The following is a 72,089-nucleotide window of genomic DNA, read 5'->3' as shown; positions in this document are numbered from 1 at the left end:
ATTGAGATGTTGTGGCAGGACCTGAAAAGAGCAGTTTAAGCTCGAAAACCCACAAATGTCATTGAGTTGAAGCAGTTCTGCATGAAGGAGTGGGCCAAAATTCCTCCAAGGTGCTGTGAGAGACTGATCAATAACTACAGAAAGCGTTTGGTTGCAGTTAATGCTGCTAAAGGTGGTGTAACCAGTTATTGAGTCTAAGCCAAGCCAAGTTAGTAGAAACAACTGGGACAACCTTGGCCCCCACCGCTTTGACAGTTGTGTCTATTTGCTTGGTGCTGGCCAAGGCTGCCCCAATTTTTTCTTCTAACTTAGCTTGTGTTTTTGATATAAGTTACAATACAAGTAAACTTCCAGCCAATGGAAGGCCAGTGGTCAAAAATGGCTCATTGATGAAAGAGGCCAAAGAAGGCTGACACGAATTGTGCAGAGTTACAGTTAGTCAACTGACAGTCCAGTTGTTTGCACCACCCCTAACAGACTGAAAGACACCAGGGAGATAGAAGGTCAGAACAGCTGGGTTCAGGTAGGCAGAAGCAGGGAAAAAAAGAAACTTCATCAAACACAACCACCAGAAATCAAAACAACCAACAAATTTGAGTCACTTCAAAGTTATGATGAGCAAAACCAACAATAAGAGAACGAAAAGAACAACATCCAGGACCCTATTGACAGTGGTGACCAGACAGCAAAAAGGGAGGTCATGATTGTTGGGGACTCCATATTGAGAAACACAGCAAGTTCAATTCGCAGTTTGGACCCCCTCACTACAACAGTGTGCTGCCTTCCGGGAGCCTCTGTCAAGCACATCACTGAGAACATGGACAGGCTCCTAGAACGAACAGGAGACGACCCGGTAGTAGTCGTCCACATCGGTACAAACAACATTGGAAGAGACAGACCAAAATCCCTGCAAAACAAATTCAGAGAGCTAGGAAGGAAATTAAAAGAGAAGACCAAAACTGTGGTATTTTCTGGTATACTACCGGCACCTTGCAAAGGACCATATGGACAGCTGAAAATAATTAATCTAAATGCATGGCTGAAGACGTGGTGCACATGGGAATGCTTCACCTATCTTGATCATTGGACCACATTCTACAACGAGGACTATCTGTATAGACGGGACGGACTGCACTTAAATAAAAAGGGAACCAGTCTACTTGGAGAAAAAATCCTCAAGCAGCTTCAGAAGCATTTAAACTAGAAAGGAAGGGGGGAGAAATCAACAAAAAAACAGAAGGGAGACCGCATCAAAACAAGGACAACAACTCAGGTAAGACAACCATTAAATGTATTTATCTAAATGCTAGAAGTATCAGAAACAAAATTTTAGAACTTGAAGCTACTGCACTAACAAGTAACTATGATGTGATAGGTGTTACAGAAACTTGGTTGTCTGAGAGTGATGGGGACGAATACAATATTTGTGGGTATACACTGTATAGGAAAGACAGGCAGGACAGAAGTGGAGGAGGGGTAGCGCTATACATAAGAAACAGTCTTGAAGCCCAGGTTTTAAACCTGGACAAAGAAAACAAAGCCGAATCAATATGGGTCAGAATAACAGACAAAAATTAAAAGGGCATAATAATAGGATCATGCTATAGACCGCCAGATTCAGACGGTGAGCACAATAATCTGTTATACAATGACATTAGAAATGCATGTAGCAAAGGAGAAGCCATACTAATGGGGGATTTCAACTTCCCCCATATAAAATGGGAAAACCCAGTGGGTTGCACGAAGGATGAAATAGAAATGGTGGAAATGACAAATGACTGCTTCCTAACACAATTTGTCAAGGCACCGACTAGAAGGGAGGCATGCCTTGATTTAGTCTTTTCAAATAACGAAGACAGAATAACTAAAACAGAGGTCAGAGAACCACTGGCAAACAGACCACAACATGGTCTCATTTGAAGTGTTTTTTAAAACCCCAAAAGTAATGACTAAAGCTAAGGTTTACAATTTTAGAAAAGCAAACTATGAAGGTATGAAACAGAGACTAACAGAAGTAGATTGGAGTAAAATAGAGAAAACATCCACAGAAAAAGGATGGCTGTTCTTCAAAAATGTAGTACTAGAGGCACAAAACAATTACATCCCTAAAGTAGACAAATCTAAATGTAAAACTAAATTGCCAAAATGGTTTAATAGATCAATTAAAAAAAATATTCAGCGAAAAAAGGCACTTTACAGAGCATTAAAAAAGGACCAAAAAGAAAGTACACAGAAAGAGTACACGGAACTGCAAACGCAAGTCAAAAAGGAAGTTAGAAAGGCCAAGAGAGAAATAGAAATGAACATTGTTAAGGGGGCTAAAACCAATTCCAAAATGTTTTTCCAATATTACAACAGCAAGAGAACATTCAAAGAGGAGATTAAATGTCTAAGAGATACAAATGGCAAAATTGTAGATGAAGAAAAAAAAATAGCAAATACATTAAATGATTACTTTTCACAAGTTTTTACAAAGGAGAATATGGACAACATGTCATCCAGTTCCTATCCAGTTTTAAATAACTTTAGCATAACCAAGGCAGAAGTGTTAAAGGGACTAGGAGCTCTTAAAATAAACAAATCCCCTGGGCCGGATGAGATCCTCCCAATAGTACTCAAAGAAATGAAAGAATTTATTTATAAACTGCTAACCAAGATCATGCAACAGTCTTTTGACACAGGGGTGGTACCCACAGACTGGAAAATTGCAAACGTAATACTGATCCACAAAAAGGGAAACAAAACTGAACCATTGGTAACTACAGACCAGTAAGCTTGACTTCTATTATATATAAACTTACGGAAACTATAATAAGATCTAAAATGGAAAAGTATCTATATGGTAGCAGGGTGCTGGCAACCAGTGGAGTACCACAGGGATCAGTATTAGGTCCTCTGCTATTCCTAATCTACATTAATGATTTAGATTCTGGTATAGTAAGCAAATTTGTTAAATTTGCAGACGACACAAAAATAGGAGTGGCAAACACTGTTGCAGCAGCAAAGGTCATTCAAAATGATCTAGACAAGATTCAGAACTGGGCAGACACATGGCAAGTGACATTTAATAGAGAAAAGTGTAAGGTACTGCACGCAGGAAATAAAAATGTGTGTTATAAATATCATATGGGAGATACTGAAATTGGAGAAGGAATCTATGAAAAAGACCTAGGAGTTTTTGTTGACTCAGAAATGTCTTCATCTAGACAATGTGGGGAAGCTATAAAAAAAGGCTAACAAGATGCTCGGATACATTGTGAAAAGTATTGAATTTAAATCAAGGGAAGTAATGTTAAAACTGTACAATGCATTATTAAGACCTCTTCTTGAATATTGTGTTCAGTTCTGGTCACCTTGCTATAAAAAAGATATTGCTGCTCTAGAAAGAGTGAAAGAAGAGCGACCAGAATTATTCCGAGCTTAAAAGTCATGTCATATGCAGACAGGCTAAAAGAATTGAATCTGTTCAGTCTTGAACAAAAAAGACTACGCGGCGACCTAATTCAAGCATTCAAAATTCTAAAAGGTATTGACAATGTCAACCCAAGGGACTTTTTCGACCTGAAAAAAGAAACAAGGACCAGGGGTCACAAATGGAGATAAGACAAAGGGGCATTCAGAACAGAAAATAGGCACTTTTTTACACAGAGAATCGTGAGGGTCTGGAATCAACTCTCCAGTAATGTTGTTGAAACTGACACCTTGGGATCCTTCAAGAAGCTGCTTGATAAGATTCTGGGATCGATAAGCTACTAACAACCAAACGAGCAAGATGGGCCGAATGGCCTCCTCTCGTTTGTGAACTTTCTTATGTTCTTATGTTCTTAACATTGGTGCCGAAAGACCCATAAAAAAATGCACAACTCGTCGTACCTTGACACGAATGGGGAATGGCAGCCGACGACCAAACAAAGTTCCACATCTTTCAACAAAACACAAGAAACTGTGGTTGCAGTGGGCTAAGGAACAAAAACACTGGACACCGGAGGATTAGAAAAACATTGCCTGGTCTGATGAATCCTGGTTCCTGCTGTTTCACGCTGATAGGAGGACTAGGGTACGGAGAAAACCACATGAGTACATGCATCCATCATGCCACGTGTCAACATTGCAGGCTGCTGGTGGTGGTGATTGTGTGGGGTGTGTTTTCATGGCACATATTGGGCCCCTTGATAAAAGTGGAGCAACGTTTAAATGCCACAGGATATCTGAACACCATTGCCAATCAGGTGCATCCCTTCATGGCAACAGTAGATCCATCTGCTAATGGATTTTTTCAGCAGGATAATGCCCCATGCTACAAGGCTAGGATTGTCCAGGAATGGTTCCACGAACATGACATTGAATTCAACTTACTGCAGTGGCCTGCCCAGTCACAAGATCTTAATCCAACTGAGCATCTGTGGGATGAGACGGAACAAGCTATTCGGAGTAGAGATCCACTACCAGCCAAATTGATACAACTGTGGGAAGCATTGGAGTCAACATGGGCCAGCATCCCTGTGGAATGCTTTTGACACCTTGTAGAGTCCATGCCACGACGAATTGAGGCTGTTCTGAGGGCAAAAGTGGGTGCAACTCAATATTAGGAAGGTGTTCCTAATATTTTGTACACTCAGTATATATATATATATATATATATATATATATATATATATATATATATAGCGTCTAGTTTAACGCAGGCAGACACATCACACAGGGCAAGGCAATCCACACATAGGCGGAGGGCAGGCATGAACCCAGGACCTCTCACATTAAAGCATAGCGCCAATACCACTGTACAAAAGAGCCGGCACAATGCTTCGGTGCGAGAGATGTTGGGTTCGCACCTGCCCTCTGCCTGTGTGTGGATCGCCTCGTCCTGTGTGATGAGCCAGCCTGTGGGAACCAAGGTTCACTACTATACATATGCTTATATATATACATACACATATACATATATATATATATATATATATATATATATATATATATATATATATATATATACACACACACACACCTATATATATATATATATATATATATATCACACACACACACATACATATATATATATATATATATATATATATATATATATTATATACTGCACCACTGTTTAATGTATCAGTACTAAGTAACTGTAATGTTTACTTAACTGGGATATTGAAAACTGTCAACAGATCAATTCGATTAGAGTTAAAGCCCGTTCCATTATAAAAACACAAAGTTTCAGTGAAAACGATGACCGTAATGTTATACATTTATTACTCTGTAAAATGAGACTCAGTGGAATGACATTTTTTAGTTTGTTATAAACCAGTGGCGTGCTTTACAAATAATTGCATTGCACATTTTTGTATAATTTATTTGAATAAGAAAGAGATCTCGTTCAGTAATCTGGTCCAATTATTGCCTGTTTTTTTGTGACTACAGGTCCTATTGTAAGTGACTCTGCAGCTGTTGTTGATGCTTAGTCGTCCCCCCGTCCCCCTAATCTCTGTAAGCTGCTTTTTATAAAAGTGTCTGCTAAATGACTAATTAATAATAATTACTAATAACATGTAGACCCAGTGTTCTGTACCAGGCTCAGTCTTGACCAAACCCTGCCTTTCTGGCTGGTTTCCTGTGGACTGTGCTGCCCTCTAGTGACATGGTTATTAAATGCAGCATGCTGGCAGACAAGAGTTTGCAGACATCCAGACTCCCTGGGCTGGTTTCAAAGTGTTTATCCAGTCTTTAATTAAATAATTTTTTGGATGAAGAAAATTACCTGTTAATTTGGCAAAGCAAGAACCAAACAACAAGGTAATATAATACACTCCCTAAAACCCCCAGGTTTTATTAAAAATAGGAGTTCATTCATTTCTGCCAGATGGTTTTCAGAGGTTTTTGAATCTGTTCTGCTAACCTTAAGCAGTTGTAGCAGCCTTGCATTGGCCTGTTGTCAGTGTATTAGTTCACCCTTAAGAAAGCACACCATTGTAGATTATTAAAGACCCAACAGCCTGCACCAAAAGAAACAACTTAAAATAGTCAATTTTCAGAATCCATCCCTAGTATTGTTTGTTTGTGACTTTCTCTGTCTTTTTAAAATTACCATTTTTCTCCCAGTTGCATATTCTGTGGTGTTTTATAATCACTCACTATTTTGTATTTATTTATTTATTTATTTATTGCAGATAATCATGTTATATACTTTTAATTAATTACAAAGTGCTTTTTTTTTTTTTTTTTTTTTTTTTTACTACAATACGTGCATTAAAACACCAATTTGTTGAATGTATAATTTAAGGTCAATGTACTGTTTTAGTTAACCCAACATAACCAGTGTTGTGTCTCCACATTGTTTACTTGAAGCACTCAGGACTTCAGCAATGAGAAGTCTCCCTCTCTCAGTTTTAAACCAGTATGATCCCAGCAGGGTGTGGTATTGGGTAGGGTCCTGTGCTGGACAGTGGCCCTTTCAGAAGATATGTTTAACAGGTCACTCAGCTGTTGCAGTTTCAGTACTGATAATCAGGAAAGCACAGCATTTATAAATTATAATAAACAAACACTTAAATAAACATACTACCCCTCATTAGTATAACAGTTCATGATTGTTGGCTGTTAATATTCTGGTTTGTCACACTTTGCTTTCACTTTGCATTGAGATGCAGCTGATGGGACTGTGGTGCTACTCTGACAGCGGTGATGACAGGCCATAGACTGTACGTCTTGTTTCGTTCGTAGTAGAGCGTGTTTATGTGAAATCTGCACCCAATAGACGTTATGGTGGGTGCGACGTACAGAGTTTTGACCCCAATCGTTACGGAGTTGACGATGGTTCCCGGCTACCAACAAAATTACTAAGTACTTTTTCATTTACTAATCTTGTTACAAAAGGGCCATCACACGACAGGTACATACATTGCACTATGTACGTTATACGTCGATGACATGTGGCTTGAACATGAATATGCGTACGTGAATTTGTTTCAGGGTGGTTTATTGTGTCTTACGACAAAAAAAGAAAGACAGAATGACACCGAAGTTTATGTAAAAATAAAGACTCTAAACGTAATGTAATAAGTTAATACTCAAAACTTCTGGTCACAATCTTAATTATTAAATTTATAAGTCCAGTGTTTAGGGAAAATTTAAAAATTCAGAAAATTTACACGTCTTAACATCACCTCGGGAAAGTAACGAGAAGTCGTTCCCTTCAAAGGTTACTTGAAGAGGACGTATCGGGTCCTCGGTCTGCATACAAAGGTGGGGGTTGTGTTTGAAGTTAAGAGAAACGATATTAGCTGTATGGACCCAAATGGGCCAGCGTCGCTGGGTGGGGTCCAGCGACCCAGCTATGTGAATTGGGGTCAGCTCACTCTGTTTACGTACTCGAGTGTAACAAATTCGGTTCTTTATTTTGTTTGTCGGTACAGACGCACTTCCAAAATTAAAGACAAATAACAAATGAAGGTATAAAAAACGACTAAATCTCTTCGAACCTACCTTCAACAGACATGTCCGACGAAGGCCCCGTAACATTGTGCGTAACAAATGAACGAAGAGAGTACTCAGCCCGAATGAAATATTTTTCGTCACGCTGTAACGCATAGACTGGGAGTGCTGTGGTACCAGAACTGAGCCATCTCGTACTGTCTCACTTTCCCATTGAGAGTTCTTAGTGTGAAAGGATTACTCTCCTTACAGGCGCCTTTGGCTAGTGTGTAACATTCTCGCTTTCCTTTCACAACATTGAAGGCTTCAGGAGCCCTGTGTAACGGTACAAGTGACACAATACATGTAATAAATAAGTCACTGACATAAACAAAAGTGAAAAACACAGTATTGCGTTTTGTTCATACTAAAAGTGTGATTTTGTTTCCAGGATTTACTGAAGGTTAAAACAAGACTTAATTTTCTTACAAAAACAGTAGTTTGTGATACGTAAACTTCATGTTATGGACGGTGAAGTACACTTAATAAAATATACGTTGTAAATAGTTTTACATATGACAAATTTCTCAGACCTAGTGTTATAACAGAAAGTCACGGTACAACTCACGAGTTCACACGAAATGACATTGTGCTTTAGTAATTAATAATAAAAAGTAGGTCGTTGATAGTAATTGAAGAATTCTTAATGTCCCAGCGCCACTCGACCTCGGTGATGGGGCCGTCCCGTGTTCCGTCCTGATGTGGGACCTGCCCTGTGGTCAGGTAACGTCCCGTCCATTGTGTGTGGGTGTGTCTCCCGTTAAATCTCACTGGTTAGCTGGACTTGTCGTACAGAACCTGACACCCTCTTTTTGGCCTCATGTGGGGAAAACCGGATACGTCTGTACTCCTATTGTACGTTTGAGGTGAAACATGCATGCAACTCTTAGTTTGGGTCTGGGGGACCCAGGACACCTCCGTCGTTGCAGATTGGGTGGTACGGTGACACGGTGGGATTCATAATAAAAACAGTTACCTTTCATGCATACGTCTTTATTTATATAATTATAATATAATTACTAATAAAAGAATTGACTGATAATAAGAAGAGTACCTGTATGGACATAAATTGTTATGTGAAGCCATTTAGTATTCTAATTGACATGTACAGAGTTTTCGTATTTCTAAAAGAAGTGTTAAAGTCTATAAATGGTTGCAACTTGTTTACTGGTAAAACTTAAGATTGACCAAATTCAGACTTTTACCTTAACATATAGTCCCTTTTCTTTATAAAACTACACTTTATGGTACATTAGCCCAATCATAAGTTAATGTTAAACTTCTCACTGTAGCACAGCACTGCAACCCATTGAGTGTTTCTATATTTAAAACAGTGATATCAAACTTCGTTTGCATTGCCTACACAAACAAACTACCTCCATAGTCTCAGTATAACAGTCCAATCATAGGAACTCATTGATTATAAAGCTTGCAATGTTTTCAGGCAGCAAATCTATAGTATCATTAATACAAGTGCCTAGTACATTTCACTGGTCAATCTACAAGCCAATTAGTGATGAGTTCCCATCAGCCTATTAGGTATCTAACCCTACTTCGCAAACACAGTCCTGCCGTGCTTTCAGATTCCTGTTCGTCATTTGTTTGGTTACGTATCCCCTCCAGTCATATCAATGTTGTCCCTTAACCTTGCATTATGGATTCAACTCTTCCAATTGTATACCCAGTTCCAGGATTCAGCAGGAAAATACCCTGACAGGAATCTTCCAAAACCATATACATCTTCCAAACGCTGCAGTATTTCATTGCTGTAATCCTTTCCAGTCACTCTGCTGCTGAATGTTCCTCGTTCCATTAACTTCATGCTCAAAATTCACAAGGTAGGAACGTAAATTTAGTCAGTGTTACTTCTCCTTGAAATGCATGACATCAAATTCAGGACTACGACACCTTGCTCTTGCAAAAAATAACTTTCCAGATTTGTTTCAGCTTAGTTTAGACACAGCCTCGTGACGCGTCATGTCCAATGCGGCGTTAAGTAAGCATCAGTGCCATGAGACGAGCTATCATCGATTTCTGGACTGCTGATTTGGCAATGTGTGCTCTGTCCTCTCGTGGGAGAAGGGCGTTGGTATTTCAACAGTCTCTGGCTAAGCTTAGCCAAAGTGTTCTTTAAGACGGAGCTGACCACCAGACACAACATGAATCAATCAAATCAATACAAATGTACAACTTGTCATTACGCACGTCCTCAACACGTGAAATGAATGACTAAGTAAAATAAAAGCAATAGGCAAGTGTATGTTAATAAATTGTAATAATAGAGTAACAGACTGACAGAAATACAAGTTCTGGTTGTAAATCTCCCTCCCGACCTGTGAGGGCGCTAAATAGTGAAAGGAGAAGTCTCTGGACAGGCTGGCTTTCGAGGTCGTTTCCGAGGTCGGGAAGTCGGTAAGTCTGGAAGGGAGACTCTGTTGCAGGAACATATTGACCTGGAACGTAAACGAGGTAACAACTGCAAGCAAAAGACGCAGCTGCAATCATTTACCAAGGGATCATACGGGATAGCATAAAAGGGGCCAGAGAAATGCTAATCTTTTCCTTCGCTTGGTTTAAGATACAAGGAACTGGAAGGACTGGGAGATTGTCCCTTAGTGAAATTGAAAGTATTTGTGAGTGTTTTGTGTTTTTGTATTGTCTGTTAGTAACTGTCTGTGTTTGTTAAACCATCAGACAGCTAACACGAATCTGGAGCTGTTGTTTGGGGCCAGCACCAAACTGGATCATCACTGCACTTTCACTCACTGTTTGTAAATATTATCACCTACCATGTGACCGTGTTTTGTATTATTGTGGGGTGGATAAAAGAATGTATTATTATTTGGTTGTGCAGAACAAGTTGTGTTTTCCCTCCGTGCTTTACACATAGGCGTGTACTGCCAGAAGTTTATCGTTTGGTCACTGGACCGGGATTATAAAAAAAAAAAAAAACCTTCCTCAACTGGATTACAATTGCCTGCCTGTGGTTATTTCTGCACTGCATCACTTCCACACCTGCACTCAATCACCAGCCACTTTGCCACATGTGGTTTTAGAGGTGGGATGGATCGCAATGCACTGGCGGAGCTGCTGGACGCTCTCGAGAGCAGATGGGACACAGGAGAGGAGGGAGGAGCTCTACACTGCGCTCATCGAACAGGTAGGGCTGGTATTGCCTACAGAGTTAGTCCCTACTGCAGCACCAGTAATGTCGGCACCGAAGGCTTGGGCAATAAATATGTGGCCACGGGAGTTCTAGGCAGGCCAGCTGGGACCCTGCCTGATTGGGGAAGCTCAGGCAGCCTACCAGGCAATGAGCGACCTCAATGCCGCCAATTACGACCTGGTCAAACAAGCTATCCTCCGCCGCCTCAACATAACGGCTGAAAATCATCTGGCACGGTTTAGGGAGTACCGAAGATCCCCGGAGATACACCCCAGGGCAGTTGTGTGACCACATGGTGCACTGGCTAACCCCCTAGAACAAAACCGTAGAGCAAACGAAGGAAGCCATTGTAGTGGAGCAGTTTTGCCATGTGGTCGGCCCCGATACCCAGGCTTGGATACGGCGCCACGACCCCGACACCCTGGAGGAAGCCGTAAAGCTGGCAGAAGATTTCGAGGACTCCCTAGTTTCTGCCCGGATCGAGATTCTGTCAGCTCAGGTCCTTCAGAACATCCGACCCCTACCTCTCTCTCCTCCAACACCACCACCACCAAAAGTCCCAGGACCCAGACCTCCGAGACCGCTGACCCCAATGGGCCCCCTTGCCTCCCCTCCATGGAGACCAAGGATGGCCCCCAGCTAGGGTATAGGTAGAGGCAGGGAAAATGGTTAGGAGGGGCCTTGTATGATTGATGTGGTTTTAGGTAATGTGAAAACCCACACATTAGTGGACACAGGCTGTGAGCAAACCTTGATTAGAACAGCTCTTCTGGGTGGTGTGTCGTGGCGGCCACGAGGTAAGGTGGCTGTTGCCTGTATCCAAGGAGATACAGCGGCATACCCCACTCTAAAAGTATAATTATCGGTAAGTCCGATAAAACGTCACCTCGTAGTAGGGGTAGCGGAAAGGTTGCCACACCCAGTTATTCTGTGCTGAGACTGGCCAAAATTCAAAGAAATTGTGCAAATAGTGGCAGTCTCAGCAGCACACGGAAACATAGCAGAAAAAAAAGAAAAGGAACAAATTGGTAATGTTTCCTTCTCACCCTGAAATGTTTTCCCCTTTTTTCAATCCTAGAAAAACTAAGAGATGGACCACAAAATGGGAGACATCATCACTGAGATAAGGCTGGGGTCTGGTGGGAGAGTGCTTGATTGGTAACAAACACCAGTCAAAAGGAGTCGGAACGCAGTGCGACCGAGAGGGTGAGGTTACTGGGCCATTCAGGGCGCTACTCCAGCCCCTCTCAATATACCAGACTTGTGGTACTCAAGCGCAGACATAGTGTGGGGCCAACATGATGACCTGTCACTAGTGCATGCTTGGGGGCAGGTCCGGTCTATTGAAGGTAAGGATGTTGATGGCGCTGGGGCGCTAGTATGTCCACATTTCAGTATCAAGGGGCAATTACTGTAAAGGGTAAATCTAGCCTCGGGCACAGGACAGCCTGTAACACAATTATTGGTTCCCAGTCTTGTTGGACCGAGGTCATGAGACTGGCACATGATATCCCTTTTGCGGGGCACCTCGGAGCTGAGAAGACAAAGGAGCGAATATTGACTCGTTTCTATTAGGTAGGTCTTTATACTGATGTGTTCAGATATGTACCCACGTGCCCAGACTGCCAGCGAGTTGCGCTGGCTCAAGTGCGCCCTGCCCCTTTAGTTCCACTGCCGATTATCTCCACTCCTTTTGAATGCACTGCAATGGACATAGTGGGCCCTTTGCTACCTTCTGACACTGGGTATAGGCATACATTAGTAGTGGTAGCTTATGCAACGTGATACCCAGACAGTTCCATTGAGATCCACTAGTGCCGTTGCAATAGCCACTGAGTTAGTGCAGATTATAGCTAGAGTAGGGATCCCCAAGGCGATCTCGACTGATCACGGAACCTTCCTGTTAATTTAGTCAAACTAAATTAACACAGCCCCCCTCCACACATTAAAAAATGCAACAACAGCTCCAGATTATGAATACCTGTACAGAAGCAACATTCAAGACATGCACAATCATTGGAGTCCACAGAATAAATTCTAGGGAGGGGGCTAGGTTTAAAAGGAATGACATGGTTTTTTATTGCATAATAATCACACTTCTAAGCTTCTTTTCCATTTACAACTCAAACTTAAGCCGATGTAAACCGAGAGGGCAGCAGAGATCCTTATTGTTTTCAGGATGCGTTTACACTCGTCTATCTTTGTTTAATTCAATAGCACAGTAAGTGGAATTTAAGAATACACTTTAGCCACTGTCTCCACATCTACAGAATTATTTTAACCACACAGGAACATGTAGGAATACCTGAAACAATTATAAATATACTTTACAAAGAAAAACAACCACAACCAAGTAGAGCAGGAAGTGTAAACTATAATACAAAACATACCACCTACTTACATATTGCAGTAATGAAGTGTATGTTAACCACACTGCTCCAAGCTAACTCAACTATTTAAAAACAAACTTAAAACTGCATGATACTAGGACAGTCATCACGCATACGTCTGTGTGCCTCAGAGCCAGAGCATTAACACACCTAACTAGAGGTACAGTATTACAATCTTGTAAATGGCCAGCAGCAAGTTATTTCAGTCACTCATCTTAAACTTTAGCATAACTTGAGTTGGGTAAAAAGTATAAAAGGATTTTATTGTAGAAGACATGAAAACAAGTCCTACTTATTGATAATGAATAACTATGTGTTGTTAAACCAGCCTTTGCAGTTTAAATCCCGACTAAAACACTACCTGAAAGCTCTCACCTACTTGACATCACCTGACCGCTCTGAATTACTCCTTAAAAAGGGTAAGCATTTCTCTGCCTGAAAAATAGATTTGTCTTAAAGAAGTAGAATATGCCAACATTTAGTTTTAGATGGGTAGATAAGATTGTTCTGTATGCCTGAACAAGCTGGTCAAATATTAAGCTTTTTATACTATTGCTTACTATATTCTTAAAGAGAATTGTTTTAAACTTTGAATCGAGGGCCAAAACACTTGGTAACCTAATCTCTCTGAAGGAGGCTACTTTTCTCCCCCCCCCCCCCCCCAAAAGCTTAAAAATATGATGAGATTCTTGAAAGACAGAACTATGTTGTAAACTAAAAAAAAAAATTTAAATTGAGAATGTTTTCTGAACAAAAACGATGAATATTCTTAATAGTTTTTCCGAAGGAAGCTGGTATCCTGTTATAACTGCACCTCTGCCTAGTAGTTTTTTGTTCACCGGGATAAACACATAGATTTATTATTTCGTTATTTGTTTTTTTAGCAGGCGGCACCAGGATGCTCTGAAAGATCAGGCTGTACTCCAACTATTTTTACTCTACTTATGTTTCTTCACCCCTTGTTGGGTTTAATGTTTTTGGAAATCTATAAGATTTTGTACTCTAGTAAAGGTAGTTATTTACTTATTTAATAAAGGGAAATATAAATCTATTTCCTCAAAACCAAATTTATACACAGGCTATTAGTCTGAAATCAGCCTTAAATATAACTACTGGCTTTATGTACATTTGACTGCAATAAAACATCTTCAAACAACGCTGGCACATTGGGGTATTCAACAGCAAGGAATGGGAATGCCCTGTCTCCATGCTTCAGTGGCAGCATTCACCAAGACCCCTGGGCTGCTGTGCATTGTCAAGTAACACACTCTGCAACATGTACTGCATTAGAACAATGCAGCAGAGATGCAAGTTGCCACACTAAACACTGCAGCAATCAACTGGATTGCTTTGTAAACAACCCCCACCCCACTCCAAATGCTTAACTGCAACGTTTTACTCTGAGCCCAAGAAGTATTGGACATGAACATTTGAGGTATGAGATATTGTTCCCCTGCATCTCTTTCATTAAAAAAATTGCATGTTAAAAAAATAAATAAATAATTGGTTGCATGGACAGTCACACCTGTCAGATTTTCATTATCAGTTACAAGGAAAAGCTCACCTTGCATCAGTGCAAGGTTGTGTTGGAATGTTGTGGGCTTTGACCCACTTCCCACTTTACCTGCAGTTTTCAATCAGTAATATAATAAATCATTTTTAAATAGCACCTTTCATAGTGGACCACCATCACAAAGCGCTTTACAGAGGGCAGGTGAACTGTGCATTATATGCAGAGTCACTTACAGTAGAATATTTATTTAACTTCTCATCTGCAGGATGGAGCACAAAGAGGTTAAGTGACTTGCTCAGGGTCACACACAGTGAGTCAGTTGGTGGCAGTGTGGGATTTGAATCAGTGAACTGGTTACAAGCCCTGGACTTTAACCACTGGACCACACTATTGGTCAAGAAAAGCCAATGGTGCTATACTCTATTTGCAGGTTATCTACTTTGTCCCTCAAGCATTCCAAACTGTAGAAGATGTAATACGATATAGCTCTAGCTGTGCTTAAGTACAGATTGTGTCAATCACATATGTTATCATTAATTACATACTGAACACAATAGTGTTCCCGCCACATTTTACACAAACCCGGCTTTTAATAAAAAGAAAATCAACCTTTTACGACTCAAAGCAGTCAGAAACGCAACACGCGGTCATTCTACCTGCTTACTTGTAAACTGGGAGGTGGGTCAAGAAAAGCCCACAAAGTTCTGACCGAACCTTGCACCGATGCAAAGCGAGTTTTTCATTGCAACTCTATCCTTGCACCCAAAAAAAAATAAATTGTGCAACCCCTGCTGTGTCGTTGCATTTCTTTTGAAAATGGGGCCCACGTTTTCTAACGATGGTATGCATGGACTATCTACATTTGAATTAGTATACAATTACTTTCATGTTTCTTTTAAAATCAAAACACTTCAAAGGGTTTATCTTGAGCATATTTTAAAACATAAAATTTAAAAGAAAAACAAAATTTCAAAACATTCAAAATGTGTGCAATTCATTTCCTTTGCAATAACTCAAACAACTAGAAGCTTCACGCTTCGGTTCTTCTTCCAGCACCAATCTTACCTTTTCATACGACTGGCATGTTTACAAAGCTGGCTGCATTCTGTTTTGGCAGGGTACCTTATCAGCAAGGAGACAGCCATGCACTTTAACTAATACCATGTAAAAATTCAAATTCACCTTTACAATTGTCTGTCTAATATAGGATAATGTTAAACTAACAAAATTAAAGCTATATATATATATATATAAATGTAAAATGTTAAATAGAAAGTTATTAACTCTAAAACTCAGGAATCGAGAAAAAAGCACAGCACAACATTCAAGGAGCCAGACTGGCCAATGTAAGAGTTTATGGAATTGTCCACCAAAGGTCTGGCTGTCTGTCTTCAGAAGCCAGTGCTTATTTAGAGGTCCACCAGAAGTACAGGATTGGAGAATTATGTTCCTGAAATAAAATCATCGTTGCATGAGGCATATCCTGCAGTGCTGGCACCCAAAATATCAGTGTGAAGTTCCATGGCAGTCCAGCATTCAGTCATTCTTACAATGAACTCATGAACTCTTTAACCTGTGAAAAATGAAATCAACAATAAGAAATAACCACACACGTCAGAAGTAGGACAGTTAGATTATACAGGCAGTAAAATGCACTTGTACTATAGTTTACTGAAAAGGAAGGGAACCAATTCACTGCCTTCAATATTCATCTTTGTTCAAGCCAGACAGCAAAATATGGGATCACAACGTGTACACGGAAGACACTTGAACATGAAATTAGTGTCAATCCTTAATCCTGGTCCTGGGGGACCACTGCCCTGCTGGTTTTTGTTCCAACCAAGCACTTAATTACATAATTGAACCCTTACTTGAACTAATAATTTGACTAATCTGAGCTTTAATTATTTTAAACAGATGGAGATTAATTTAGGAATAAAATTGTATAAGGAACTTAAATTCTCCAACTTTTTATATGCTACACTATTTAAAAAGTAAAATTAAGCTAATTAGTTCAATTATGAATTGAGCTCTTGGTTGGAACAAAAACAAGCAGGGCAGTGGTCCCCCAGGATCAGGATTGAGACCCACTGAGCTAGATTATACTGTGCATGTAGTAACTTCACGTTACAGTCACCAGTGTCATCAATATGTGCCACCTGCATAACACCAGAAACATACCTTGTCTAAAATGGACTCTTGTTTAATCTTGTCATTTTTGAAGTCATCATTAACATCGAGCACCAGCACTGGGAGATCTTTCAAGTATTCAAAGTCCACCCTAAATAGAGAGAGCAGGTTTAGAGCAGGTTCCGAACATGCAGATTGGCTTGGTAATGACAGACCCTCACACACACCCACGCATGCACGCACGCACACACAGCCCCTTACTGAGTGGTCCTGTTGTACAGCCAGCACTCATGCTTGTAGTGGAGTTTCTCCAGGTACTCCAGCTCAATGCCTTGCTCCTCCTCACGCCCTCTCAAATGAAGCCTCTTCATACATTTCTGGACAAAAAGGGATTACATTGGAGACATTATTATACGTCTTCCAAAGTGCTGCTGCAGCAGCAGGTATAGACAGTGTAAATTAGCATCTCTAAAGCAAGTTACAGTACAGTTCTGAACAAGATATTCACTTTTTCAGCATGAAGTAACTTTGCAAAAAGACAACCTTACTATAACCAAGGCTACAATTAAATTAAAACAAATGATGCTTCACTGACAGTGAAAATAGCCTTAATATAAATGATACTGTTAAATGTTAATTGACTTTACATAACTTGACTGCTGCTCTTTTTTCCTTGATGTCTGGCGAGATGTATGAGGCTAGCTCAGTAGCACTTGAGACTTCTTTTGTACAGGAATTTGAATTTAAAATAAAAAAAGGATCTTTCCCTTCACTTTGTTCATAGGAACCCCACGATACATTGCGTAATTACACATTTTGCAGTGTGAAATAAAATGAAGCTTTCACGGACAGTGCTTTTTCTATTTTTCCTTGGTGTCTGGTCAGTTTTATGTTTTAGCTGTGAGAATCCACCTACGTACAAATCTATTTTTGTTTTTGCCAGTGATGTCGGAGCCATGAGAAATAGTCTCATGATGTAAAGTATACAAGAGACCGGGGTACTGCATGGTGTCTTGTTCACTACATACTGTGTTTATGCTAAAAAGCCGAGTTTTACAACACTCGGGTGAAAGTGTTTGCTCTTGAACAGGACCCTATTCTGAAGCTCCGTTTGCAGCATCCTCCTTGCCTGTGGTTCTGCTCGCAGGTAGATCATCCCGTCCAGCTCGATCTGAGACTCGTACTGCTTCAGCAGCCAGCTGTGCCAGTCCTGGTAGATCGCCCATTCCGTTTCATTCAGGTCTCCTGACTCAAACAGGCTGGAGGCAAACACATACCTAAAATAACAAAGAGAGAAAACAGTGATTAGTCCGACCTGTTCAGAGCAAACGGTCCTGGGACCAGCGACTCATGGTAGGAAGTGCAATCTTGTTTGTAACCTTTTGTTGTAGAAAACTCTTACTCATGTTAATGAGTTATTAAAATGTTCTCTTTGGGCATAGTCACTGTTTGCATGTGTGGCAGAGCTGAGGCCTGCCCTGTAAATAGTGCATATTGGTGGTGGTTTGTAAAGAATTTATTTTTAGATATGGCAGGACTGGGAGATTAGGCTCTCTCTCCCCATCCCCCCCCCCCCCCCCCCCCCCCTCCCCCTCCCTAACTGAAAGAAATATGTTGCAAGTGGCCAGGTGTCAATTGAAAACTAGACAATCAATTAACTGGTCACTTCAAAAAAGGTTAAAGCCAGCTTTTGTTCGATGTTTGTTCCGTCTTGTGCAAGCCTGCCAGTGAAGGTGGAAAACCTTCACAACTGCATGTGTAGCCAGGGAGCGCTGAGGACCACTGTGTGTTTAACCGGGATCCTTAGGACAATAGGTAGGGATTAATTTATGGGATTTTTAATCCTATCAAAGTTCAGTTTATGGAGGAAGAAGGTTCCTGAAGTGGAACCTCCCTTTCAGTGGGAGTAGCGATCGGCCTGGGGTTAGCCACCTTTTGTTTCTGTTGTTTTTGAACAGTGTTTTGTATTTTTGTATTATTTGTGCTGGGAAAAACCTCAATATTCCAAATTAAGTTTTTGACATGTATTCGGATACATAAATGAGATGTTCGTATTTCGCTACAAAAATACTTTGCACTTATTTTCCACCTCACCAGAAGTTGTCGACAGTTTTAAAAATGGCAAATGAAAAAGAGCTGTGTGACAGGCGAGTAATATATAAAAACAAACACACAAAGCTCTTGAAACAATATTTAAAAATTGTAGACAGCAAAAAGTAAAACATACCAGATTATGCGCGTGCACGCATAGTCAGGGCTGGCAAAAATCGCTAGCCCGATGTTCCAGGACAACCAAAAAAAAATCTGTCAGACAACGCATTTTTTTTGGCTGCTTGCCCAACAGGCAATCTGATTTTTTACTCTAACAAGACAACGTTCTGTGCTTTAATCAAACAGCGGTTTCTCAATCGAGATTCCGCTCACAGATCATCCCAGTAAAACACGTTTAGAGGGATCAATGTTTTTCATTGGTAATGCTTGAATGATTTCCGGGGTGATGTACACAAACATCACAGATTCACCTTTGACGCAACTGAACACACATGCACACAGTAGAATTGGGACGGAACTGAACAGGAGGAGTCAGGGAAGAATTAATTTTCAAAATTGCGGTTAAATGCTGGAATTCCGCTTGATGTTTAGCTATGAGGTTCGTGACAAAGTATGAAAATTGTTTCCTATTTTTAAAACGAAACTGCCACTTTTTAAAATTATTATGATGAATAATGTGTAGATTTGAACTGTGGTTTGTTTCCCTATCCAAACAACACGCTGTTCCCCCATTCGTGGCAACATCTCCTTAGTCGTGGTCAAGTGTCATGGGACCTTGACATGTATGTCACCACGATCCAATGTAATCTTTCAAACCTGAAATAAAATACTGATATTTATTGAACTAAAATATTCCTAACCCTCTCTGCTACTAAGTTAAGGTATTTTATTAAGGATTTTAACCTAACAGCAAAGACACTCACTACAGTATGGCAGCATCAATTTTAGTTCTCCTTATTTACTGTCTGGAGAGCGTGTTGTCTTAAAAAAGACAAGAAAAAACACAAAATAATTGGATCGGTTGCTAATTGTACTATCTATAAAATAACTAAATTTCAGATAAACATTCCCCATATACTGAATTTATAAAACATATTTGCTGGCAAAATAAATCTTATAGTTTTTACTACCGATAGAGATACCAGCGTTTGTACTCTAGTCTGGAAAAAGTATGGGAAAATGCCAAAGTGATTTCTAGGGCTTGAACATGTTTGAAAAACCATGTCTCCGTTATGAAAAAGTCTGGAATTTCACTAGGATCACGGGAGAATGAAAATAATTCAGTGATTATTTTTTATTATTAATAACTGATCTGGAAAGCGGGTCAGCAGCTCTAGCGGCAGCCGAGTAGGCAATTTACTATAAGCAACTATTACCTCGTTTACTGTCAAGCCAACTTCAGTGCACTCAAGTGCTCCCGGGTAGCCTGAATTTTCCAAAACTTGAGTTGACAAAAAAAAAAAAAAAAAAAAAAAAAGAATATAGCATGTCCAGGGTTTTTCAAATTATTACACGAGCTGGACAAGCTTCACTCATGTGCAAGAAGTGGCCAGATAGTAACCAGATTACTGTATCATTGTTATTGACATTGATACGGGGGGGGGGGGGGGGGGGGGGGGGGGACTATAGAAACAAGGGGGGGGGGGGGTGGTACTGTGTTTGCTTGTGAATAGGATATAGCCAGAATACTGGATGTAGCATGCCACAAATAGGTACCCCCAGCAGCATCTTTCAAACCAGCAAAGTACAGCAGACCAACGCAAACCAGTTGGAACCCTGTTCAGCAGTTGTTCCGGAGCACTGCTCGGAATCTTTGCCATGCTGAAAACACATTGTCCAGCGCAATCCAGCTCATGTTTGCTGCTCCAGCGGCGGCTCACCTGTCGCTGTACACAGATCTCTCGTAGAACTGCACGGGATGCTCGGCCTCACGCAGCTTCTGGGAGATGGGCTGGAGCTGGGAACGCACCCGGCTCAGGGAGGCGTAGGTCTGGAAAGTGTAGGCCCAGCGGCTAGGCTTGTCATACAGCATCTGGAGGAGGTTGCCACCGCTCTTCTGAGATGTGGAGAGCTCCTACAGAGAAAGGGACCTGTTACAACAAGCACTGTGTACAGTACACAGAGACAAACCTCACAAACAAGCAAACCGTTTAATTTGAAATGTCTGCATAGCCGACAACCTTAAGAGGGGGTTTCTTCAACTTGGGATGGAACGTGCATATTTATTTCACTCTTATGGTATGACAGACAAAATATAGATGTAAATTTAACACAGGTCAGGCATGGTACCTCCGCCACAGATCATGACACACTGAATAACCTTCAGCTTACAAGTTCCATGACAATGCGATAAGCAGCCCCCAAGATGCAACCCTTTCATGTTTATTTTAAATTCAGATGTTGCAGCTGGAGTAGAATACTTAGATGACCAAAAAAAAAAAAAAAACTGATTAGTCCTCTACATCCCTGGACCCTGGTCTTATTTATGACACCAATAAAATCTGAACCCAAGATAGAGGAGATCAAAATCTGGTGTCATGGAGTAGGAGCAAAAATAATCTGTCAGTTATACAATATGAAAGTCACTGATAAGATTTCTCTTCCATGGTTTACAATCTTAGAGTATTTAAGGGTTGTGATCTTAGTCAATTACAATTGTGGTTGTTCTATAAGCACTTCTAAAACAAAATGTGTGTATTTCCAATCATCACTGATTAATAAAATGAAAAGGGTATTTCACAAACAGCATCAGGGCATTGGTGCTGGTGCCTATAATAAAATGGGCATACCTCATAGGCATTCTCAGTGGTTTGCACATTGCACCACTTGGCTATAGGTTCGGGAGTGACCTCCCATTCATTAGAAGCTTTCTCCAGCATCCGCACAAACGTAGACTTGCCAGCCGCTGTATGAGGAAGGAAAAACAAAGGAGGAAGATGGAATCATACACATTATAGGCAGTGGTGTAGTCCTAAATCCAAAAGTACCGGAACACCAACAAAATTTAGACTTCCTAAACAAATGATACAAATTCCAGTTGTATTTGTCATTGAGGTAACATTGAATAGGTAGTGCATGCGTCTCACATGCAACTTTTATAGGCTACTGCCCTAGTCATTTCCAGCCAAATTGGTCTTGAATTGAAGGCATCCTGTTGGTAAATACTGTCTTTGGTGGTTTAGTTATTGTTATCATGCATGTTCTTTTTCTATTCCTTTCAATTAAGGTCATCATCAGCGCAGAACTTCAATCACCACAACGTCTTGTATAGTACATCACGTCCTCCCCTGTCTTCTTTCTGGAGCTCTGCATCCAATACAGTTATGAATCACACAAACGCTACTATTTTTTATTCGTCACCAATTTCAGAACTGTACAATTACAATTGTTTTTCACTTTATTTTTAAAAGAATGTATCCGCTGACAGTTCTGGACAACTTAATTTTACACGACATTCTGAATACATGTTTTTGTTTTGTTTTCCTGGAACTACCGCATTTGATCTCATCAGATTATAAATAAAAAATAAAACAACGGTTCTGGTACTGTAAATAGTGAGAAAAAACAAGCAAAGCAGATAAATACATAATTTATACTATTGCTGTTTTTTTTTTTTTAATAAATGTGTAGCGCTTGTTTGCTTTTGTAATATTACCTTTTAAATGTATGTGCGGTTTTTGGCTGCTTTAAAAAACACAACTTGGCTACTTCATCAGCACATTAACTAAAAAACATTGCTAGCCCCATTAAACTTTAGTACTGTAGTTTGTTATAGAAGTTCCTAATGTTCTCTTCATTGCATCACAAGGACGAATGACTACATTGGACAATTTTGCAGGAATCAAGAGGTGTGACTTGACAGACTGCAAACACTCCGATTCGTGTACCATCAGTGGCGCGTAGGGAATCCGGTTACTAATGTCTATTCAATGACATGTACAGAAAGACTATTTTGATTTCCACACGGAAAAGAGATCGCTTCATCGATGCGCATTCATCGAAATTATTGATTATTAAGTTAACTCTTAAATCAAGGTTCTGCCCATTGAAAAAACAACCGGGACGCTGTTCTGGCTCACCCACACCACTAATTATACTGTACTAGGTCCCAGATTATAAGTGAATTAAATCAATAAGAAGTTTAGTGACTATTTTGATTAAAATATTAAACAGTAGTTATTTTCATTTAAAGTTTAAAAAAAAATCAGATTTGAGTTATTGTTGATTTTATAACATTTAATCTAAAAACAGCTGACAATCTATTACACCAGTTAATTGAAGGATAACATGTTACGTCTTTATGTCGAACGAATAAATTAATTAAATTAAAATGTATTGGAAGCTCGAAGTGAAAACTAATACCAAACACATACAATTCCCTCGCAATGTAGATAGATTGGCACACATTTTATATAAACGAGCCTTCTTGAAAGCTTTTGGCGCCAAACTGTCATCTTCCTCGGATATAAAAACTATAGATCCCCCGTTATATCAATTTAAGATTACATTTGGTTATTTTTTGTTTGTTGCTAGAATTAGGGTTCCGTGTCTTTCTACGTTACACTTTTCTAAAGTAAAACTAATTTATCCACTGTTACAAAGTAAAAAAATAACAATAATCCAGAAATCATTTTTTCGCGCTTGCAATACAGTCAAACAATATACTTTAGCAATGCAATATACTCGTAATATTTATCTGATACTTAACTGTTCGTTTTTACAAATCTACAAACGTGTTTACGGTATATTTTTGTTCTGTTAATTAACTATACACTGCGTCTTTGAAAACATTCGTAATGGTTGTACTTACCAATATTCCCCTCAATGGAAATTTTCTTTCCCCTCTTCTCAAAGCTGCTGTCGAAAGACGGGCTGACACACATTCTTTTTGGTGGAGTGGACATGACGATAAAAGTTTAAAATGTATTTAACTGAAAAGTAATAAAATCTATATATATGCTTTTCTTTGAGAACTCTGTCTAAACTACCTGCGCTGTGGTCTTTTTAATTCTGGCGCAATTGACCTGCCCGCCAATCACTATCTTCATTTCCTATACTGGCGGGTCCACTTGAAGACCAATCAGAACTGATTATACGGACACGTCAACATGCAATGGATGGGTTTATATTCAAATGAACGAAAGTAAATTGTATTTGTGTCTTTAAAAAAAAAAAAAAAAAAAAGTAAATTCACAACTAAACAATTGCACGATATTTAACTTAGTATTAAAATGAGTCAATTTAGGCAAAGCTTATTGGCAGTGTTCACTATTGTAAACATTGAATCTTCCTTTCTTTAAATATCCCGCCAAATGTGAAAAGCATGATGCAGCCTGTACTGGGGTGAAAACAAAACATGAAAAGTACATATCTCACTCACAACATGCTTCGAGGAACACGTAACGGTAAACAACACATTCATTTACAGTAATTATATATATATATATATATATATATATATATATATATATATATATATATATATATATATATATATATGAATATAATATGAATGTAAGCTTTCGTAAAATTTGTTCTGCAATGCATAATGCTACACTGCTGAAATACCGAACACAGAGTAATACGATAGTGAAAAACTCACATCTGCATATACGAAACAAGACCACGACTCGGATTATGGGACTAGATATACAACAACCACGACAGGGATTATGGGACGAGATAATTGAATTGAACAGAAATTGAAAACGGCGTGTATGTGCTAAAATTAACCTCCACGCTAACCGTTTAGATACCACTGTGTAGGTATCCATTTTGTTGAGGCAGTGTTATCCTTGCGCGTACGACGACCCAATACATAATTTAAAGGAATGAAAGTAAACCCTATGTCGTCCATTCCGGCTCAACATCCTATAGTTTACAATAACAAACTGATTCTTGTTTGAGCCACAATGTCAACGGTTTCATTAACGATCAAACCCTGACCCAGCCTACCGCCGAGACCACGCCTCGGCCCCGGATGTAGTGAAGCGCAAACGCGTTCGCCGTGGAAGCAAGAGGATCACACTCAAGTCGGGCCTGTAAGGTAAGAGCACGTTTTATTAACCTGTAAAGTAATATATTCCTTCTGTTGTGAAATATTACAACTAAATGCGTGTTATTACCAACTCTTGCAAACGTAAGAAGGTGTTATTTTCCAACGTTTTCTCTTACATTAATTGATCTTTTTAAATTTGTGATCTGAGGCCTAAGGGTCCTTTTGTGCATTGTCTTTTTGTTTTGAGGAAGCGGGGAGAAACCGCGGTGGTGTATTTATGGTAGATACCTGTAGTCTGTAACTGGAAGTTCAAGTTGTTACAACGTTATCAGTTATTTGTGAAATAATTTATTTAACATAAAAGCCGTCGTGTATTTAGTGAAGTGACGGATTTTGCACTGCAATGAAGTTAAATTATTCTTAGTTACACAGACGGACGACCTAAAATGTCGGCGGCAGACCGCTGATGCTAGCAAAGGTCTCGTCTTTGTAAAACTCATACTGCATACGATAATGTCACATAACAAATTCCATTCTTTCGAAATTTTTGTCACTGAATTGCGTTGCGTACATTTCTGTAGCGTGTTTAAGGTGATTGAAGTACGTGTTTCTAAACAGCAAGGCCTACTTAAATTGAGTGGGTTTCAACGGCCTTATTTTTCTCTCAGAATCTAGGACGTGATCTATAAATGTTAATGCAATCCGGGGTGGTAGAGGTATGATTAAAAGCCCGTATGCTTTTATTTTTTAATCAAGTTGTATTTGCTCTTTTATTACAAGATGGGTCTGACTATCTGTCATCAAGTATTGTCGTGCGCCACAGTGCGTTGTTTGGTGGTGTTTGGGGAAAAGCCAGTGAGGTCGGGCATGCAATGCATCCACTTGAACTCTATTTTCGACCGATTTAATACAATTGCTGTAGCGAGAATTGACACGCTTTCAATTTTTGTAAGGCTTTTATTTATTAACGTTTTACCAGTGTCACTTGCGTGTTTGGTGCACGTGTCATGCAACCGAAGTGCAAACTAGTCGGTTTGGGCAAAGTGCAATTTCGGATTAGTCCTGTTTTCAGTCTTAATCATAACGGGCCTGTACTCCCCTGCATTGCTAACCAAAGACTTGGTTTTGTTTGCACAGCACTTGAAAGAAATCACTGTTGCTAAATCATCATCAGAGATAAACCATGTCTGAAGGTGAGGGATTTGTTGTCCGTGTTCGTGGGCTGCCCTGGTCCTGCTCAGTTGATGAAGTTCAGAGGTTTTTCTCAGGTAAGTGGCTGTGCACTGTACTATTAAAAATTCAGTTTTGTTAAATAAAATGTGAAATGTCCCAAAACTAAGCGCAGGTGTGTAATACCTAGTTGCCTTCCATTGATTTAATAAGCTGTCCAACTTTTAATTAGCAGTTGGACAAGATCCAGATAACTGTACATGGTAAAGTTTACATAAACATTTTAAATTTGGTAGCAAGCCAGAGCATCAATGTGGATTGTTATTGTTTAAAAAATCGGCAATGATGACTGTTCTGGGACAGGAAGATCATAAACTGGTTTTCACAATGGGATGTAGTGCACCATGAGGTGGAAGAGGCAAATGCTAATACAAATGAAGCTTGTCTGAATGCTAACCAGTCCAAGAATTTCAAAATGTTTTTGAATTAATCAGTCACCAATAGCCTTGATGGTTGGAGATCTAGTACTGATATGTGTATTTTTATTTATTAATAGACTGCAAAATTGCAAATGACACAACTGCCATCCACTTCACCTATACCAGAGAGGGGAGGCCAAGTGGAGAGGCTTTCGTTGAACTGGAGACAGAGGAAGACCTGAAAATTGCAGTTAAAAAAGACAGAGAAACCATGGGGCATAGATATGTGGAAGGTATGTGTCCTATTTTAGTCTTTTTCAATTGTAACCGGTCAGGTGTGGGGGAGTGGTATGCTAAAGACTGATGCATCTTGTGGATTTCAAACTTATTTCTTTCCCTTTTAGTGTTTAGATCGAACAATGTTGAAATGGATTGGGTTCTGAAACACACTGGTCCCAACAGCCCTGAGTCTGAGGGTGATGGCCTGGTCCGACTCAGAGGCCTTCCGTTTGGCTGCAGCAAAGAAGAAATAGTCCAGTTTTTCTCAGGTATGCCAAAAAGTTAGTCGTTTTCTCTAAGTAGTGATATGTCACATTTTCATCTTTTTTTAAATGCAGGTTCCAATTCAGACTAGAAATGAACATTGCATGCAGTTTTATTTTTTTACTTGGTTTTTATAGATGTTTTTATTTTCTAGAACTGTTTTTCCCCCTGATTTTTTTGTGTTAAAGTAAGCTAGTGGCAGTTTTGCAAAAATCAGTGCCAATCATTCTGCTCTACAGCTGAATGATTTGACCCCATTTTGGCAAAATTTTGATCTAGTGTTAATAATGCTCATTTGGGCCCCTGGTAAGAAATAAAAACTATGTTTAAACATGTTCTGTAAACTGAGCATGTTTTTATTCTGTTGTCTGGATACTTTGGATTCATCTTTCCATTGTAAGTGGACTCCCTTATGTGTTGCAACCATTTGCCTTAAACCAAAACTGGGTGTCCTAGTAAACAATATGTGGATTTGTTGCTAGCATTTGCTTCAATCCCGTATGGGTCTTTCACCTGCGCACCATTGTGGTTATGTGCCAGTACAATATTCGTCGCAGAACCCTCTGGTATGTATGATGCATTAAGTAAACATTGTGATTGGGCATGTGATTTAATGTCCCCCGCTGGGGTTATTTGTCCTTGGGTTGAAGGGTTGGAAATCGTGCCAAATGGGATTACATTGCCGGTGGACTTCCAGGGGAGGAGTACGGGGGAGGCCTTCGTGCAGTTTGCTTCACAGGATATAGCTGAAAAGGCTCTAAAGAAACACAAGGAAAGAATAGGGCACAGGTGGGGATGGAAGGTTGGCTGGCTAAGTCGCTTTTCTTATGGTATACACTTCAAATGACTGGTACACATACACTTTTTTTCCCCCCTTGTTTAGGTATTTGCAGTTTTTCAGTGTAGAAGTCTGGAGAAAGCTTGTATTTTATTGGCTTAATATTACAAGCTGTATAAATTAGCTTGCCCTCTACTACATAGATGGTAAACCGGGAGTTGCTATTCACACCTTTTCATTATCAGTGAAAGTACTAGCATGGATTCAACCTTGAGGCAACCTTTAATGTAAATGGGATTGTATCTGCAAATACAACTGAGCTCCTGTTTAACGGGTTAAAAAAAGAAGTGTAGGGTTTGTTAAGAGGATCACAAGTTGAGTTTGATACACTAAGCTAACTGGTAACCATAAGAAAAGTTCTGTAACTGTTTAAAATCTAATTATTTTGAAAAAAATGGTCCTGTGACCTGTCAAGCTTTTGACTTGCTCATCATTATGTACAAGATGTATTCACTTGCAGCAGTTGACTTGTGTCAAGAATGTGAACTATAGACCCCTAAGCAATGTAAGTTTCAAAGCATACATGGACAGGTTTTCTTGAACCTGAGATATCATAGTATATATATATATATCTATATATAATATTAGTGATATATATATATATATGTATGTGTGTGTGTGTGTGTGTATATATAATATATATACACATACATTTTCTCAACTGATATTGAGGACCTGTGTGATACAGTTAACAACTGAAGACAGGCATTTAATTGTTCAAGTAATCATTAAGGATTAATATAAAATAGTAAGTGCTGGAATTGACTTAAACTTTGCGTTCAGATTTGGTTTGATTCAGAGAATGTATGTTTGGTTGCATTGTTTAAACGTTCCTACTAATTTCGTTGTGTATACAACTTTAGGTATATTGAAATTTTCAAGAGCAGCCGATCAGAAGTGCGCACCAATTACGAGCCCCCGCGGAAACCAATGGGAATGCAGCGCCCAGGGCCCTATGACAGACCCGGCGGTGGAAGGGGTTACAACAGCATGGGTCGTGGTGGATCCTTCGACCGAATGAGGAGAGGAGGCTATGGTGGCGGTAAGTGAGGTTTAAAATCGCAGGTACCTTTGTATCTGTTGGCCAGTGGTTGATGAGGTGCACTGCACACTAGCAGGGGTTTAACTGGTTGTAGAGTAGACCCTTTTACATGGTCTACAGGCGAGCAGTGTTTTTTCTTTTGTTTCAAGTTAGGAATGCTTCTTTCAGTCTTCAGTTTGCTAATAGACTACAGAAAGCAGAGTTTTGTGCTTTTCTCAGTCAAGGGGGTAGTGTTTCCACCACACTGGACGCGACGCAATTTGTCCTGGGATAGTGATCCTTTCGCTGTGACACAGCCTTTCACACCAGTGGTGACAGGTGTGTTTGTTGATAGGTGACTCTACTGTGATTGTCCCAGGGCAGGTAGGGCACTGACCAATTGCAAAAATAGACCCCCAATTCTGTGTGTTCCGCATTGCAAGCAGTGTGATTGGTTCGTGCCAAAAATACGTGCTATTTTGTTTTGTAGTACTACTGATTCACTTGTCGTTATCGCGTCTGGTGTGAAAAGGCATTTTGTTGGTGATTTTTAAATCTTCAGTCAACTAGTTGCCTGTCCGTGGTGGTTGTAGTAGAATTTGGATACGTCGGCTGCATATTTGCTTTTTGAGTTCTATGCCCTTTGTAATGTTAGGGTCACTTTTACAGGTGTTGCCTAGTTGGCATCTAGACCTGTTTTTAAAGCTGATCACTCTTGTTTTTCAGGCTATGGTAGTTATGATGACTACAATGGATACAGTGATGGCTATGGTTTTGGCTCCGACCAGCGGTTTGGACGAGGTACTGAAGGCATGTCAAACCTTTTTTACTATTCATGCCTTTGGTTACCACTGATAGGGAAGCCACAATACTTAAATGTAAATCTGCATATACAGATGTTACAATATTTATATTTACAAGTTTGGGGGTTTTTTTAGTCGGATGCTCCATAGGACTGAAAAAGAAGGGTTGGTCATGTTTTGTATAAATTGAAGATGCGTGTGTATCTTGAAATTGTCGTGAAACTGAATTTTTGCTTTTTTTTTTTTTTTCTCTAGGAGTGTCTGATGGTCGTTATGGAGATGGAACTTCCTCTTTCCAGAGCACCACAGGCCACTGTGTACACATGAGGGGACTCCCTTATCGTGCTACAGAAACAGACATATATAATGTAAGTGTACATTCCTTCCACGAATAGCCCGGGTCATTCCGGACATTGAATAAGTCATATAAGACTACTGGCAAGCCTTAGACTTTGATCAAACTTGTGTATTGGGAATTGGACACATCACAAGAATCTTGGGATTGACGTTAATTGATCGCAGACTTGACTGTTTTCATGGAACGGCCTGACTAGTGCGTTTTCAGAAATTTTCCTTTGAGAAGAATCAAGATAACATAGGCTCAGTATGCTCTTCAGTAGGATCTGACCTAAAAGGAGGTGCTATTTGCTGGTTGAATTAACACACATTTTGTATGTGGTACAACATACAGCATACTTGCATTTGAAACACAGCCCCTTTCACACTGGCATGCTCTACCTATGCGGGTTAGGACCCAGTGTCATGCGGGTCGGGTACAGGATTTCACACTGCTTTTGATAAAGCAGGATTGACCTGGGTGACAGACAAAAGTGCACAATATGCGTTTTAATGCACCGGAAGCAGCATGCTACTGACACTTCCATCCAAGTTTCTCTGGATTGAAGAGTCAGCCAAAATGTTGAATAGAGCAAATGTTTCTTATATGGCTAAACAGAATAAACAGACATTCCTTGCAGAAGTGCAACCTTCATGCAGGAGTGGCTGTTTGTTATTGCGTTGGCTCATGAACGGCCGTCAAGCATTTTGTCTCGCTCAGCCCGGGTCAAAGCATGTCGACCCACATCCTGAGGTGGTTCACTGGATTGTGACCTGGGTCTGGACCTGGGTACGATTGCCAGTGTGAAAGGGGCTTAAGGATTGTAAAACTGGTTGTGTAGCTTCAAGGAAGTGTGACCTGCTTTTACTTTCTGCTGCTGACTGCAATCTTCACTATTGGAAAGTTTAATTGGTATGTTTTTAGTTGTTTTTGTATTTCACATGAGTACTAGTGTTAATGCTATGCAAAGTAGTGCACGTTGCTAAATTGTGCAGTTTTGATTTTCCTCAGTTCTTCTCACCGCTGAACCCAGTAAGAGTTCACATAGAGATTGGCCCCGATGGCAGGGTAACCGGGGAGGCCGATGTGGAGTTTGCTACTCACGAGGATGCTGTGGCTGCCATGTCTAAAGACAAAGCAAATATGCGTAAGTTTTTGAAACCAGGAAACAAGCTGGTAAGAATACACTGACCTGAGTCATTTCAAACTTCCTAAATTTTTCTTCTTTCTCCATAAAGAACATAGATATGTTGAGCTTTTCCTGAATTCCACTGCTGGAGGAAATAATGGCGCCTATGGAAACCAGATTATGGGAACAATGGGTATGTTTTAGGCTTCTGTTTGTTTGCCTGGAACCTAGAGTGCATTACTTTGGGGCATATCATTGTGATTCAAGTTAAATCTAATATACTGAGACTGCAGTGTGGGTTAAAAATTTTCCACAGTCTGTCAGACTTCATTTAAACTGCTTAATCTCTTTCAAGAACATGGAATATCCCATGACTAAGGACTGGGTGAAGTGATAAAAAATGCAAACATTTTGCAGCTGGCAGCCACGTTTTTAAAATGTAATACAGCATTAGAGGTGAGTCGGTACTCCAGTTTGCTGTTTACCGTGGTATATGAATAGTGGTGTAGGAAAAGGTTGCACATACAACTCAATAGAGAAATAGTAAAAACACTGCAAAGAGCTGAATAACTTGGTAGATTCGTAGCATAGCTTACATTTAGCCTATTTTCACTTATCAGGGTGCAAGTCGTTTTTGAAAATTGGTGCTAAACTGTTTTGAAAGTTTAGCACCAGAAAACGTGCTGGTGCTGAATTACCAAGCCCACCTCACTCCCGCTCTTCAGTTAGTTTTGTAGGTGAGTGTAGTTGGCCATGACCAATGATAAACTATACTCTCTTTTGCTGGTTGCTAAAAAATACAAACAAAAAAATGAATACATTTAAACGTATCTCCTGGCACCAGACATAAGTGACTGCCTACTTATTCTCAAAGTTTTGCTTAAACAAGTTATTTAGTTTTCAAAACGTTTTAGATTTATTGGGTGAAACTTTGGATGTATACTCATTTGTAATATTTGAAGCTTAATAGTAGTCACGTGAACTGTAAACATAAACCCAATAGCATACAACATTTATGTTAATACATTTATTTATTTATTTTAGTTTTGCTTTACATATTTGGCCCCTGTGCTAAAAACTATGCTCTTCAATAATAGCTAGGGCCTTACCTTGCAAAAAAAAAAGTGAAATTGCAGAAAAGTAATTTGTAGCTCAATTGCATTAATTTACAAATTCCAATTTTTGCATTTTTTAAAGAAATTCCAGTTTTAACAAATGTTGGACAAGTCCAGTAGTCTTTAAAGTCAGTGCAGAACACCTGCTGGCAGTCTTCTCATTCATGCCCTTTCGTTGCATTGTGAAGGCTTGTCCATACTGAAACGCTTGGCATCTACAGAATTAGGCATGATCGATAGGGATCACTTTGCTGTCTCTGCTAACTTAAGCGCTGTAGAACTACAGCACAATGAATTCAATATCAAGTCGCTTAAAAGCGAGATTAATATGTCCAATACTTATGTATCGGGAGAAATCTTCATTTCACTTTCAATTAACTTGCTGTATACATTAACCCTTTGTAGTCCATTTATGCAGCTCTTGTCAGGTGCGTCAGGTTCACAGTTTATTTTCACATGCACTGTTTATTTTACATGTGCTGTCTTAAAATATTTTCTTTTCAGCGTAACGGGTTTAAAAAGCATTGAATCACAAAAGGACTCGGTACTGCATCTCCAGCCAAGCCCCACCCCTTGTTTGCTGTATTTCAGAGACCTTTTAATAGACGTGCATACTGATAAATCCTCTCCTGATCACTTGTTTTATCACCAAACTCCAATGCAATCAAAGTAATTATTTTATTACTATAACATCTCAAATAGCTTTGCAAATGTCCGAGTCTTTGAGCGCTGGATGCAGAGGCAGTCATCTTCTTTGTCAGTGTTATCTATGTAGTGCATGGGGCTAGAAGATAAACGCCTTTTTTTCTTTTTCGGTTTCATTCGGCTCCTATCAGTCTCACTCAGCCATTGAAAGGTTTTCTCTGCTTTTTCCAGAGAAAAAACGGTTAGAGACCTGTGCTTGACATCTTTTTGATATCAGACATAGGACTGCAAAGTGTTAAAGCATTCAGTGAAGGAAAGTGTGGCGTATTTTGTTTTGTGTGTTTGGGGAATTACTCATTTTCAAAGTAACTTGCACTATTAATTTTTAATAAGCCCTCATTTTTATAACTTGCATGATTTTATACCGTGATATTAAGGTGACCATGGTATTTATCATACCTCGCCTTATACAGGATACTGTATAGTATCATTTCATGTCTAATGCATGCTGACTTTCATGTTTTTCCTTCAGCAAACCAGTCCACTTACGGCCCCAGTAATCAGCAGTTGAGTGGTGGATACACGGGTGGCTACAGCACCCAGACCAGCATGGGCGGCTACGGTGAGTACAGTGAGTGTCGACTTGGGGGTCCAGGATTCTGCCCTCATTTTATTAGCAGCCATCTGCTGTTAAACACAACTTAATTTCTTAGATTTGTGATTTTTTTTTTTTATTAGTGGAGATTTTTCTGTACGGATGTACGGTAAGCCAGATAGGTTTCAATGACTCCTCTGGTATAGGTAGATGCCATCTTTGAAAGTGCCTTGTACCAGCCTTGCTGCAAATACTAAATCCTGTCCTGCCCACCAGCTGGGTTCTTGACAGCCAGGCCTTCTTGGGCAGCCCCTCCACCTTTAGGAGTTTGAGAGGTTCCTTCAATGTGCAGGTGCTTATGATTGCTTTATTAGTGTTTTTTTAAAAAAAACAAACAAAAAAAAAACTGAAACCAGGTGAACTCAAAGCATTGGTGTGCAAGTGCTTCTTGAATATACTCCAGTGTATCAATGTTGGTAAAGCTTACCTTAGCCATAGATACACAAATCTTTGCCTCTGTGCTACCGCTGTACAACTTCTCTCAAATGCAGGCCTGGATGGTAAACAAATCTATGATGTAACGTGCCATAAAAATGAATCGGCCGTCGAAAGCTATTGGTCGGCAACAGAGATGCCAACTGCTACGATCTGACCATAGCAGCTACTATATTGGAGGTTCTGCTACGGCGTTATGCCAAAGAGGTATTAAGCTATGATTTTTATTAAAAATAAAAAAAATATCTATATACACTCCCATGAGCGTTCATGAAGAGTTCTTTTTATACTACGTGTAGGTTTTCTAGTTAAATTCTTTAATTTCATTAGTCTAAATATACATTTCCACTGTTGACGGTTGTATTGGCGTTCTAACTGGCTCCCTCAAGCTGTTATTACTGACAGCCATGTTATTGAGCAAGCGGATTAGGGGTCCTTCACAAACTGCCACGTGAGTGTTCATATGTTACTTACTGTGTCAGTTTAAAATAATTGGAAACAGGAATCGGACTCTCCTCCCTCCAGTACCTAAGATCCCGGTTTGCGTGTCAGTGTGTTTTGAGTGATACTAGTACTCGTTTTTACTATGAATACTGGGATAGACTTCTCTGTAAACAAGCTGGCCGGCATGACTCCAACTCGCTGTTGCAGATGCACGTAGGTTCTCTTCATGCAAAGCTGCATTTCTTGACTCAGAAATCGTCAGTTGAAATGTCTGCAGCTCTGTGGCATCGAAAGCAGAGAGATCATAAAACAAGTTGTCATAAATAACAAGGCTGCAAGTAAAACATAGCATACTTTCTACTTTTGTTTCTTGTTGGTATGAAAAAGCAATTTTTAAAACAAATTCAAAATATTAATTGCTGTAGTCTGTCTTGTTTCGAACCAGCTAGTCCAACAGTATTTCTGAAAGCTTCTCTCTGTTTTCCAACAGTTCAATCAGAGTTGGTTTAATCTCTATAGAGAATGAATTTTATATGCCGCTTAGCAGCCACTGGCCTTAAAAGAATATGCTTTTTTTTTTTTAAATTTAATTTAGTTTGCTGGGCACATGCTACTGTTTTTTCCTTTTAAAAGTTGGCATCTCTGTGGCCAATCCACAACAACTTTGGTTTGGTTTGCAATCCTAACATCTAGAACAAACCCAAGAAGCAAGTCCGGTGAGTTTGCAAATCCAGCAAACTACTGTGATCTGCTTAAACACTGCATCCCTATATTGGGGTTCCAGCGGTTATGATTATCAAACGGTGTTTTTTTATTATTTATTTATTTATTTAGTACAATGAAAAAGCATCGGCAGTCTCGGCACTAACCTGGCTGCATTTCTGGGAGCTCATTGCACACGCTGCTGCATGTAGATGGTTCAGATTTAATATTCCTTAATATGTAACATATGTCAAAGGTTGTGACAAGACTTCCCAGATGATTGTGACTGCCGTCAGTATGGATAACTGCGGCTTCATGCTTGATCTGGGTGTTCAGGTTTGTTGGTTGGTACTGCCAGGCATCAACAAACACTTGGCCTGCATACCCTAACCAAAACCATTTATTTTATAAAAAACAAAATAGTCTGAATTATTCGTAGTAATTAATGACATTACATGATTCTGAACTGACATAAAACAGCTGAATACAAAAGTATTGAAAGAATTAGGTGAGGCCCCGAACCATTAACCCATTGTGGTCCTATGTCGGACCAGGTCCGACATTACAATTTTCCTTTTCCAGTCAAATGTTGGACCCTGTCCGACATCATCAAAAAGACGTCAAGCACAGGTCTGTAGTCGTTTTTTCTCCGGATAAGCAGAGAAAACCTTTCAATGGCCAAGTAAGAACGATAGGAGCTGAGAGAAGCCAAAAAAAAAGGGGGCAGGTCTGAGCAATACACAAAGGCCCTATACTACAGAGATAACACTGGTATAACAATGGAGATAGCTGCTTCTGCTTCCAGCACTCAAAGAATATCACAGACATTTGCAGAGCTTTTTGGGATGTTATAGTAAAAATAATGACTATCGCATTATTGAGGAGTTTGGTGATAAAACGAGTGATCAGGAGAGGATTTATCGGTATGCACGTCTATAAAGAGGTATGTGAAAAATACAGCAAACAAGGGATGGGGCTTGGCTGGAGATGCAGTATTGAGTGTGCTTTTGGGATTCAATATATTTTAAACCTATTTTACTCTGGGGGGGGGGGGGGATTTTAAACAGCGTGTGGGAAAATAAATTGGACTTGACAAGCACTGAATAAATGGACTGCAAAGGGTTAACATGGCTGATAACCATAAGTGGAACACTGGAATATTTGACAGACAACTGTTTAGTTTACCCAGTTTTGTCCTGAAGCATACTTTATTTTGGGCAGGCGTTGCCAGATTGTTTCCTTGACAGGGGGGAGGTGGGTCCTGCTGCTTAAATTTTTCTGTTGGCCTTGTCAGTAAATAGTGGTGAATAACAGTTGAAATGGGTCAGTAAAGCTCTTCTCTTTGTACTTGCAGGTAGTCAAAGTGGAATCAATAGTAGCTACTATGGAAGTGGAAGCCGTGGCTCGGTGGGCGTGAATGGAATGGCTGGAATGTCAAGCAGCATAAACATGAGTGGAGGATGGGGAATGTGAGCAGCTTCAATGGAAGAAAAGAAATGAATTCTGTACAATAAAATAAATACATGGACTCCAGCTCTGCTGTAACAGATGTAAGAGGGTTTGCTTACTGTTCTAGAAATCAGGGTTGTCGTTTAAAATAGGAAGGATGGAAGATGTCTCGGCAGCCTAACCCTTTGATGTTTAAATTTAAGTTAGTTGCTGGTCTTCACTTTTGTTCTGTGTAAGTCTTTAAGTTTCCGTAGACACTTTTTTTCAGCAGTAAGTAACCAAGGGCTAATGGCCTTCAGTTTAGTATTATAGGGTCTTGAGAGTAACCATTTCCTGAGATTTGTTCCCTTACAATTTGATAGCATGAACAGACATGCTTTTGTAAATATATGGTTAAGATGTATATGAACACTGATGTTCGGTTGAAAGCTGCAAGGATTTCCAGCCATTATTTTCTTAAGGTGTAAGACCTTAAATCGGAGTGTGGGTTTTTTATATTCTGTGGAAGAGCATGTTTCTGAGTTGCTTTTTTAAAATTCTGTGGAAACTTGCCTAAAGACGCAATACAGAGCAAACATTTTAAACCTTTTGTCATGGAAGTAATTTTTTTTTTTTTGGTTTGTTTAATTCTGTGTATTGCGCAAAGTTAATAAACTTGAGTAACTGTGGCTAACATAGAAATGTGATGAATTCATAATTTCTTGAATGAGTTTAATGTGTTGCAGTATGATGTGGCAACAACCATTCTAGTTATGCTACCTCAGCAGGCTCTGTTTTCCAATGTGCTTAATGCTGGTATTAAACATGTGCTTCAATAAGGGCTCAATTCACACAAGTCTCCAAGATTGTGCCTTCAACACCATCATTTATATACAGTTACACAGTTGAAAAGGTATTTGCCCCCTGTCTGATTTTCTGCATTTTTGCATATTTCTTACACAATGTTCAGATCTTCAACCAGAATCTAATATTTGATAAAAGGGACCCTGAGTGAACAAATCACCCCTTTAGACTCTGACTGGTTACACCACCTTTAGCAGCAATAACTACCCAAATGCTTCCTGTAGTTATTGATCAGTCTCTTACAGTGCCGTAGAGGAATTTTGTCCCACTCCTTCAGGCAGAACTGCTTTAACTCAGTAACATTTGTGGGTTTTTGAGCATAAACTCATTTCAGGTCCTGCCACATTTCCATGGGTTTAGGTCTGGACTATGACTAGGCCATTCCAAAACTAAATATTGTGTTCTTCAACCATTCTGATGTTGACTTGCAGATCCCTGGATGATGTTCTAGGGTTCTTTGTGACTTCCTGGACGATTTTACGCCTTGCTCTTGGAGAGATTTTGGCAGGATGGCCATTCCTGGGAAAATTTACTACTGTCCCAAACTTTCTCCATTTGGACAATATGGCTTTGACTGGTTTGGTGTAGCCCCAGAGCCTTAGAAATAGTTTTGTAACCCTTTCTAGACTGAGGGGCATAGATACCTTTTTTTCCTGGTGGTCTTCAGGAATTTCTTTTAATTGTGGCATGATGTGCCTCTAGAATCTGTGTGCTGACAACTTCACTCTGATGGTAAGGGCCAAAGATAGTCAGATTTATATTGGGCAGAGCTGGCCCAAATCAGGCCTGATTGTGAACCAAAGTATTCAGACAGCTGACCCTTATTACCCTTTTAATTGGGTTGAGTTAACTAGGGGGGGGGGGGGGCAATAACTTGTTCACACATGAAGATTGCATGTTTGATTACCTTGCATACCAAACAAATGAAAGAAGCACCAAACTTTGGTGTCATTTTTTTCTCTCAGACTCCTATATACTTCTACAACCCACAAAAAGATCTGACCACATTCAATGTGAAAAATGTACAAAAAATGCAGAAAATGAGACAGGGCAAATACTTTTTCACAGCACTGTAGCTTTCAGATTTTTGTGGTGTGGGGGACTTAACTGGACCTTTGTACACCAATTGTATCTGTCACACTATACAAGGGGAACATAACGGCCTTCATTTTGCATCGATCTTCACCAAACTTTTATCATACACTCCTAGTCTCCTATAGATGTTTTGAATTGAATGTTTATAATCTGGTAAACTCATTTTTAATATGAATATGTTTAATCTGTACATACTACTCAATCGTAGTAGTAGTCTGAAGAACTAGTACCTATTTAAACTTGCTAGTCTTTATGTGAGGTTCCCGAGTCAGAATTAACATCAATTAGACATCCATTTTATTTTCCTGAAAAATGAACATTTAAAAATGTATTTTTATTTTGATCTGTAGAACCGTCCGTGTTTACTGACAGATATTTAGCAGTTGCCATTCTGGTTAACTGGGCTTGTTAGAATTTCTATAGGTTCCCTATCAAGTACATAATCAGAACTGGAAGATAAGCACGGCAGGTTCTCTTCCTGCTTGGGACCAGAGCAGGCCAAGGAGACACTCGCTGAACACAGCTTCTGCCGTTGATTAAGACACCACAGAATACACAAGATGATCCTGAATGTTGGACACAAAACCAGTTTTAAGAAAAAAAGAAGACATACCCTTGGCTGATTTGTGCTGAAGAAAAGATGAGGTACAATTTAAGTGCAAAGTTAGTCACTGGGCCCAAACTCTGGCAAACATGTTCACCTATCTGATGAATGGGTAATAGCTGTAGGTATCTTCTAGAAACCCCAAAGATGGTCAGCAGCTGTCTCAGGAAAAATATATTTAAACACAAGAATTCTTTCACATAAGGGAGCTGAGAATTATAAGACAGCCCAAAGAAAAAAAAATTGAAAATGTCAGATCAGTATGAAAAAATAGATAAAGTTTTTTGGACTGTTTACAGGATAGCAGTCAGGGAGGCCATTTACTGATCAGCCTACTGACACTGGTTTGCAAGTTCTAAATGGTCTTGATGTACCTTGCATTCTGGGAAGTGCTAATATTTATCATCATATTGCCAACGAAATGAGGAAAAAGCTTGTGGCAAGTGTTCTAGACAGTGAATCCAAATTGGCAGTTCTGAATGATGAATCTACTAGTCAGTAAAAAGTTTGTTTTAATCATCTACATTAGGGCATGTCTTTGTGATTCAGAAGAACCTGTAATATACTAACTAGATTTAGTTGAACTTAATGCAACTAATGCAGAAACAATATATAAAGCATCACTTTCAGCTCTTTCCCATCATGGTTTCACAGAAAAAAATCTCGAAGAACATCTAATCTGCTGTGCCTCAGATGGAGCATATGTAAGCTAGTTAGTAAATCTGGAGTAGCTTCTAGACTTGTGAAAGATTATCCAGAAATATTAATTTGGAAGTGTATGAACCACTGTTTAGAATTAAGTGTTGGAGACGCTGCTGATGAAGTGACAGGAATTAATCACTTTCAGATATTTTTGACAAGTCATATTCCCTCTATTAAACAAACATGAGTAGGAATTATGTTATGAAGCTTTATCAATCCTGAGTGCTAGGTGGGTACTTCCAGTTTTAGGACAGTAAAGACTGTTTGGATGCAGTACCCTACCTTGTACAAACATTTCACAAAAGCATCAACAGATGCAAGTTGCAGTAGCTGTGAGAGAAACGTGTACCTTGGGCTAGCAAGCAGGATCTGCAGTATTCAAAATGTAGGACTTCTGTATGATGCTGTTGAAGAATTGTCACACTTTTCCTTAGTTTCAAGAGAGAGGAATTACAATGCCTAGAGCTCATTCTCTTCTCTGCTGGCAGATACGGGTCTTTGCATCCATGGTTGATCACCCAAGTCTACACACAAAGGAAGCCCATAAAGCTGCCCAGTGTGCGGCGCTATTTCTCTTGCAACACACAGTTGGAAATTGTTCGAGTTCTTGAAAAAAGCTTGAATGAGACACATTATTTCAGATTGTTGTACAATTCAGCCTTAACTCAAAGCAATTACGGAAAGAAAATTTGGATATTTTACATGTGTATTAATAAGGAGCACTCTAGCACATATGTTAAAATTAAAAATTAAACATAAGCAAACAACAGAACGCTGCATTTTCTTTTTTCATGGTTTGTCGTCTGTCACTTACAATCAGTGAATACTGTTCTTTGAAGAAAAAAAAAAAAACACAGGGTACATGAGACAAATCAGTGTATTGGATAAGCTGGCATTCTGGCAATTGAGCCCAAGCAGCAAATTATTCTTAACTGCATCTTTCTCATGTCCCTTAAAATCATGTATTTCCACTTCGCTCAGCAGTGGCACGTTCCCAATACATTCCTACAACATATTCTTATTCACTGATGCCAGTGGCTGTCTCCAGTGGCTTAAACAGTTGGCCAGGCTAATTTTTTTGCAGCATTGTTTAATTGTTAAGAGTGGTTTCGACATTTTAGAAACAAACATCTCTTCTCTTCCATCACAATTTTAATTCCAAAACAATTCGCTCCAAATTATACCGCTGCGCACGTGCTAGTCAGAGCTTCCGTTTCCCTTCAGACCGTTTCATACATTCTATTCTCTCTATTTAACCCACATGTGTCTATGGTAACAGCTGAGCTTTGACAACTACTATTGCAAGTATTTATTTAATTTATTTTTGTATAAACCTCACAATTTAAAAATGTCATTCTATGTATATATATATATATATATATATATATATATATATATATATATATATATATATATATATATATAATGGTTTTTAAGTGTCATTGTATTTAGTTTTATTTTGTGCTATTTCATATTAGCAAAAAGCATGGGACTCTAAGTAGTCTCAATCTAGCACGTAAATTACAAACTAATGTACACACACATAGTAAGCACATTTTGTTTTATGGTAGTACAGTTCTGAAAGAAAACAAGATAAACTACGTACAGAACACCAGTCCTTCTGAAGTTATAGGTGATTTTGTTGTTTTGTTTTCAGTTCAATTGTAATTCCTGTACTCAATCCCCTACCAATAAAAGTGCTTACTATCTATAAGATGATTTAGTTTCGGTTTCTCTTGCAGAGGAATTACAAACAAGCAAGTTACAGTGAGAAAAAAAATAAACAGGTGGGATTTACTGAGTTTTTACAGAAATCAAGCTGATATTCTGAGGTAATGTTTGGTGCAGAAAAAACATCTACGTCACTCTCTTGGACTGAACTGCCGCACCAGCATTGCCCTTAACAACCAATGCACACTCCTGATTCGCTGATACAGTACTCCCTGACCTCCCAACTCCCACCTAATAGGCTATTAATAAAGGCCATCCTCGTAATAATCGCCACCCTTGTTTAAGGGCTGCAGTTATTGTGATCAGTTTAAAATAAACGCAGTGTGCCAAATTGAAGTTATACGGTATGCAGGGATATGCGCTAAATCCGTACATGTGTCGAGAAGAAAGAGAGCGGCCCGGCCCCTTCAGATTGCTGTTTAAAACTGCCCCTTTTTATGTTTAACATTTCAAATAAAACAACTTCTTCATCAATAGAGAATACTTAAGTGGCTTGGATATTTGGATGTATATATTAAAATAAAGCAGAACGCAAGTATGGCAGAATTAATTTCATTTAAAAATCATGTATGCATCCATGAATTCTATTTATTAAAAAAAAAAAATGTTTAAATCACAAAAATCCTTTGTATCGTCAATACAAACCTACCGAGAGAGTCTGTTTCACCAGTCTAATCGAATTTAAGTCTGAGATATAAATTGTGTTACAATAATGTACAATCATGCTGTGGGTACTATTGTAGGCAGTTAATATATTCTTAAGAGCAATAAATTAAAGGACCTCCAAGAACTGTAGGGGATAAAGAGATACCTTTGATAGTCAAGATCTTGGTGGGACCTCCAATTAGAGCTGTGGTTATTATTGGAATGTACAAACCCGTTTTTAATATTGCTCTCTGAAAACAATGGCGGAATTACACTTTACAAGAAGCCGAAAATAGACCACATTCCAGACTGTTCAAAGTTCATGAATCGTGTTTGTTCAACATGAGCAAATGATTCAATACTGGGAATCTCTTCTTAGAAAGATGGTATTTTATTTGAGTATTTACAGTATAATCGTGAATCTCGAAAAACCACTCACTTCTAAATCTTTTGTAGTCATTTTTGTATTACTTTAGTATAAATACATGTTAATTTGGATTCATATGTTGTATTTTTCTGACTTTATGTGAACGAAAAGACACACATTTGCCCGTTTTCCCATTGGAAATAGTGATATTTTGAAATATCACTGTCCTGGTCACAAAAGCAAAGTTTGTGGGAAATAACAGCCATTTTCTATACTTTTGAGGCATAAGCAATTAGGAAATAACACTTACTACCCAGGAACAAAAAAAATAAATAATAATAATTGTTACATGGTGTTATCATAATCTGGAAAGGGGGAACTTTAAAACGTGCATAACTTTTGCTAAATAATCCAGATTTTATTCTGAATTCCCGTTATTTTTACCATAAGAAATTACATTTCTTTAGACACCAAACATGTCTGGTTGCAACTTTGGTTATGGTTTGGTTATGGTTTGGCATTGCAAACAGTTTAATTCTCTTAGGAATTTATTACCTGGGTTATTCTATACTTGTTAGGCAATTTAAGAATAAAATCGCTTGCATCTTGTGCTCATAGTGATATTAAATCAATATCATGTGAAATTTGTCTTAAAATCTTTTAAGCTATTTTTCTGTCTTTTTCAGACTACTATCCTAAACCACCTCTCTCACTAGACGGGTTAATTAAATCACAGAGACGGGTTTGATTAGCCTTTTGTTTCCTGAGTGCCTGGTGCATTCAAGGTGTTAGGTTGATCGTTATCTCTAGGCAAAGCTAGACAAATTAGATTAAGGTCCATTCAATGCAGATTCTTGATAATATAATATCATAAGAACATAACAAAGTCCATGACATTTGCAATATATTTTTGATGACAATGTCTATAGAACCTACAATCATCTTCAGCCTTTTTCAATCCACTGCTGGATGAAGGCTTCTCCAAGATTCTTCCACAAAAGCCTATCTGCTGCGTCCCTCGTCCACGTTGCTTCGGCGTGTTTCCTCATTTCATCTTGCCATCTTCCTGGAGGTCTTCTTCTTGGTCGCTTTTTATCTCTTGGGATCCAATCTAGCATCTCCTTGCTGCATGTCCGGCCCACTGTCATTTCAGTTTTTTCGGTCTTATAATAACATTGCATACTTTTGTTTGTGCTCTTATCCATTGTTTCCTTTTCCTGTCATTTGTTATTTCCAGCATGCATCTTTCCATACTCCGATGAGTCGTTTGTCATTTTTGTATTGAGGTATCCATAAGTTAGCACTGGCAGTACACATTGGTTGAGGACTTTCTTCTCGAGGCATAAGGGTAGTTTCCCTTTCAGAGCCATGTTTAATCTTCCAAAGGCTCTCTAGCCTATTTTTACTCTTCTGATGATTTCGCACATTTTGGTTCTCCGTTGCCGTAACTAACTAACTGTCCCAAATATACATAGTTATTGACTTCCCAAGTTTGATCCCATTAACTTAAATTGCATTTGAAGTTGTATATTTGTTGATCATGACTTGAGTCTTCTTCAGGTTAATTTTCAAACCTGCTTTGATGTAAGCCTCTTGTAGTTCTTCTATTCTTATTTGTAAATCTTCTGGACATGTTGCAAAATTGAAAAAAATTTATCCTGCTTGAATCACCTTTGATTTGCTGATGACATCCTCATATTTGCAAAATGCCCAGAAGGATATATATATATATATATATATATATATATATATATATATATATATATATATATATATATATATATATGCAGTGTCTATAGAAAGTCTACACCCCCTGTGATAGAGAAAGAATCGATGTTGCAAATCTCCCTCCCAAGGAGAAAGGATGCCGTGTAAGGACAGTAGTATGCTGCCTCCTAGATGGACCACCTTGATGGTAGGTGGAAACCGAAAGGTAACCATATTAGGAGGGGCGCATAGTTGCAAGTACCCGGAACGACTCCATTGTAAGCAGCTGCGGGACGGCCCTCTATTGGAGAAACCATGGCGACGGGTTGGGACTGCTCACCTTGAATCCCATTTGAAGTATGCAAAAAAATACTCAGGAGATTCTGTAGCCATGTGGCAAAAAGTTTTGTGGTCTGACGAAACTAAAATTGAACTTTTTTTTGCCTAAATGCAAAGACAACACAGCGTATCATCCAAAGAATACCATCCCTGCTATGAAGCAAGGTGGTGGCAGCCTCATGTTATGGGGATGTTTCTCATTGGCAGGGACTGGGGCATTGTCAGGATAGAAGGGAAAATGAATGGAGCAAAGTACAGAGAAGTCCTTGAGGTAAACCTACTGCCCTCTGCAAGAAAGCTGAAACTGGGACGGAAGTTCACCTTTCAGCATGTCAATGACCCAAAGCATGCAGCCAAAGCTACACTGGAGCGACTAAGGAAAAAAAAGGTAAATGTCCTTGAGTGGCCCAGTCAGAGCCTCGATCTAAATCCAATCAAAAACTTATCCAATTATCCTAAAGTTCTAGGGGGTGTAGACTTTCTATAGGCAGTGTGTATATATATATATATATATATATATATATATATATATATATATATATATATATATATATACACACACACACACACACACACACTCTGAGCACCTTCCTAATATTTTTGTTGCACCCCTTTTGCCCTCAGAACAGCCTCAATTCATCGGGGCATAGACTCTACAAGGTGTCGAAAGCGTTCCACAGGGATTCTGGCCCATGTTGACTCCAATGCTTCCCACAGTTGTGTCAAGTTGGCTGGTAGTGGATCTCTACTGTGAATAGCTCGTTCCATCTCATCCCACAGATGCTCAATTGGATGGAGATCTGGTGACTGGGCTGGCCACTGCAGTAAGCTGAATTCACTGTCATGTTTGTGGAACCATTCCTGGTCAATCCTAGCCTTGTGGCATGGGGCATTATCCTGCTGAAAAAATCCATTAGCAGATGGATACACTGCTGCCATGAAGGGATGCACCTGATTGGCAATGATGTTCAGATATCCTGTGGCATTCAAACATTGCTCCACTTTTATCAAGGGGCCCAATGTTTGCCATGAAAACACCCCACACCATCACAGCACCTCCACCAGCCTGCAATGTTGACACGCAGCATGAAGAATGTAGTGAACTAGTCAAGCTACAAGTCTTGATCAGCCCATTAATCACTAATTGATTGACAGAGGTCACTGTTAAATAAAACCAAAATACTACAAGTTATAGTCTACTTTTTTGTGTGATGTGGAGGGGACAATTTTTAAGAAAGGCAAGTATATTTTCTAGTATTTTGTCCCTTGGACAAGTTTTTCTTTTTAGAATTGCACAAGCTTATGTATTTTTTTTTTATTATTATTTATTATATACAGTGCTAAGAAAAAGTTTGTGAACCCCTTAGGATTTTCACATATTTCACATATTTCAAACCTAAAATGTTATTAGATCTTAATCTAAGTCCTAATAATAGATAAAAAATAACCTGATTAAACAAATGACACAAAAATATGCTACTTTTACAACATTTATTTATCCACAAATGATTCAACGTTCAATATCCATGTGTGAAAAAGTATGTGAACCTTTAGATTCAGTAACTGGTGGCACCCCCTTGAGCAGCAATGACTTCAGCTAAGCATTTCCTGTAACTGTTGGTCAGTCTGTCACATCGTTTTTGAGGAATTTTGGCCCATTCCTCCTTACAGAACTGCTTCAACTTGGTTACACTTGAGGGCTTCTGTGCATGGACCGCTCACTTCAGGTCCTGCCGCGATGGGGTTTAGGTCCGGACTTTGACTAGGCTATTCTAAAACGTGGAATTTCTTCTTCTTCAGCCATTCTTTTACAGATCTGCTTGTATGTTTAGGATCATTGTCTTTCGGTTCAGCTTCAGCTCATGGATGGATGGCCTGACATTCTCCTCTAGAATCTTCTGATACAATGCAGAATTCATGGTTGTGTCAATGATGGCAAGCTGTCCAGGACCTGAGGCAGCAAAGCAGCCCCAAACCATCACACTCTCACCTCATCCCAACTCTCCGGTTGGGATGAGGTTCTTCTTTTTGAAAGCAGTGTTTGGTTTTCACCAAACATAACGTTTCTCATTGAGGCCAAAAAGTTCTACCTTTGACTAGTCTGTCTAGAGAACATTGTTCCAGAAGTCTTGTGGATCATCTATGTGCTCTTTGGCGAACTTCAAACGGGCAGCAATGTTCTTTTTAGAGAGCAGTGGTTAATTCCTGGCTATCCTTCTATGAATACCATTCTTGTTCAGTCTTTTTCTGATAGTTGAGTCATGAACACTCACATTAGCCAAGACGAGAGTGGGCTGCAGATCCTTGGATGCTACTCTGGGGTTCTTTGTGATTTGGTTGATGATTTTACAGTTCGTTCTTGGGGAGATTTTGGTAATATGACCGCTCCTGGGTAGAGTGACTATGGTCTTGAACTTTCTCCATTTGTAGATCTGTCTGACAGTGGATTGGTGGAGCCCCAAATCCTTAGAAATTGTTTTGTAACCCTTTCTAGACTGATGAGCATCAATGCCTGTTTTTCTGAGGTCCTCAGAGATTTTTTTTGATCGTGGCATGACGTGTTTCTACACATCTGTATGGTGAAGACCAAACTCACAAAGTTTCTGATTTTTATATAAGGTGGGGCTCCCAAACTCACCCCTGAAGATCTACCTAATTATTTAAACACCTGATTCTAATTATCCCCTTAATTGAGCTGATAAAACCAGGGGTTCACTTAGTTTTTCACATACCCTGAATCTTAATTACTCATTGTTTGTCTAATTCATACATCATTTTGTTTCAAAAGACATGGAATTGGTTAATATAAACCCTATTGGATATTTAAGAAAAGATTCAAGAAGGCTATCATGGTAAAACTATGGAATTTCCATAATGTCATTGGGGTTCACAAACTTTTTCTCGGCATTGTAGGTTACCTTATTGTGTGAGACTTAATCTCACGGATCTGATTGCCCAAATGTACCGGACATAAGAAACGTACAGAATTAAAATTTCAGATGTACTTGTCATTTCAAGGGAAAAATGCAGCTGTCTCTGCAAAACATTTTAGGCAGTAAATGCTTAGGATGAGCAAGCATACTAAGTTAGTCTTATCCTTCACAGTGCTAAGTTCATCCACTTGAACAGGATTTGGTACAATGTTGCAATCAGGATCTTATTTGGTCTGATTTAGCAGATGATTTACCTGTGATGATTAACTTCTGGTACGCTGCAAATGGGATTAGCAGGTGTACTAACTTCCATCAAGTGGACTAAACCTGCTTAATCCACTAGTGAGACACATCGTGGACTACATCTGGTATGCTGCAATTGAGCCTCTGTGTTTCCAAACCCTTTCACTCCACTGTAAATTACACAAAGGAGAGAAACACTACAAATTATAAACAAAGAAAGCACTATGTTTATTTCTTGTTGCCTTTTGAAAAAACAAAGCACCATGTTTAAACAATGTCCAGTCTTCAGTGTGCTTGCTGTTTAGCATCATGAGATGTGAAGCATGCTGTTTAGCATTGTGAGATGTGAAGCATGCTGTTTAGCATTGTGAGATGTGAAGCATGCTGTTTAGCATCGCGAGATGTGAAGCATGCTGTTTAGCATCGCGAGATGTGAAACATGGCGTTTAGCATCGTGAGATGTGAAGCATGCAGCTTAGCATTGAGATGTGAAGCATACTGTTTAGCATTGTGAGATGTGAAGCATGCTGTTTAGCATTGTGAGATGTGAAGCATGCTGTTTAGCATTGTGAGATATGAAGCATGGCATTTAGCATTGTGAGATGTGAAGTATGCTACTTAGCATTGAGATGTGAAGCATACTGTTTAGCATTGTGAGATGTGAAGCATGCTGCTTAGCGTTGAGATGTGAAGCATGCTGCTTAGCGTTGAGATGTGAAGCATGCTGCTTAGCGTTGAGATGTGAAGCATGCTGCTTAGCGTTGAGATGTGAAGCATGCTGCTTAGCGTTGAGATGTGAAGCATGCTGCTTAGCGTTGAGATGTGAAGCATGCTGCTTAGCGTTGAGATGTGAAGCATATTTAAAAGGTTTTATTGTTTAAAGATGATGCTCACATTAAGAAGTAGCTGCAACATAGGACAGGAAAACTGACCTTAAGATGAGGACTTGATACATGAAAAAAAATGAGAATGTGGCAATACAGCAAAGAATTTCTGCAAATATACCCTGCGGTGGTTTAATTAAAAGGTGAAACAACTTCTACACAAATATTTCATTTTTTGCTTGTCCTCTGTTGACAATATTTCCAATTTATAGACACTTAAAAAAAATAAATAAATAACAATAACATTATGTGGCGTGACGAAAAGTTGGTGTGGAATATTATTATCTAGACTGAGTTTAAAAGACTTCTCATGAATGGCTGGTTTCGCATTTCCCATGCTGATTTCGAATTAGATTTATTTGTTACGAAGGCACAGTAACCAAATATGTTTACAGTATAATATTAAAAACATATTTAACAGTCTTGTTATTCTCTTTCCCAGCATTAACACATTTAGAAATATAGTAATATAGGGTTTAATTGCAGCAATAGAAAACTATTTCATCTTGATATTAAGAAAAATGACTGAATCACTAAAGCTATGCAAAATAAAAAATGAACTGCAACACATTCAGTTGGAATGTGTATGTGAACTAGCATGCAAAGATTTAATCAAAATAGACATCTGTAGTAATCAGTAAAGTACCTGAAATGTGTAACCCCAACATTAAGAACATTATGGTACTTTTATTTATTTATATTTTATGATCATAAAAATGGGGCACACAGTTTATTCATGCATCTTAATAACATCTCCAAAATCTATAGGAAAGATCTATAAAAACAATCATACTAAATACATTCCATTTCAGATATGTTCCCAATATTGCAAGCAACATGTGAGCGACAAAATTTTATACTGATCTTAACGGAGTACACAGTGTTTGTGTACACATCCAAATACAAGACTGGTCTTAAGAGTATCTAGTCACATCCATATACAAGACTGGTTGTAACGTAGTATCTAGTGTTTGTGTACACATCCAAATACAAGTACATTATCTACAGCATCCTATAGGTACGTTGTTCACTACATGTGAAGGTACATACAGTACTTCTACTGCACAGTAGTTATTTTCATGCTAAATACATGAATGCAAGGTCACAATGTGAAAGTGTAGTTAATGTACCTGGATTTTGAAATACAGCCGTTGTTTCACATAATAGTACACAAGCAGCTTCATCCCCAACTACGTACTAATAAAGGTCTCCCATTTCAGAAAAGCTTAACAAAGAAGTTAAATATCCCCAGTGGATTGCTGAGGCTCAGGCAGGTGTAGACAGGAGCTGCTCTGCAGTTAGAACGTGTGGCAGGTGCACCCCTCCTCCTCTCCTCTCCTCTCCTCTCCCCTCCCTCCCTCCTTGGATTCAGGAGCTGCTGGAGGAGCTCCTCTGCAGTAAGAACGTGTGGCAGGTGTCGCAGACCCGCACTGCTTTGGGGTAGGATGGCAGAGCAAGCTCGTTACTTGAACACGTGTTACAGTAGATATCCCCACAGTTCCTGCAGTGATGCTAAGCAAAACAAAAAACAAAAGTCACAAGTAGAAAAATGACAAGGGCTTCTTACCAGGCAAAAAATTAAACACCTGCCATCTGTAGCACACACCATAACATAAATGAGGTAACTTTACATTACAGGGAACTCATTCTACATGTATTCTGTAATATATAAAAAGCTCCATGCGCCAGGGTTTGGCAGGAGCTCCGATAGCAGGGCAGGGCAGTGACTGGCAGGAGCTCCGATAGCAGGGCAGGGCAGTGACTGGCAGGAGCTCTGATAGCAGGGCAGGGCAGTGACTGGCAGGAGCTCCGGTGATTTACTTGAATGACTGAAGTTTCACAATATCCGATATGTTCAGTACAAGGAGAAAAGCAGGTGCTTACCTTTCTGCGTGCAATGGAGAACTCCTTTTGGCACTGTTTACACTGAGCTGCTTCATCATCCTTCAGCCAGGCTTGGCCCTGAAATCCCAAACACAGTCATGGAAAGGTTAATGACCAGAATCTACAAGGCCCTGCTTACTGCAGCTGGAAACCAACACAGCAGGATAAATCAAATCAAACTGCTAATGTTACAGAACTACAGCGGCATAATTACAATGCATGTAGGAGCTCCTGAGTTATTTGTTACATTTAAAAATTGCAACATCAGTGTTTTGGTTCTCTTTTAAGAACACATCTGGTATTTACTAAGCACGTGGTACATTTTTAGTGAATACAGCACTCAGCATCTTGGTATTGACAGCCCTCATATCAGGCTAACGAAAGGCAATTACCTTCAGTGCTTTGTTGACTTCTTTACAATCTTCCATTTTCAGTTTTGATCTAAAACAAAGGCAATGCAATGCAGTGTTACTTCTAACAGCGCCAGTATTAATGTTCACATGATATTGTGCTCTGTCTCCTCATCCTCTTCAATTAAATGTTATGTATTCTGCCTCTCTAGAACACTGTTTCAGTGCTTGACAGGTACTCTTAGAGTGGATATCAGTACAAGCTAGAAGCCTGCCCTGCTTTACACAAAAAGGAAACAAGACACAGGGGCGTGAGAATTACACGCAGGGATAAATAAATAAATAAATAGAGTGGAGCATTTGTTACCTGCTTTACCACACTCAGACCCCTAGCTCACTAAATAGCTTGGCATCCCAAATGGTTAATCATTGTCAAAAAAATTCTAACTATTTTAATGAGTAATCCATCCCACAAGTGCAGTGGTATCCAAAATACTACCTGAGCTACCAATGAAGGTGGTGCCAGTCTAGATAGCCACCATTGTAGAAAATGAACAAAAATGGCCCATACTGCATATATTTGAGGGGACAGTGATTAATTATTGTGCATTAACTCTCATAATGACGTATCAGATCAGACATTGCCATTGTTGTTGAATTTTATTTCCCTGCCGGCTCTGCAGTGCTTACTGGCTGAGGTGGAGACCCATTTCTTGCAGAGCCTGCTCCTGTTCCTCACAGATCTTCTGGAGCTGCTTCTTCTCATCCTTCAGGTCTGACAGCTCCTGGAAAAACAACAAGCAGCACACTTCAAATATTCTTGCAATGAATAATGACTGGGGTAAATTTGTTAAAAGATAAAAGGAGGTATACTGTACATACAAAACAAGAATACACACATTGTCAATAGTGTATGTCTGGCCCACACGGACGACAGCGAAGGCCCCTGCCTAGGAAGATGGGTTGTTTTTGTGTGCATCTCTTTTGCAATACTGGTGCAATGCAGTCGACGGACGATAAAATGAAACTCTCAAATTTAAGGCAGGGTTTTGGATTGTTCAAAGTGTGTTTGTAAATTGTCTATAAAAGTAAAACAATGTGCTCACGTGACACTAGCAAATGTCATTCTCTTGGAAGGCATAAAAATGGGTCTATGTCTATTTCTATGTATTATAAAAAATAAAAACCACCAGAACTGTGCATATAAGGCTGGAATTCCACTTCTGATTCCTTGGTAAACTTTTGTGGCTTATTGCGTCACCTGATCCCCTTGATGAAAATAACAATAACAATAACAACAATAATAATAATAATAATGCTGTAATTTACTTTTATTACTATTATTATTATAGTAGTGCTGTTGTTGCACCAGCAGGAAAGCTATAGAATTTTTCTCTCTCTTTTCAGACCCACCTTTTCCAGGCCCCCCACTTGCTGGAGCTGTGTTCTCAGCTGGGTCGTGGTGTCTCTCTCCCTGTGTATCTCTCTCTGGAGGTCCTGTCTCTGCTCCTTCTCCAATTTCAACTGATTCTCCAGCCCCGCGCTGTGAAATACATGATAGTGTAGGCTTATTGTGTCCCTGGTGAAACGCACTGCCAGATACCACCGTAAACAGGTTTGTGACCGTGTGTAATACAGTGCTGGTGGCGTACTGCCTTTACAGACTCTGACCCCAGTCTCCGAGATGAGGTCAACAGCTCAATAAATCGCAGGTAAAACAATTGGCAATCCAAATTCTGTTAAATGCTCTATAAGCACCCCTGCAGGTGGGCATTGCGGTTGAGGCTCTTGTTTGCAGTGTGTGTGGTCTCCAGTTAGACATGCAATGGTGAACTTGCAGAGGTTGGCTAGACAGAGGCTTTCTCATGATATCGAATACAGATTTGCTGATGTTTTTAAAAAGAAATAGAAAAAAAAAGTGAACAAGACCGAATAGTAGTTTTCTGTACTGAATATAATAAATCATGAAACCACTGTCACCCAATCACTCAATTATTGTTGCTGGTATATTTATTAATAAGGTCTATTGGGTGCCAACTGAACTACTGTAGCTCAATAAGAAAGTTTGCAGTGTACCTTAGTATGGGGTTTACGGCAGTTGTTTTGTCCGATTCATTTTGTTTAGTTTGGTTTAATTTCTAATGAAAGGTTCCATTGGTAATGTAAATAAATACTCTACATTCCACTGCATGAAGCAGTTTAACTAGATGTCGCTAGACACTAATGGCTGCTGTAACATCCAGTATGGATAAATACACTATTGGAAACATTTAAACAACAAATAAAGTAGCAGCTCCTACTGGGATATTATACACAGTCTCTCTCGGAGGGTGACATTATTTTCTTAGGACTGGACCACAATACTGTGGCACTTCTTAAAGTGGGACGCTAATCCATGTAGATGGGTATCTAGGATGCTCGGGACATCTTTAGTAACATCCAATCAATGCCCCTTCAGCCAACTTTACACAACATATTTTGATTTAGTATTTCACGCTGTTAACACACTGCTCATAATAATGTACGCAAGATCAATGATATTGGGGTTGGTTGTGCAGCCTAGATAGGGCTCCAGATTAACTTTTTTCCTTAGGACCTAATGGCTCCTAGGACAAAAAAAGGGTATACAAATCCAGCTGTTGGGTGCCTCTGTATGATTACGTTGGTTGCTACCATATTCAACTGCTTAAAATACAACAACTTGTTAAGACACTAAAGTAACACGAAAACAGGAACTTAACACTCACTTGTACTTAGTACTCACTTGTTTGTTGCCTCATTCTGTTGAATAGGTAATCTATGCAGGTGATCCCTGCAATGAACTACATATTTTATATTTACGATGTGTTGTGTATTGAATTGGTGACCGCACCTTTAATTGTGTCCAGTTGTATTGGAAATGGCAAGCTGCAACTCGCATGCTCAGTGTAGTGGAGTCCTGGTCTGACAACATGTAAACACAGCCAGCTCTTATGGTTTTTTTTTTTTTTTTTTTTTTACTGTACTTTGTTTCAGTAAAGAACAAGTTTGTTCTGTTATTTACAATAGTAAGTACACCACAGTAAGCATAGTATCATATATATGAGATATTTCCAAACCACTCTTTTTCATTATCACAATCTGAAAGCTAAGTTTAGTAAATGGCAGTTTTTCTTCTGCAATCAAGTAAGCTGCAGTGCATTTCATTTTTAATTCTCTAAATGTTTTTTGTTTTTTCCCCCCAGTCAGACACTTCCTAATTACAGTCTCAAGTATTTGCATTCTGCTGTCATCGTTCTTAATGGTCAGTTTGAGAATTAAACTCAGTTTTACCTGCAGCAGATGACCCTGGCGATTAAAATCTGTTTGTGGTACCTCAAAACATTATTTAGGCAACCTACAATATGAGTATGTAGTTCACAAACATAACTTTTTTCAGCTTGATATGGTAACCTTTTCAATTGTTTTTTTTCATGAATTATTGACCTTTTACTGCGTTTCCGCCTTTCATTATAACTATCAGAGCATATTGTTAATGACACGTGTGATTTGGTTTTTGGTTCTTGCTCTAATTTTTTTTTTTAATTTAACGTTTCATTGTCACCATCAGAACTGCTGCATGAACCTGTGGTTACGGTATTCTCTGGTGTTAAAACACCACCTCTGGACTTCCAGGCATTTGTGTTCGTTGCTATTGTTCCTCTTGTGCTTCAGTTTTAAACCTGCGATATGCTGGCTTTTTTTGTCCGTTACAGACCGAAGCTACAGTGCATTCAGAAAAACTGACACCAGGTGTGTATGGAATTAGTGCAACATAACCACATAATCGTGTTATTATTTGGATCAGACAGATCCAAACACTTCCTAATACAGACGTCTCTCTAGCTGCTGTAGCTGAAAGGGCACTGCAGCCAGAACGGCTGTGAATAGACATATATTTTGAGGGGCAGTGCAGCAATTGAGAAGGGTACCCACTGCAATTGCTGCATGGCCAGCATTCATTTTGAGCCCTGCAGCAGGACTCAGATAGACAAGTTAATACTTGTTGATAGTACCGGCACATTTGCTTTTCTCTTTGCAGTGCATACTGTTTGGATAAAATAACAGATGCACTTTCTTTTTTGCTGGTGTTTGGGGGATGGTGATTTTTATCATACACAACCATTACACAGGGTCATATTAATGGACATATGACCTATTCCATTAACTCGTAAGGGTTTGTCTCTGCTATATTGCCAGTGCTGTACTCGTACCAGTGCTTGTCCAAGTCTGTGAGCTGTCTCTGCAGAGCCTCCACCTTCCCAGTCAGCTCCTGCTTCATGTCCCGGTCCTTCTCGCTGGCCTCCTTCCTTCCCTGCTCCGAGCTCTGCATCCTGGGGAGTACAGCGACAGTCATACACCACAATCAACACCAACAAATACAGTACAGCCAGCCCTGAAATCCCCAAACATCATCACAGCGCCAGTCACACAGCACAGTCAACACCCTGAAATCCCCAAACCTCATCACAGCACCAGTCACACAGCACAGTCAACACCCCCAAATACAGTACAGTCAGCCCTGAAATCTGGACTGTAACTGGGGAAATGAGAAGAGAGGAGGGAGAGAGTGCAGTGTGTGTACTGTGAGGACTGACAGACACCAGTTTATTTTGTGCTAAACGTGAAACAATATGTTAGCAGCTTACATGACAAATGGCACCCGTATCATGAAAAAATAAAAGTTATCCAATGATTTACATCTAATGCATGTACAGTATATGTACGAAACGCAAGTTACACACAGGCAGATCAACAGCTTGCTCCAGCTACACCTAAAGCTATGGCCAAAGGTACTGCATAACCCCATAGAATTAACACATTTTGCTTCATAAAGTCAAATGAAACCAGCTGAATAATGTTATGTTAACATATTGAATTACACACTGCTTTCTAATGCAAACCCTTTGTCCATAGCTGTACATTATGACACTTGTGCTTCTGGGAAAGACAGTCTCAAACAAGTTTTACCCTAGTCCACGTTCTTATTTCAGCCAAGAACTTAATATTTGTTTTAATTCCAGGGAAAGGTGGAAGTCGGCCATCTAGACAGGGGGCGGAGCCACAGTGCACCAAGTCATTGCCCCAGGCGGGAAGAGATTTGGCAGCTGCGGATTGATGGAGAAACGGTTGCACTCGCTAACCAAGGGGGCGCGATTGACGATACATATGGGGACGTGGTAAAGCGAACTGTTCCTTTGTTATGGTTGTGAGAGAACCGCTGACCAGGACTGTAGAGTAACTGTGAGTGTTTCGTGTTTGTTTGTTTTGTCGTTCTAACTGTACTTGTTTATTCTTGTTAGATGGCGAATACGTACCGGGAACTGTTGCTAAAGGCCAGCACTGCACTGCCTTACACAGTCAAATAGTATTTCACCAATTGCATGTTAGCACTCACTCTGGACTTGTGATCGAGTTTGTGTTTTGTGCGTGTTTATACTGTGTTTATTATTTCGGTACTGAACCCCATGGTTTCACTGTGCAGTACACATTGCTATGTAATGCCAGGGATTATTATTTACGGTCGAAAAACGACCCGGATTATAAAAATAAATAAAGGATTGTTTGGATCGTGAACTTTGTTGTCTGTCATCTGTTTAAAGCACTGCATCACTTCTACACCTGCACACTGCAAATCACTTTTCCATACATACGTACACAATTAATACTGACAGACAGGCACCTCTTTGTATCCAGATTCTGAAACTCGTAAACCCGTTGGAGAATGTCCTAACCAAGTTTCACGACAAAAAATACTGTGTGACAGGAGTGAATTCAATCCATGTCAGTTCCTCAGATCAGCTCGGTCCTGAGCAGAGTGCTTCACTGCACAGAAAGCACGGGCTGGTTCCCTTCCTTTACCTCTCGTCCATTTGTTTCATGGCAGACTCCATCTGAATAATCTTCTCCTCCAGCCGAGTGATGATCTCGTTCTTCTGCTGGACCAGGCTGTCTGCGCTCTGGCAGTGAAAACAAGGAAGGCATCGGGTCAATATGGAATCCCCTTTCACCATTAGAATAACAGTACATTAACAATGCTGCAGGTCTGCTGAAAGCACTTGGTCACCTCACCCTACTGACTTCTGTGCTGTACTAGCCCAAATAGTTTCTTATGTGCTGAATACAATGAGGCTTAGGTGGGCCCTACTGATCACAATAGCTTAAACTACATTGGCAGCAAAAATTAACTGTACAGGAGTCAAAGAGAGTTAATAACGTGTGGAAATCAAGAGCAAAACCACATGGGAATGGAGAGAGGTAACACTGATCAGAGGAAGCCAGGTTTTTAAAGAGTTGCTTATTAACATATGCAGCCTGCGCTGCATGGGTGTGTTTGATGCCCCAAGTGGTCCTGTACAGATCCCCAGTACCTGCGCCTTGTTAAACATCTGCAGGTTGATTGTTTTGACCTCGTCCAGCTGTTGCCGCAGCACCCCGAGTGTGTCCTGCTTTTCATGTGTGTCCTTCTCCAGCAGCTTCATGGCTATCTCCATCTCCTGCTTCATCCCCACCTGCAGCTCCAGCTCCTTCTGCAACTCCTGAAGGGAGCAGCACACAGTCAACACACAGAGCACATCCCCAGCAAACAATCAACAAATCAGCACACCCCAGCACACTCACGGACCTGGTGGATTCTCTTCTCCTCGTTGTACTGTTTCCACACCTCGTTGTACATCTCGTCCAGGCCCTGCCGTGACTGCCTGTAAGTCTCCAGCTCCACCTCACTGTCCTGCTTCGTTACCTACAAGAGGAGCACCACACACTGAGACCCCACAACCGCAGCCAATCACACCGACACACCCGACAACCAGAGCCAAATCACACGAGACACCCACCACGACCAGAGCCAAATCACACGAGACACCCACCACGACCAGAGCTAAATCACACGAGACACCCACCACGACCAGAGCCAAATCACACGAGACACCCACCACGACCAGAGCCAAATCACACGAGACACCCACCACAGCCAGAGCTAAATCACACGAGACACCCACCACGACCAGAGCCAAATCACACGAGACACCCCCCACGACCAGAGCCAAATCACACGAGACACCCCCCACGACCAGAGCCAAATCACACGAGACACCCCCCACAGCCACAGCCAAATCACACGAGACACCCACCACGACCAGAGCCAAATCACACGAGACACCCACCACGACCAGAGCCAAATCACACGAGACACCCACCACAGCCACAGCCAAATCACACCGACACCCCCCACGACCAGAGCCAAATCACACGAGACACCCCCCACGACCAGAGCCAAATCACACCGACACCCCCCACGACCAGAGCCAAATCACACGAGACACCCCCCACAGCCACAGCCAAATCACACCGACACCCACCACGACCAGAGCCAAATCACACGAGACACCCCCCACAGCCACAGCCAAATCACACCGACACCCCCCACGACCAGAGCCAAATCACACCGAGACCCCCCACGACCAGAGCCAAATCACACCGAGACCCCCCACGACCAGAGCCAAATCACACCGACACCCCCCACGACCAGAGCCAAATCACACCGACACCCCCCACGACCAGAGCCAAATCACACCGACACCCCCCACGACCAGAGCCAAATCACACCGAGACCCCCCACGACCAGAGCCAAATCACACGAGAAACCCACCACGACCAGAGCCAAATCACACCGACACCCCCCACAACCAGAGCCAAATCACACGAGACACCCCCCACAGCCAGAGCCAAATCATACCGACACCCCCCACGACCAGAGCTTAATTTAGTGTGGACTGTAGGGGGACCAGAGACCAGAGCCAAATCACACCGAAACCCCCCCCCCGACCAGAGCCAAATCACACCGAGACCCCCCCCACGACCAGAGCCAAATCACACCGACACCCCCCACGACCAGAGCCAAATCACACCGACACCCCCCCCACGACCAGAGCCAAATCACACCGACACCCCCCACGACCAGAGCCAAATCACACCGACACCCCCCACGACCAGAGCCAAATCACACGAGACACCCCCCACAGCCACAGCCAATCACACCGATACCCCCACGACCAGAGCCAAATCACACAGGACACCTTCCCACAGCCAGAGCCAATCACACCAACACTCCCCCACGACCAGAGCCAATCACACGAGACACCCTACGACCAGAGCCAATCACAATGACACCCCACAACCACAGTCAATCACAATGACACACCCCACGACCAGAGTCAATCACATTGACACACCCCACGACCAGAATGAATGGATTAATCAATCCATGGGATATAGCTACTGGTTACAGTTTAATCAAAACAGTGTTCTTGGGAGGGGGAGGGGGAGGTTTAAAAGCCCATATACATGTTGTGGAGGAGTGCATGTTCCTAACAGTAATATGCAGGCTCTAGGGCCCTGGCTTAGGAACATGCATCCATCTCAAAAGGGCTTATAATTGCTTAATGAATTGGTTTAATTTAAAAATTAAACTGATAATTGTTGGGTCTTTGAAAGGGGCATGAGAGTTCGAGAGCGTGAGAGAGGAGGAGATATCGAATGAGTGTGTAGAGGTAACGATTTAAAAAGTGACTTGTGTATTTCCCTAGGGTAAATGGGTTTAGCCTGCCCCTGTTTAGATAGTGCTATATTTCTTTAGTTTAGGAGCTAAAGAAGGGTTAGATTTTGTTTTGTTTATATTGTTTTGTTGTAAACAATAAACATAGGCTACAGCGATTTTTGGCAATTCTGGTGTTTGGAGTACTTACTGGAAGAAACACAACATCTACAACAGCAGACATAGTGACACGGACTGGCTTCACCACAATGTATATATCGTTATTTTGTTTTCATTTATTCGAGAGGTAATGATCAGTGGATGCTAAGGAGTTGGACTCAAACCCAAACCTCAGAGGCAACACTACTGAAGCAGCCCCATAATGAAGCATTTCAGCGAGACCAATTCTTTTAAATGCAGGCAAAACTCTTAAGACTTACATGAACCCAATGCTATTGGAAACGGTATAGATAAACTAAAATGGGTTTATGCAATGTAAAGGAAGGATAATATTCAATGTGGTACCAGTCCTGCAGACGTTGGGGTTAAATTAAGAATGTCCCGTCAATGGTTGTAAATGGATATTTGGGGTATCACTGCACAGTGTCAAGATGACATCTATTCAAGCATACCCAGAAATGTAGTGGGCAAGGGATGTCAGTGAGTGGGGTAAAAGGGGCAAACAAATCTCCAGCCCCAGGGGTTGTGCACTCAGGTCCCAAACTTTCTGGATGAGGTGTATGTGCCTCTGTATGGAGTCTCCCTGGTTTTCCACAAAGCTCATCGGTGGAGCGTGGTCCCTCCTGACACTAAGCTATAGCACTGCATTGCGCACCTCCACTCTGCGCTTGCTGCTCTGCTTAATGGACGAGTTCTCTTCTCTCAGCTGCTCCTGCTCCTTCTCCAGAGCCTGAATCCGGTCTGTCGCGGCAGCCATCTGTGGAGAGAGGGACAGAGCATTATACACGCTGCTCTGTACAGAGTGTTACACACTGCAGCCCCGCGCTGCTCTGTACAGAGTGTTACACACTGCAGCCCCGCGCTGCTCTGTACAGTGTTACACACTGCAGCCCCGCCCTGCTCTGTACAGTGTTACACACTGCAGCCCCGCCCTGCTCTGTACCGTGTTACACACTGCAGCCCCGCCCTGCTCTGTACCACCTCCACTGCTCTGTTAGGGAAGGTGTAGTGCCTTTATAATTCATAACAATTCTAATACGTTTTCTTCAAGAGTTAGCAAATTCAAACATAATTAACTGATTTTCTTACTGTTGTATGCTATTTGTAATAATGCCAGCATGAAAGAGATTTCCTCATTCAATTCAGAGTACCATGTGACCCCACCTCTTAATATGTACAGTAGGTGGAGTTATAAACAAATGAAATGAATTGCAACTTCAGAGTCACAAATAAAAACACACATCCATTCAGAGAATCCTAACTGCCAGCATTGCCATCTATTATGAATAGAACAAAAAGCTTTGGGTTTCTCATAAATACCCAGAGAATTAATTCAGCAGATTATGAACCATGCAGTGTGTCCTGTGATCGACTGTGTTATAAATTTGGGTGAAGCAGACATCTAGCTGGTAGTGAGCTACAGGCTGCATTAAGCATCTCCACCCACGTGTGTAAGGAGGAGCACAGTGTCAAGTGTCTCCAAGGGCTGTGCTCCAGATGGAAGCAGGGCTTAGGGGCTCTAATACAGGTTCAGTGACTCAATTCGATTTCACAAACGCACCTCTTCAATGAACTTTGAGTTAGCCTTCTCCAACGAGTCCAACTTTGCCTGGAGATCAGTCACGGTGCAGCTGTGAAAAACAAGAATGCCTGTGACATGACTAGAACTTGAATAGAAAATTTGAATTTAGCTTTTGTGGATTCTGTTGCTATAACATTTTGTTCTTTGTTCTTTTAGACAGAACAGAAAAATCTGTTTGTGGTGTGACGGGGTGCCCATCCCTTGTGTGATTTATTATTTGTGTATGTATTCATTTGTTGTTGTTGTTATTATTATTGTGTTTATGTGCGGGCGGTTGAGCACCGTCCGTCTTTTATTATTTACTGTTTGAGACCAGCAAAATGTGCAGATTACATTTTTACCAGTTTTAACGCTTGAGATGAGATCTGTAATGGTCGATTTTTAAAAGTGAAATAAAATAAAAACCATCGAAGTGTGAGTATTGTGATTTTTATGTATGTTTACCAGAGTATTTATACTTCTAAATAATGCAGGAAGATTGTGCTTCACTGATTTTGAGATTCAATTATACGACGACTTAAAAACTGTAAAGTTAAAGCACAGCACAGAGTAGCACTCTCTATAGAGGCAGAATCACCAAACGCCTGCTTCGCCCACACTGTACCAGTAGATTCACTGCACTAATGTGATGTGCATTTTTACAGGAGGGAAATCGGAGAATCAGCTGCAAGACAGCCACAAATATGACTATGTTAATGCTGTGTAAGAATGGTCTCAAAATAATAGGTTTACCTCGAGAGGCTGGAGTCTCCATTGAGGTTGATATTAATGATAATAAATTGCAAAAGTTAGTAAACTGAATGCGAAGGTTGTTGCCAGTTACTGCGAAAAATATGCGCATTTTAGCCTTAGAGGGAACACTGGACTTAAGTCTGTTTAAAAGAAAAATAAACAACTGCTATGCATGCTGGTTTTGCAACCAGGATCTACTTGTTAGTGTTTGTTTGTTTGGCCCTTGTGCTTTTTTTGTTTAGTGCTTTGTTTAAATCTTTTCTTTTATTATTTAATAAACATGCTGAGCACCATTGCGCTTCAGTTTTTGCCCCGTCCTTCTTTGTTTTGTGTTGCTTCTTCCAGGTCTGTGATGTCACCACACCTACGCACTGCAACCACTCTGCCACAGTGGCTTTTAACGATTGTTTCTTATTGCTAAATTGTCAAAACTTTATTGAATTAAGACAAAGATTTGTGTACATCATAACATTAAGACTTTGTACATTTTTTTTTTTTTCTGCAATTGAATTCATTCTGTCTGGCTACGAGGTGAATTTACTGTTTTAGACCCCCAATAAAATGTGCATTGATCAGTTGATCAGCTGGGAGCAGCAGCATGTGAGAATGACACTCCTTGATTGGATTCAGAATTATAGAAAGTCTTAATCTACATTGGGGAACTGAAATAGACAAGCAAAAATTCTTTGAAATCCATATGCAACAGGCAGGAATATATCTCCTCAGGTTCTGATCGTCTCAATAACATGTGTTAAAGAATGTCCTAACCAAGTTTCATCTTCCAGCTTTGTTCCAGTGTAAGTGTCCTACCTTAAATGGCGATTCAGTTCTTCAATGTAGTGCTTCTGGTCTAGTATAGCGGTCATTTCCCCATCACTGGAAGAAGCAGAACTAGTTATTATGTACAATAAGCTTATACTTTAATCAAACTCAGTTAAAACATAAAAATACTAAAAGAAACATGTCAATTCCATGACATGCACAGCACTGAGTCAACAGGAAAGACCTGCATTTTTCTGGAGAAATACTGTTCTCATTTTCAACAGAATCTCACTTCACACCACCGTCAAGTAACCCTGAATGCCAGCGTCTGTACAGTCTGAATAAATACTTACTCTTTGTGGCTTTCATTGGATTGAGGATCCTTGAAATACAACGAGAAGTCAATGACGCCAACCTGTCAACAGAAAAGGAAACTGAGCATCAGTGACACACAACACTAAAAGACAAAACAATGTTTCAAACGGTTTTTTTTTTTATTACTTTTTGAAATGTCTCATGTCCTTTCTTTTAAACCTGAATTGGTTAGATTATAAATTACAAACAAGGCTTCTAGTTTTGGGGTTTTATTTTTGATCACGTGATGTCCTTTTGAACATATTTTGAGCCGCTTTCTTAATCAAACACAAATTCCTAAGGAAATTGTTTGTTTTTACCCTCATATCTTGATGGAGTTAACAAACGACATGCATTGATCTCACCTGATTCTATTAGAACCTGCATTTCATTCTGGCTCGAATCGCTGAATTCAGCTTATTAATTTCCACTGCGTTAGTTTCTAGTAGTGCGTCGCTAATTTAAACAATCTGGTATTCAGTTAAGGCTTAGCTAATCTGGCTCAATGTATACAGATGGATACTGTAAGTTACTTGGCATTGCTGATGTGGAAAACCATTCCTCAAGCAGGAATGAAAACTAGACAAGTGAAGAAACCAACATTGCAGCACTACCACCATGGATCATAGTGCACATGAAATCTATAAGTGTTACACAGCTGCTAATGAATGCAGCATTTACAAAGGGGATCGCAAACCCTTCCTGAATGACGGACATCCATATGAAAGTGTGCTTATGAACTGCAGCTGCGTAGCCTTTCAGTACAACACTGCAAGCTGACAATAAACTGGGCAAATTTGGTGCTGTTGCCTTATAACAGCAGCAACATACAATTACAAGGATTATGGCTGGGTTTGATCATTTAGCACCAGTAGGCGCTCTGGTACTAAATTTTCAAAACAGTTTAGCAGCAATCTTCAAAACGATTGCATGGCTGGTCCTGACCTGAGAATCCAGGTCCTCTCCTTTCAAGCACAGGTTTGCATCAATGACGTTGAGTCCCACCAGCAGGCCCACAACCACTGCGCCCTCCTCCTCCAGCATCAGCGCGCCTGGCTCGTAGAACTCACTGCGGAGAGAGAGGGGGTCAGACCCAGACTCACTGCCTAGCTTCTCTCAATGTGCCTCAGAAGGCTTGCCTTACACTGGCCAAACAAAAGGGTGTGGCAGACCATGAGCAATCAGACAGTCATCTCCAAGAAACCTCAGAAATGACTGCAATCTCCTGAGATGTCAGCTGTTCTGCTAAATTCTCCTTTCTGTGGTAGATACAGATACACGTTACTCTATTTGTTACTCTAGCCTGCTTTAATGTGCATTATATGTAAAAAATGTTGGATGGAAAGTCGAATTTGCCCGAGTGGTAGTGAAAAAGTTAAATGGAGAGTTAGATGCATTCTGGGGGCTGTAGGCACTTGGGGCTAGACAGTTGTAGTACTTGCTCGCTCTAAAAATGGCTGCCTGCAGAGTGAGAGAGAACAGTGAAGACCCATAGGCTCCACTAGTGCTGATTTATAGATTTTATGTTCTGCAGTGAAAATCAAAGGGTTGTGTGTGAAGGAGTCTGCAATGTGGTGTACATACAGCAGACACAACGCAGAGTGGAGAGGGACAGAGAATACAATCACATCGGCTTTCTGAACAAAAGGCAACATTGCCAAATTTTACTTAAGATCTCACCTGAGTAGGTCCTTGCGCTCAATCAGAGCCCTCATGTAATCGGCCACTTTCTTCTGCATCAGGGCCAGGTGAAGCCAGGCTCTTGCTCTCCCCACACAGGTCCTTTAACAAACAACAGGTGTCACAAACATGCATTAAATACATCCGTATACACATACACATACAGTACATACACACCCCAAAGGTGGGCACTATATCCCTAAATCCAGATGCAATTCCAGCTGAGTTATTCTGGGATGCTATGCAAATGAAGAGTGGTAAAGACATACTTCAGCCCTGGCAGATCCCGCGCGCTGGCTGCAATGTCCGCTGACTCCGGGCACAGCTTCTCCACCAGCTCCAGCGGAGCCCAGAAGGACTTGTTCTGTCCAATGAATGACTTCTTTGCTGAAAGAACAAACACTGGAATATTGCAACAAATCCAGTTTGAAAAGTATTCGATGGAATAAATGACCATGTACTTTTGCACTACAAGGAATACTTTTAACAATCAGAACTTCTCACCCATTAGCATAACTGCAGATTGTTCATTTTTTCCATACTTTATATTCACTTTGACTTGGGTGAAGCCAACTTATACAACCACTACACCATAAATTAAATTACTGTGCAGCACATGTTTAGCATTGACTGTATAAAGAGAGTGGTGAGGGTATGGAATGGGTTACCCAGCCGTGTTGTCAATGATGAATCACTGGGATCCTTTAATACCTTCAACTTTTACCCAAAGTTTTGAGATCAGCCAGCTTCTACGAACCGGATGAGCACTGATGGGCAGAACGGCCCCCTCTCTTTCATTTCATACATTTTCTTCTGTTCTTACATATCAGGTGACTCACTGCGTGACCCCAAGCAAGTCACTTAACCTCCTTGTGCTGTCTTTCAGGTGAGACGTTCTTGTAAGTGACCCTGCAGCTGATGCATAGTTCACACACCCTAGTCTCATGTCTTCTAAAGTGCTTTGTGATGGTGGTCCACTATGAAAGGCGCTACATAAAATAAATATATTTTTTTAAAGTGTTAAGTATCTCTCACTGGTTAACAATGAAGAGAAATGTGGACAGCTGGTTTGGTATAAGACACTAACTACGCAGAGGTGGTAATGCAGTTAGTTACAGCAGGTCACGCAGGCAAGGAAAACAGTCAAACATGGACAATATTTTAAAAAGCAAGGCAAAGTATAATAAAGCCTAGTGAAATCATGGTAAAGGAAAGCATTGTAAAACACAGGTATGGTAAAGCATATTTAAAAACCAGGGTGATCTAATGCACAGTATAATCCTTGGAAAGCAGTCGTGACTCCAGGACTGGAAGCGGGAAAGCAGAGGCGAGCCAGACAGATGACAGACAGAGGGAGACCCATGGAAGATAAATTAAGAAGCTCCAACAAAGGACTGTAGTAAAGTCAGTTTTTAGTAAAGTCAAAATTACCAAGGTGACTTACAATGTAATATTATATATTCACTGCCAATACATTATATAGCTTAAATGAGCCTCAAGTAGAACATTATCCATCTAGGTTTTTCTTTTAAACTTGCAATCAAGAGTCATTCTACATTTTCAAGAATGGACAAACCACAGATGTTTAAGACCCCCCCCCATTACATTAAGATGTAATGGGGCTCTGGGCACAAAGAAAATAGGAGGCCCCCATAAACACATTGCATCAATAATAAAGCAAATCAAACATTGATGTCTAATTTAACTACTCAATTTTGCAACACACAAATCTGAATAAAATATCTACCTTAGGAAATTGACTTTGATGCATGGAATCACCATAAATGTAAAAAATGCTTCAGCTTTCTCTTAGCACTCCCGTTTAAGTAACGGCGATCCATACCGGGTGTTTTGTACACAAATACTAATAACTGTCATATCTTTTACTGTCTGCGAGTTCAGACGCACGCTGTTCACATCGGACCAATCGCACAGCAAGTCATTTGCATATTAGAAAGTGCATTACGAATGTGCATCTGTCATCTTTTTTTGTGCATCTGTTTTACAGTTTGCAAAAAAGTCTACAACAACAGTACATTTTTGCTGTAATTACAAATGCTTGGAAATTGTATTCTGTCATTAATATGCTAAATAAAAATATTTAAGAATATTATTTATTTTGCCACAGCAGTGTTACAGTGTTTTTTCCTGGGGGCCCCATTAATCCTCTTCTGAATGTAGCCTGCCTTTTGATGTGTTTATAAAGTCTACATATAACTACCATTCAGGTGCAAGAATATATGACATATCTACAAGAATGTACACTTCAACACATGTGTTTCTACAGTGCTTGTAAAATGTACAGAATACAGGACAAATAAGTAAAGGGAAAGGTTTGTTAAAAACTACAGTACTGTTTACTTGTTAATCACAACACGATGGAATAGCTTCCAAGTAAAGTGACAACACAGGAAAATAAAATAAGGGAATGCACTGATAAAAAAATAACTTCTAGAACTGTTTTGTTTAACAGTATAGGCACCTCTTTTACTCGCAGGTGGTACAAGCTGTGGGTCCAGTTTTGTTCCTTTCTCACTCTTGTGCTTGGGTATCAACCAAATGACCGTCACTACTGACAATGACTCGGAGAGGCTTTGAAATGTTCTTATGAAATACAAATTGCTACTCTCATTTACGGTTATCACATAATTATGCATAAAGCTGTAGCCAACAAAAATCAACATCACTGAAAATATGAATTATTATTATACATCATGAAACACAATAAAAAAAAATGCACAAAACTTTATATTAATTTAAGTAATCAGTTACAATAATAGAACCGGTTTTACAGATGCTTTATCCAAGCCATAACTTAAGATACTCAATCATATAGTCCACTCTGTATAATGAAACTAAGATGGGAGAGCAGCCTGTTCCAGCAGATCCCTGCGAATGGGATGACTCAGCAGCACTTGAGTATTCCTGCCAGCAGGTGCGACTCACCTTTGAGTGCGTGCTTCAGGCAGTGCTCCAGGACCACAAGGAATTGCTGCAACGGGGGGGAGTGCGAGTCCAGCGAGCGGCCCAGACTCACAGCAGACTGGATCAGCACCTTCACGCTCAGCTGCATCATATTCAACAGGTTGGAGCGCTCCACAGCCATGTGGTCCTTCACAGCTTAAACAACAACCAAACAACAGCTTTAGCAAGAGAGAAAGGCAACACACACTGCAGACGGATAGAGGTGTTACTCTGTATCTGTGCATAACATTGCTGTATTTCTGTATGTGTACAGCAATATGAAAGAAACTGGCTTACACTGTGCACTTACTGTTACGTAAACACTAAAGCAGCAGCATGACTGACAGGAGGATTTCCTGCTTCAGGTTTTGAATATTCCGCATGGAATTGTTTTGGATTAGGGAGGGGTGCTCAGGTGTGTAGTGGGGATGGAACACCTTTACAATCTGAACGGGAACAAGTCTTAAAAATAGGAGTCTTTCCTTTTTTACACCCATGAATAATAAAGAACTTCTGGATTTCTTATAAGAAAAAAGTCTAAACAGCCGTAAATATATTATTACAATTCAAGTATCTAATGTAACCATGCCACCAGAGTGCATACAATATAGTGCTAGTAAACATTAGTTAGTACATGTATTTTGACTCCTTTGTATTTCATTAATTTAAATGTACAATTTAGTAAAGGTGAACTGTTTTTAGTGTACCATTATTTATTTTAGGCCAGCTGCGTTTTTTTTTTTTTTTGCCACTATACTCCTGGGTATGAGTAATCCCATCCCACTTATGGCTTCAGTGAGAATGGATGGAAACTCCTTTGACTCTGCTGGAATGTTACTCTCCTGGTGGAGAGAACATTTCTGGCAATACAACAGAAAAATCAGTCAAAATCGATAGCAGACGGTTCTCCAAACACGTATTAAAAAACTCTGAGTGCTCCAGACCACCCTGCAGTACACAGTGTAAGGTAACTGCTTGAGTGCTCCGAAGCACATTATTATTAGAAATAAACACCGGTCTACATTACTGTAAGTTAAGTATTAGGAAAATAAAATACAAGCCTGAGTGGTCCCGCCCCCCTCGCAGTACACAACACACTGTATCATAGTTTTGCTGGAGTGGTCCGGTGTGGTGTTATTTTGTGGTATGCCGTGTATGCCACTTACCCAGTCATGCCCAAATGATTTTAGCTCAGAAAGCACTGAAACGCCCACCTGAACGGGGTACAATGTACTGAGTTTGGTCCTTAAAGTTTTTTTATAAATATTATTTTTTTCACAATTCAGCAAATATATGTGACTTTAACTGATGACTAACAAATTGGGTTATCGGAAATTGCAAATATATATGATGTTGTGGGTGCACTACTGTTTATTTTGTTCGCAGTCATCAGTCACACACTGTGCCCTTAATTAGAGCCTTGGGTGGCTGGAGATCTCATTTTAAAAGGTGTCAATAGAACTTTTTAAATTATACCCACTAGACTTCCCTGATGTAAAACGAATGGTACTTCCTCACTGAACTAAACTCTTATATCATTAGAGTCAGGGTCAACTGTACATATTAACATAGCTTACATTAACATGGTAACATTCCTATATAGAGTGAATAGGTTTACTGCAAACACTGTATCTCCAAATGTTATTATCTAGCTATAGCCAATATAACATATCCAATGCAGAGTCCTTGGTATACAGACAAACAGTATGCATATACACCTCATTTAATACAATTATTATATATTCTAGCCATCTGTTTAAATGAGGGAACACAATCACATGTAGAAATTTGGAAATAATGTAGATTCCACAGCTTAAATCTGTATATTGTTTTAACACAATGTTAAGGTCTGTAGCAACTTATTAACACAGCTAATGGTTCTGAAGTGTATATATTAAAAGAAAGCCTAAAACAGTAGCCTATTCAATATTGTCTTTCTTCACACTGTACTGTAGGCTATACCGCTGTCACTGTATAAACAAGCATAAACCGGTACTGCTCCTCGGTTCCAGTTGCCTGACATACATTCCTATGCAATGCAAGCTATATCATTAGTATCTGTACTAGTAAGCACCAACAACTGCATTGCTGAACGGCTGATCTAGCCTTGGTTTCATATCTACAGCAGCAACTAGAACCGAAGAGCAACTCCCTAACACCGCCTCAAAAACAGACAACGCAGAGAATAACATCTGAAGCTACTAAAGATCTTTGCTGTCTAGGTGTGACGGGCTTGACAGACAGCAAGACTATCTAGTGTTAGTGTTCCTGTACCTGCTCGACATTCCACATTAAACTTGGTACCTGTCTGCATTTTTTAAATTGATCTAACAAGGTTTAAGGATGACAAACCAGGAAGAATTTTGTTTTTTTAGAGTATGTGAGTTAAGCGTAACAACCCACAGTTTTGACAGCATCAGTGCAACACTGCAAAGTCGTGTTATTTCAGATAAACAATCGATATAAGTAACCTAAGTAGGTGAGGATTGCCGCGTATGGGTTACTGTTTTTACAAAAAGCCTCAACGTCAGTTCCAGGAAGTATAAATGTCGTGTACCTTTTTTGGGAGGGTTGTTTTCGCTTCTGGCGGGTTGCTGTTTCCCTGATAATCCCACAGAAACAGCCGCGGCAGACCTTAAAGCACTCCCACTCACGCTAGTCAAGCTCTCTGAGGCTTTCCTGGCAAGCGTCAAGATCGGAGCCGACCAGCCACCCTCCTCCGCAGCTTTGTCCTTGTCTGCATCGTGCCCGGCGGTCTCCTGCCAGCTGTCCACAATCTCAAAAGATTCTTTGCTGGTGTCTCCAGAACTGCTGTTGACATCTTCAGCTTCTTCAGCCATCTTAAAAACAAACACGTGACTGATAGCAAGCCTGATCAATCACGTTATGATGACAGCGAGCAGACCTGAGCAATCACGTTATGACGACATCGAGCAGACCTATGTGGTGCCCGTATGTGGTGCAGGTGGACAAGTTGAATGTGTTTGTCTGTCTACTCAATTACCCAACATCTAGAGAACAGCGCAGACAATTCTATAAAACTATCAGCCATTTATCACGCAAATAAACTGTTCTGTGCCTATGCAGCAATGTCGCCATCAGATTGAAATGCAGTCGTCCAGTTTGAAATGTTTGCGTGAAGCACACTAGTGTAATACAAATGTGTCTCTTTTTGATCCGTAAATAACGGTTAAAAGTCGCAAAAGTGTACCGGAAGCCATAAATAGTACAGTATTTCACGTTAGATTTCGAAATGTCACATTTTTTAATTTGTGTCAGTTTTTTGTTAAGTATATGTAGAACGACAAAGCTGTTTGTAATTCAATACGTTAACTTAGCATTATTCAGCAGGTTTCATTCGACTTGTAAAATCAGTTCAATATTGGGTGAGACTAAACTTTTGGCCAGCTCTGTAGGTTAGTGCTCATTACGGGTATAACTTATTCCACTTGTTCTGATCAGTTAAACCAATAACCGGGATCATTTGTTTGGTATGATGCAATCAGGAGTAAGTTAATACAGATTTGCAGGATTTTCTATTCCGCATTTTAGCCCACTTGCTCTGTCCACACTATATCTTGAAACCGTAGTTGCCTTTAAACCGTCTTAAAAGTGCTAAATACGGTTACGCAGCGTTTAAATATGCCGTACTCGAGAACTTAACTCAACACCACCATGGTGCAGTGTCGAGTCCGATTCTAAATTAGACAGCATCAGGTAAGTGCGGCTTGTCAGAAGTGTGGACGCTGTAATACCAAAATAAATAACGTACACGTTTGTGTATCCTCCAATATCCCAACGTGCTTTGTGATGTGTTTTGGCGCATTGACATTACAAGTACAGTACTCAGAACGGGCGCGTGAAGGATTTGAGAACGATATCAATACTGCTGTACCATTTTAAGGCTTATGTTGTAAACGCTTATGTTGTAAACTTATTGCCACTCGCATTTCCACTCTGAGTGGGATAAGAACATGTGATGCTGGCGACTAATGCTATCAGACAGCTGTGAACACAGTGCATAAAATATCTGCCTGGTCATACGGAAATTGTTGACCAGTCGTTATCAACCCAGGTGCAAAGGACTGCCGTTTCTCACCTCACACTTGTTCCCGCTCAATGGGATTACTCGTTACGCAAACCCAAAGAATCACACTTTGGCGAATAAAATACATATTTCTGGCATGCTGAGTCTATGCAAAGATTGCTTGTATGGCGAGATCGTTGCTGCCTTCTTCATCACTGATACCTTGTGTTTAAAAAACAAACCCATAATGTTCATGCTGAGCAGCGCAGTGTCTTCCGTGGGCATAGGCTCCATATTTGCAAGGTTGTGCATGACGGGGTACGATCGTATTAAGCCCGATTAAACATGAAACGATACTTTAGTGTGGACGCTGGATTAATTAAAACATTTTTGAGAACGGTTCTTGAGATCCCTTATGTAGTGTAGACCGGGCGTAAAGCTACAATTGACCCGCTATGGCCATCTTTAGCAGAGGTGGTGATGGCACTTCAATACAGTACCGT

At 40.2% G+C, this 72,089-nt stretch overlaps 3 protein-coding genes across 10 annotated transcripts; 1 reads left to right on the top strand and 2 right to left on the bottom strand.

The window, feature by feature from the left end:
- Positions 1 to 14,811: 14,811 nt before the first annotated feature.
- On the bottom strand, positions 14,812 to 23,859 carry zgc:110540 (deoxynucleoside kinase). Its single transcript, XM_041265692.1, has 7 exons — positions 23,532 to 23,859; positions 21,511 to 21,626; positions 20,602 to 20,795; positions 17,799 to 17,946; positions 16,931 to 17,046; positions 16,721 to 16,820; positions 14,812 to 16,112 (listed from the first exon to the last, which is right to left on the bottom strand). The coding sequence occupies exons 1-7, from the start codon at positions 23,623 to 23,625 to the stop codon at positions 16,086 to 16,088; spliced, it is 795 nt and encodes a 264-aa protein (XP_041121626.1). The 5' UTR covers positions 23,626 to 23,859; the 3' UTR covers positions 14,812 to 16,085.
- Positions 23,860 to 24,672: 813 nt separating this feature from the next.
- On the top strand, positions 24,673 to 37,092 carry LOC121324155 (heterogeneous nuclear ribonucleoprotein H-like). 8 transcript variants are annotated; one of them, XR_005951222.1, is made up of 13 exons: positions 24,673 to 24,767; positions 25,857 to 25,987; positions 26,446 to 26,601; positions 26,713 to 26,856; positions 27,502 to 27,640; positions 28,553 to 28,731; positions 29,437 to 29,520; positions 29,769 to 29,881; positions 30,862 to 30,997; positions 31,089 to 31,172; positions 33,272 to 33,370; positions 33,886 to 34,036; positions 36,330 to 36,465. XR_005951222.1 is itself a non-coding variant. In XM_041265687.1 (12 exons), the coding sequence occupies exons 2-12, from the start codon at positions 25,903 to 25,905 to the stop codon at positions 36,446 to 36,448; spliced, it is 1,329 nt and encodes a 442-aa protein (XP_041121621.1). In that variant the 5' UTR covers positions 24,673 to 24,767; positions 25,857 to 25,902; the 3' UTR covers positions 36,449 to 37,092. The 8 variants fall into 8 exon arrangements, 6 of the variants coding, with proteins under 6 accessions (XP_041121621.1, XP_041121625.1, XP_041121622.1 ...); XR_005951223.1 differs by having other exon boundaries at positions 24,674 to 24,767; positions 33,272 to 33,361; XM_041265687.1 differs by lacking the exon at positions 33,886 to 34,036 and having other exon boundaries at positions 29,437 to 29,511; positions 36,330 to 37,092.
- An 11,764-nt stretch (positions 37,093 to 48,856) lies between these two features.
- Positions 48,857 to 70,424, bottom strand: rufy1 (RUN and FYVE domain containing 1). Its single transcript, XM_041266331.1, has 18 exons — positions 70,117 to 70,424; positions 67,542 to 67,715; positions 64,865 to 64,982; positions 64,596 to 64,697; positions 63,861 to 63,984; positions 62,915 to 62,976; positions 62,610 to 62,675; positions 61,047 to 61,116; positions 60,141 to 60,242; positions 57,395 to 57,511; positions 57,141 to 57,308; positions 56,632 to 56,729; positions 54,984 to 55,103; positions 52,165 to 52,294; positions 51,442 to 51,536; positions 50,794 to 50,842; positions 50,402 to 50,479; positions 48,857 to 50,029 (listed from the first exon to the last, which is right to left on the bottom strand). Exons 1-18 carry the CDS (start codon positions 70,397 to 70,399, stop codon positions 49,886 to 49,888), a joined length of 2,100 nt encoding a protein of 699 aa, XP_041122265.1. The 5' UTR covers positions 70,400 to 70,424; the 3' UTR covers positions 48,857 to 49,885.
- Positions 70,425 to 72,089: the final 1,665 nt, after the last annotated feature.

The sequence above is a fragment of the Polyodon spathula genome, chromosome 12 (genome assembly GCF_017654505.1).
Source record: "Polyodon spathula isolate WHYD16114869_AA chromosome 12, ASM1765450v1, whole genome shotgun sequence".
Classification (NCBI taxonomy): Eukaryota; Metazoa; Chordata; class Actinopteri; order Acipenseriformes; family Polyodontidae; genus Polyodon; species Polyodon spathula.
The sequence above is the reverse complement of the archived record's forward strand: the minus strand, read 5'-3'. Positions and strand labels throughout refer to the sequence as shown.

Bases quoted from the DNA above. Each gene is read 5' to 3' on its own strand.
- zgc:110540 (XM_041265692.1), bottom strand. From the start codon at position 23,625: ATGTCCACTCCACCAAAAAGAATGTGTGTCAGCCCGTCTTTCGACAGC. The intron at 16,821-16,930 runs GTAAGGGGCTGT...CTCTCTATTTAG, and splicing joins CTGTACAACAGGACCACTCA to GGTGGACTTTGAATACTTGA. The intron at 16,113-16,720 runs GTATGTTTCTGG...CATTTTTCACAG, and splicing joins AAGAGTCCATTTTAGACAAG to GTTAAAGAGTTCATGAGTTC.
- LOC121324155 (XM_041265686.1), top strand. From the start codon at position 25,903: ATGTCTGAAGGTGAGGGATTTGTTGTCCGTGTTCGTGGGCTGCCCTGG. The intron at 26,602-26,712 runs GTATGTGTCCTA...TTTCCCTTTTAG, and splicing joins GGGGCATAGATATGTGGAAG to TGTTTAGATCGAACAATGTT. The intron at 27,641-28,552 runs GTGGGGATGGAA...ATACAACTTTAG, and splicing joins AAGGAAAGAATAGGGCACAG to GTATATTGAAATTTTCAAGA.
- rufy1 (XM_041266331.1), bottom strand. From the start codon at position 70,399: ATGGCTGAAGAAGCTGAAGATGTCAACAGCAGTTCTGGAGACACCAGC. The intron at 62,977-63,860 runs GTCAGGACCAGC...TTCTGTTGACAG, and splicing joins GAGAGGACCTGGATTCTCAG to GTTGGCGTCATTGACTTCTC. The intron at 50,030-50,401 runs GTAAGCACCTGC...TGTTTTGCTTAG, and splicing joins TCTCCATTGCACGCAGAAAG to CATCACTGCAGGAACTGTGG.